This window comes from Mus musculus, chromosome 12 (genome assembly GCF_000001635.26).
Source record: "Mus musculus strain C57BL/6J chromosome 12, GRCm38.p6 C57BL/6J".
NCBI lineage: Eukaryota > Metazoa > Chordata > Mammalia > Rodentia > Muridae > Mus > Mus musculus.
In genome coordinates, this window is record NC_000078.6 from 9,897,131 (window position 1) to 9,969,219 (window position 72,089).

General features: G+C 39.5%; 1 long non-coding RNA gene across 1 annotated transcript; it reads left to right on the plus strand.

Annotated features, from left to right (window-relative positions):
- Positions 1 to 22,463: 22,463 nt before the first annotated feature.
- Positions 22,464 to 41,683, plus strand: Gm33734. The gene is made up of 3 exons (XR_381243.2): positions 22,464 to 22,693; positions 39,997 to 40,100; positions 41,628 to 41,683. It is a non-coding gene; the product is annotated as a predicted gene, 33734 (long non-coding RNA).
- Positions 41,684 to 72,089: the final 30,406 nt, after the last annotated feature.

Sequence of the window (72,089 nt, forward strand, 5' to 3'; positions counted from 1 at the left end):
TTTAACATTTTTGAGACTTTGGCTCCCTGAAAGACAAAATCAGACACACAACCATGCCTAAAGGACGTGTTGATATAAATGACACTGGTGGTATTTTTGATGAGAGTTATGAAGGTAGTGGTGTTGGCATAATGGGTGGTTGTATGGATAGTGTTGGTGATGGTGGAAATCTTGAATGTAGCATTGATGGTGTATGAAATAATAATGGTAGATTGTAGAAATAGTGGATGTAGAAAGGGGTGTTAGTGATAGGAGTAAGCATAGTGGTGCTGGAACTACTGATGATGATCTTGAACCTAGCACTGGTAGTATTCACAAAGGCAGAAATTATAGAGACAATAGTGGAAATTGTTAGAAGGAGAGAAGACAGTGTTGGTAATGATGAAGTTACAGGTATTAATGGTGCAATATTTGGTGTTGGTAATGAAAACCTGGTGTGTTTTGAACCTTGGCCAAATAAAGATGAGTATTTGTCCTTGAGGTATAAGTATAAGGAACTAATGAGAACTCATGCCACAGGTTGCTCCTCTTCTTATTCTCTGCCATGTTGGATAAAAATCTTACAACTGAGATCTCATTCATTGAAATGGTTAAAAATGCTAATACCTGGCTCTTACAGTTCAATCACATCATGCATTCTTTCTTTATATACATAATATTACATCAAATAAAATATAAAAATAAGACCTCCAGAGACAGTTATAAAATTCGGAAATCCAGCTTCCGTATATAAACACTCTTTTGGTATAACTATTATTATCACAGAATCTTAGATAATTTGTAAACAGAATTAAACCCCTTTTCCCATTTTAGTGCCGAGGGGAAAATGGAAGCGTTTCTAGACTTGGGGTAACTCTCCAAGGTCACACATGTAGAGATGAAGACAGGCGTTTGAAGCTCAGGCATCTCTCATGTTCCTCTTTCACTGTCCTGACTCCCCAAGCAGAACTTACATTCTCCGGAAGGAGATGTGGTCTGGCTATTTTCTTGCCGTCAGCACCTTATGCAGAGCCAGCCACATGGCAAGTGGCCTCTAAGTGCCTGTGACATGAACTTGTGAGAGTTGCTCACACCACAGATGAACACTGTGCCTGGTGTAAATGTCATGACTGAGGGTGTCATTACAATGGCCACTCTGTGAGCAAAAATCCCGGGCTCTAGAAGATAAATGAGACTAGCCTGAAGGACCACAGAGACATCTTCCCCGAGGGTACCTGTGGATGCCTCCGAGCAAGGCTGGGATGCTAGTGTCCTCTTCTCTGAGTTCTTGGGGAAGCACTGATTCTTGCTCCGTTTGTGGAGAGCAGGCCCTGGTGTTTGGGCTGAAGCTGAAATGTATGCCACACATCTGGTGCTAGGGAGATTGGGAGAGCTGCTGTGGTCAGCAGCCAGGGGAGCAAGGCCATTTCAGGGCGGTTAAGCTGAAGTAACTCGAGTACAGCACAGTCTGAGTCATCCTCCTCAAGGGGAGCTTCCACTTGGGTGGAACCTGACACCTGAACCCATCTGTGGCTTTGCCCTGGCTGGCTCTGTACTGCCCTATCCTGTCCAGGACAGCTCAACTTGGACATGACAGGACAGGCCACACTTGGTTTTAGCCCAGAGGAACTGAGCCCAGTCTGCAAAGCCAGGAGCTCTGAGCAAAGGCAATGATGTCAGCAAGGGTAGGACATAGTTTGAGCTGAGAGCCTAGAGCCCTGTGTCTCTGGGTCACTGTGTCCACTCATGAACCTATCACGTGCGCGCGCGCGCGCGCGCGCGCGCGCGTGTGTGTGTGTGTGTGTGTGTGTGTGTGTGAGTGTGTGTCTGTGTGTGTGTTTCCTTTGCTCTTGTTCTGAACATCTACTTGCATATCTGTATGAATCTTAAGCACTAGCATGTGTGTTTGGGTATATATTATCCTGCAAAAGAAAAGCATAACTGATTTTCTTACAGAATTTGATTAGTTGATTATAAATGGCTTTTAATAATGACTTTTACATGTAAGGCTCTATGTATCTGAGAATTTAGGGAACTGAAATGAGTTGGTATTCAAACACAAATAATGTAGTCAGTTGTTGTAGCATAGTTTCCCATGAAACTAGCACTGGCTGCCTAGGAGTTTTCATGTAGGAACTGTATCAAGATGGAGAGAAATAGTGGTCGTGGTGGTCATAGTGATCATGCTGGTTGGATAAATCAGAACATGAGGCTAGGTTTAGCGGAGCTGGGTCTGGGAGGAAGGGATGTGTGTAATATCTATCTTCCTTTTTCAAATATGACCTTCATTTGATAAGTACAGAAACTTCACCTCTTCCTTTTTCATATCAATATTCAAACTATTTTAAAAACATGTCACATGAACACTGAAAGATACCATTTGTTTGTCTATCACTCTCAGGAAAACCATTTGCTACAGTATCATATGTCCAGGTATGGAACACTGGCCTCTGATCATTGAGCCCTACTCCTTGCCTCCTCCAATCATACAGTGGTCTTGCTAGTACCTAACATGATTCTGCAGATTCATGGTGATGTAGAATTAGTAGACCAGTCAGAGGGACTGGCACAATAACACTTCTGACATCATTCTAAAAAGAATAACACAAGGGAGGAAGCAATTGAAATGTGAATGAAGAGATCTTGGCTTGGATGTTGGATTCTGAGGAGTTACTAAGCAGTTCCTAGAAAAAGATATTTCTAATAACTCACTGAAGGAATAGAAATGAGAGAAAGCTCTGTAACTCCTTCCATGGGTGTTTTGTTCCCAATTCTAAGAAGGAGCAGTGTCCACACTTTTTTGGTCTTCGTTCTTCTTGAGTTTCATGTGTTTTGCAAATTGTATCTTGTATCTTGGGTATTCTAAGTTTCTGGGCTAATATCCACTTATCAGTGAGTACATATCATGTGAGTTCTTTTGTGATTGGGTTACCTCACTCAGGGTGATATCCCCCAGGTCCATCCATTTGCCTAGGAATTTCATAAATTCATTCTTTTTAATAGCTGAGTAGTACTCCATTGTGTAAATGTACCACATTTTCTGTATTCATTCCTCTGTTGAGGGACATCTGGGTTCTTTCCAGTTTCTGGCTATTCAATGAAAGGATGGACCATCTAGAGACTGCCACACTCAGGGATCCATCCCATAATCAGCCTCCAAACGCTGACACCATTGCATATGCCAGCAAGAGTTTGCCGAAAGGACCCTAATATAGCTGTCTCTTATGAGGCTATGCCGGTGCCTGGCAAACACAGAAGTGGATGCTCACAGTCAGCTATTGGATGGAACACAGGGCCCCCAATGGAGGAGCAAGAGAAAGTACCCAAGGAGCTAAAGCCCTATAGGTGGAATAACAGTATGAACTAACCAGTATCCCCCCCACCCCCCTGAGCCCATGCCTCTAGCTGCAAATGTAGCAGAAGATGGCCTAATCGGCCATCATTGGGAAGAGAGGCTCCTTGGTCTTGCAAACTTTATATGCCTCAGTACAGGGGAACGCCAGGGCCAAGAAGTGGGAGTGGGTGGGTAGGGGAGTGGGGGGGGGAGGGTATGGGGGACTTTTTGGGATACCATTTGAAATGTAAATGAAGAAAATACCTAATTAAAAAAAGAAATGAGAGAAATAAGAAAGGATGAGAAGGATGGAGGGAGACAAAGAGGTGGATAGGCAGAGAGATACAGAGAGCATATCAATCTAGATTGCTAGATACAGTACTCTGCTGACACATTAGCAGACAATGCGTAGAGCCTCCACTTATATTCCTACTTTCTCTTTAGACTACTCAGAGAACTTGACCTGCATAGCCTGTGATGTTTCATCTGTCTGTATAACACCCAACCTAGTCATGAGAGGAACACTCATGCAACAGCTCAGCCCCACCTTCCCGTGCCCTTGCTGTCCTCTGATATACCACAGAACACATAAACATCTAGGCTACGTTAGTAGTGACTGCAAGAAAATTGGAGAAAATCCTTCCAGATCTACTCATACACATGTGCTAGCATTCTGCACCATGGGAGAGCTGTGTGGAAAGCTTTCAAGGCACTCCTAAGGAACAAGACTTAATGCCTTGCAAGCTAAGAGTCCTAAGTATGTAACGATTAAAAATCATTTTAAATAGTCTGCACAGGGGCTTGTCACATTAGTTTAACAACTCTTAAAGAATAAATGCAAGGCTTGATATAGAACTCTAGCATTAAAATGCTTCACTGAGATTTTTCCATCCCTTATGAATACACCTGCTATAAGCTTCAGGGTCTGTGTTTGAGGAAGGAGTATCCAAAGAAACTGAAGGAATTTTCTTACTTCTTATATACGCTACGATTAGTCATGTCAGAGCATTGCACATTGGTTTTGTATGGAGAGTATAAACATCACTATGATGACTTTCACAGAGTACATTTTGCTACTCAGCATGACCTTGGCTTGATGTAGGCAAGACATGAGACATTTCAGGATGGCTGACACATATATTGTCCACATCAGTTTGCTGAGGAAGAACTTTCAAATTCAACTAAGGGTGGCTTCATGATTATCCACGGAAAATGCAGGGATGGTTCTTATGACCAGCTGCTATCCAGTATAGGAAACTCTGTCTTTGACTCCTATCATCTAGTTTTGACTACTGAGCTCAATTTTAGGGGCCCCTGAGCCCCATGCTTTGTGTAAGAACAGTTCTGGTGAATTTGAACTAAGTTTCTAGTCACCTGAGAGAATACGAGGGTGCCAAAGACTTCACGGAGAAAGTCTGCCTGGGGTTTTCTGGCTTCTTAGAAAGCAAAGTGGTGCATCTCCATCGATCACCATAAATGGCCTGCCTGAACTTCTAGTGTCTTTAGTTTGCATCACAATATTTCATTCAACTACCCATTTGTTACACACACATTCTGAAAGCAAATAATGTTAATGTAAACACTTCGGGAAGCATTGTTCCATCTGCTGAAAATGTGCAGTAGTTGGATTGCCCCTTGTCTAAACTGGGGAAGCTACTCTCAGGCAAGTTTGGGAGGTAAATGAACTGTCTGGATGCTTTTCTTGGCAGTCTCCCTTATTAGTGGGAGGTGGCAGTAACATGAACATGAGGAAGACAGAAAGTGTTTACTTAAAGTCATGGCCAAATGGCGAGGGAGAGTTAAGATAAATCATAAGCTGTCAATGATGACAACTTCAAACTGCTACTAGTTCACTCCTGTTTATGGAGTCTCAGATGCTGCATTTGGAATGTGAAAGAGTTTAGGAAAGCCCTATTGGTAGTAGTTGCTGATTGAGTACGTCAGCGTTAGAGACAAAAGGTAGCATCCACGCACACAACAAATAAGAATGGCAGACCAAGGCCCTGCTGCAGCCATTTGGAGTGAGCCAATGTCTATTAGATGGACATTACTGGCCACAGTCTCCTATTCAAACTCAACCTGTGCTTCCGCTGTGCGGCTTCATATATGCTTGCCATGTGGCAATCCGTACAATAATATGACTGAAGGGAAGAAATCACTTGTCTAGATAACTTTGCTGGACTACTGGTTTCTGTATTGTACGCCAGACCGTGGAGTATATAGGACAAAGAGCATTATCTTTTGAGGACACTCCTCAGTGCTTTCCACAATTTCACCCCAATTCTGGGAGAGGAAAATTCACCCAGAGTTTCAGTTGGTGATATCCTCAAAAGGAAAGCAACAACTCATTTCTTTTTATCAGATGAAAAATCAAACTAATATTATCTGGTGATATTTTAAGAACAAAATTTAAATTTCTGGTTTAAAAAGAAAATGGTGATAGAAATTTATAAACAAAAGGTATGCTGTGTTTGAATATGAAATGCCCCCACCCAGATGACTCATGTACTGGACACCTGATTGCCAGAATGTGGCACTATTAGAAGGCTGAGAAACCTTTAGAAAGAGATCTAGTTGGAGGAAATTGGTCCTTGGTGATGTGCCTCTGAAGGTTGTTTGGTTTCTCGAAACCAGTGCTTTTCAGCCCTCCTAATACTGAGACCCTTTAATACAGTTTCTTCTGTTGTGGTGACCTCCAACCATAAAATTATTTTTGTTGCTACTTCAGAATTATAATTTTGCTACTGTTATGAATCCTAATATAAATATCTGATATGGAGAAAAATCTGTGACCTTCATGTGACCTCCCACAGGTTGAGAACCACTGCTCTAAGCCCTTCTTCTCTCTCTACTCTATGTCTACCACTAGTTGACTAGTTAAAATTTAAAACCCTTTTCTATGAGTTACTTCAATTGTGTAAAAGAAAAATAAAATATGTGATAGTAGCAACTGAAGAGGGAGGCCTGGGAAGTGAACTTAAGGATCATTAGGGTGGTAGAAAGGGGCAGTACTGTGGCGGTTAATTTCTCCATCTAACTTGCTATGGCCTGAATTATTCTTTCTCAGTAAGTATACAGCTCCATCACTCTCATCTTTGAATGTGACTTAGCTTGGAAATCGGGTCTTTGCTTATATGACTCCATTTATGAGTTAGTATGAGCTCCTTAGGGTAAGCATTAATCCAATCCAGTATGACTATTTTTCTTAAGGGAAACTTTGGGTGCACAGAGGCATACATGCATGCATTCATGCACACACACACACACACACACACACACACACACACACACACACACACACAGAAATCCATGTGCAAATGAAGACAGAAATCTCAGTGATGTGCCTATAAGCTCAGGAATGCCAACGGTTGCCAGTGATTACCAGACACAGGCAAGAGACACAGAACAGACCCCATCCCAGCCCTCAGAAGACAGCAACAGCACTGCCAGCACCTTGATCTTGGAGCTATAGCTACAGATTCTTGAGACAGTAAACATCTGTTGTCTAAGCTGCCCAGTTTGTGGTATACTCCCAGAATACGAGTGCAGAACCAGATGGTAGACTGAGCTTTGAAACAATCAAGCTGATGGGGAGAGAATGTAAGATAGAGGGGAACTATGAATGTATCAGCCACAAGAAATTGGGATCCAGATGGCTCTGAACAGTAAATAATGACTGTCCAAACCAGGGTCTGTCTCTGTCAAACTAGGCATGGCTATTTAATTCTATTCAAAAGCACAATTTATGCATAACAAAGAACCTCATAGGATTTGAGATTGGAGCATAATATAGCATTAGAACAAATAAATTGATCATCAGGAAACATAATAAGCTTTCCTGGCTGAGAAAATTTACACACACACACACACACACACACACACACACACACACATACACACACACATGATTTATGTGCCATGCATCTTCAAAATGTGCTTGAGAAAAGAAAGCACAATTTGCACTCCCCAAAATTTAGTACCTGCTGTTGCTTAACACTGAAGCTTCCTTTAGTTAGTTTCAAGGAGTTGCATTTGTGTAAGTTCTGAGGTATCAGTCTTCTAAAACTATAGTAACAGAAAGGGACTGTTTCTAAAATACTCATTTGATTAAGGCATGGACCTCAGATATTTCCTCCATATCTCTTAGAACTTCCTAAACTTTTACCTTTTATAAGACAACCAAATGGTCTTGTTTAGCTTGGGCCTTCTATCTGGCTCTGGTATCCTCAGTGTCTTTTCTGTGATGCCTCTTATAGAAGAGCCTTGTTTGGATAGGACCGTGAATCAGCTCAAGGTAAGCCTGGCGTTTCCTTCTCCTATAGGATCAGAGGGGTAATGAATGGCCCTCTCATCGATATTTTCTGCTCTGCTGAAAGCTGAATGAGATTCTAAGGAGACTTCCTAACAACCTGAGGTCATCAGCAATTAAACTCACAAAATCAGACATGCAGATCTAAACCCAGTCTCAACGGAGCACCACAGGACCCGAGTTATATGGATAGCTGTCTCTTCATGAAAATACAAGCCTTATTTCAAGGTGAGCAGTGTGAGGAAACCTCTCCAATGGGAGACCTGTGCTCCCTTGTTCATAAGTGAGCATCCTGCTGGACTGAAGAGGACCACTTCAGTAAATGTAACCAAACAGAGATTAATATGAGCAACTATGCCAATGCTGAATGGATTCAATTACTCATCAAATCTCCTTTGGATCCTGATTTTAATGAACAGAACAGACACATTTTTTGATCTTGTAGAAGCAAAGTTTTAGAGAGAAGAAGAGAAATCAGGAGGAAATAAAATAAGTCCTCACTAGTGAGATTGTTTCTGGAAAGAAAATAAACAGATATGTGCAAAGTAACTGGTACTTAGGGAGAGAGATGAAAAATGCTTTCTGTGTGGACCAGTCATTTTACTGTTGCAGAGTAGCCTAAATGGTGTGACATATGAGTGGTGCCCAGTGAATATAGAGAAGGGAAAGCCCCTTTCCTTGGGTTTTCCTCCATGAAGTATCATTCTGTGAATCTGCACAGACATATTCCCGTTGCCCTTCTTCGTTTTCTTGTAGAATTCTTGAAAAGATTATGCATTACATAACTCAGGGTGTTTGGCTATTATGGTAATGCTCTTTTGTTTTAAATATTGTTTTAATTTTGTGAGCTTTCTAAGGTTCAAAAGTCTGTCCCAAATAGTAGTTGCTGTTAACACCAGATACTCTAAACTTCCTATTTCAAGAATCTCTCTCATAATCTACCTCAGTCTTACAAAAGTATAACAGATGAAGTTAATGAGTACAATACCTGTCCTCAGGTGTCAGCTCATTATGGAATGCCTCTCCAGAGAGATTGTTGATGTATGGAAACCTATGTGGGCCTTTTGGAAAAAAAAACATTTGCTTGAACAAGCTGTAGAAGCCAATTCTGCCATTGACCATATGTCTTTGAACAATGAAATTAAAACTCTATTCATTTATTTTCCTCAGAATAAGATGAATTTAGTAATACTTAAATCAAAGTATAGCCTCTGGTCAAATATATTGAATAATTCTTAACAATATCAGACATCAACAATTTTCTCTTTTACTCTTTTGGTGTTAGGAAATGAATGAATTATTGACTCAAACATTGTGGATTCCACCATTGTAATATCACAGTACAGATTCACTGCCCTAAGAAGACAATTATTGTATCTCATAAAAAATGAATAAGATCTCTGGAAGATGATAGAATAACTTCTCAGTGTGGCCATGCTTCAGCTATCACTTAAATAAGAACATTTTAAATAAGCGCCTGTAAAAGAGATAGATAGGTTAAGTGATGGATATGTTAATTAATCTCATTTATTCAATCCACTGCATATTTTACACATAAGTTAAAATCTCATACTCTATTCCATTAGTCCATCCAATTATGATTTGTTGGTCAAAATATTTGAAAATAAGAAACCTTATAGAGATGTTGCAGATGTTATGCAGATATTTCCTTGTAGGTCAGGTTGTAAGGATTAATAGAAAAATATCAAGTTGTCTCCTTAAATTATTCAAATTAATGGTGAAGTTCTCACATAACACCTCAGCTTTTTGGAAATGGCAGTAACAAAAGCTAGGGAAGCAGAGAACCTCCACATGCATTATGAGTAATGAGATTTTTACAAAACTTATGTTTCCATGGCTTCTTTTTCACTCTCCATAGGTGCCATTGTGATCCCTGATGGGTTCTGGTCCACTGATGCCATTTTTGCCATTTTCCAGGTAAAGGGTTAGAAAGGTGAAGTTATTACTTCCAACATTGAACTCTATCAGGTATGAGCCCAGACCTGTGTGCTTCTTAGAATGGAATTGTGATAGTTACAGAAACTCAGAAAATAACTCCTCCATTCTCTTATCCTGATCTTTACACCTGTTTTATTATTTTAGTTTTGATATCGTAATTTAATTACAACATTTATCTGTTCCTTAATATTCCTTCAGACCCAGCCATATACTCCAAACTGATTTTATGAAATTTATGGTCCTCTTCTCATTAATTGCTATTGCATATATATACTTATTCAGACCATATAATGTTACTTTTATGTATACATTTCAGGGCCGACCATTTGGCAATGAGCAGTCTTTACTCTTTTACCCAGAGAATAAATTTATAAACTATTCAATTATTTTGTGTGGTGGGGTCCCCTTTAACTAGAGGTAAAGCAACTCATTGTATGTTAAAATTTTGTTTCTACTCAATCACTTATCTAGATCAGGTAGGCAGACCTGGGATGTGAATATTTGCCCACCTTTTGGACTTCATATTGGGACTTACAATTCCTTCCTTTCTGTCACTTATGAAACAGGTCTAGGATCTATTTGCCTGGTGATGAGAGATAACTTTTTTTATGGAAGAACTGGGTTTTTATTTGTTTGTTGTCTTGTTTAAAGACCCTGTTTCTGAAATGTCTCCAGGTTAATTTTATTTCTTTTTCCATGTAGTGCTTTCCTTATTTATTACCCCTGTCTCCTGTCCCATGTGAGAAACCCAAAGGATGCTAAGATGGCAAGATAAGATATTCCAGTTAGAGTCAGGGGTCTGGATTGGGATCTGAGAGAATGCCATGTGTCCTAGACACAGTACCAGAGAGTTCTGACTGTGTTTACTTGGCATTGGCCAAGCTGATAATAAAGAGAACTTCAGTTTCTCATTTGCTTCAGTGCTTGTTTTTATAGACTCTTTGAGGGCTTTACAGGGAAGAGCTGTGAGATTAGAACAGGATACAAGATTTCTGGTCTTTTATCTCTAGAATAATGGCATCTAACATTACCAAAATTTCACCTCCCCTTTTAAAACAGGACTTTACTTTTGCAAATGCATCTAATTCTTTTATAGATTTGAAAGGTAAGCATATTTCTTTTCCAAGTCATTTTATTCATTGACATTCCAACACAGATGGTATCCGTATCATGGTGTGATAAAGAAGTTATTAGAAAGTACTAGGTTGGTGGTATAGTTGAGACCATGGAAAATAGGTCTCAACTATAAAAAGTAGCATGGAACCAGACTTTTGGAGTAATGACATTAGCAGAGATGTGCTTATTTAACCAGCCACTTTCAGAATGACAAAAAGAAAGATTTTTCTCTATTTTTGACTTCATGAATTTCTTTGTGGGGGATGCGAAGATATGTTCATGTGCCAGGTGGAGGATTAGTAGTACATTACTACCTCAACTTGGTTTTTACTCAGGAAGGTGAGCCTGAGAGTTCTTCTAGTCAGAGGCAAATAAATGGCCATCTATTACAAATCTTAGTGGATTATCAATGAAAACTAAAACTAAATCCAAAGCAGAAACACAATAGACTTTAATGAAAATGGAGAATACTTAAAATCTTCTTTTCATCTTTCTTTCTCCCAGAGGAGGTATGGGAAACATCTATTTTTGCTAACAGAATGAGAAAGAAGCTGAGCTTTCTAGTGCCTGTCCATAAACACTTAAGATGGGAACTCATCTTAGTTCTTGATATGTCTGTGGTTTCTATCCTACACAGACCTTGTACAAATTCACTCTAGAAGAGTATGCACACTGACTTTGATTTCCAATTCCTTATTAAGCATTAGGTGTAGGAAAAGAATTACTGAATAAAACTCCATTCAGTTAGGAGTTAGGGCCAACAAGTGATAAATGGGCTTCATAATACATACAGCAAAGTAAGCAATCAAGGGATGGGTAACTCCAGATACTAGAAAGGGATCCTTGGAAACTGTACATGTGATAGAAAATTAATAACCAAAATTAGTAATGAACTTAAAAAGAGAATGAAGAAAACAAGCAACCCAAATTTAAAAGATAGTTTATTGATCTGAACAGAGAACTCTTAAATGAAGAAATACAAATGACTAAGAAATAAGTTAAAAACCTTTTAACATCCTTAGCAATTAGTAAAATGTAAATTAGAATTACTTCTAGATTTCATTTTACCCTAATGTGAATCAACTGAAAACTAACAACAAATGCTGAAAAAAAGGAGAGGAAAAGGGAATACTCTTTCAATATTAATGAAGTTGCAATTTAGTACAACCAATTGGAAAATAGCATTAAAATTCTCAAAAACCTGATTAATGGTTTAAAATGTATTTGAAGATCCAAATGAAAGTGGTTTGTTGAACCTTCACCATTAGATGATCAGTAGGTCTTGCAGTACATGGGAACTAACATAGATACTCACATCTATAAAATGTTTAGGGAATGAGATATTTTGGAGCAATCATTCATAATATTATGCTTCATCAAACACCTTCCCTTGGCTCAGGATCATTAAGATTCAGACTTTTCATGTCATGTTGTTTTGTTTGGGAATTTTTATCTTACTGGCCTTTATGGGATTTTGAGGAGTATGTATGTGTGCGTGTGTTTCTGTGTTCATGTGTATGTATGTATCTATGTATTTATATGTGTTCTTTGTGTGTGTTTCTATTTATTTTTTCTTAATTTTTTATTTTTGTTTTTTTTTGCGACTCTTTGTTTAATTTCTGAAGAGAGAAAGGAAGAGTATGGAGTTGGGTGAGTAGGGAGATGGGGAGATATGGGAGGAGTTGGGGGAGAGAAAACTATGGTTGGAATATATAGTATCATTTTTAAAAAAAAAGATTAAAATGCATTTGAAAACTAAGTGCATACAAGCATGTTGCCTACCTACCTGAGGTAGGCAACATGCTTGTATGTCCTTTCTTATTCATGACCTTTCTTATCAAGCTCCTGACCTCTACCCCTTCTGCTCTCCTTGCCTTCAGTTCTCAACCAACTTCTTTTTATTTTGTTTATTTTTATTGGATATTTTATTTATTTAAATTTCAAGTGTTATCCCCTTTACCAGTTTCTCCTCCACAAACCCTCTATCCCATCTGTCTTCCCCTGCTTCTATGAGGATGCTCCTGCACCCACCCACTCCCACCTCACTGCCCTGGCATTCCACTACACTGGAGCATTGAGCCTTTACAGGACCAAGGGCCTCTCCTCCCACTGATAAAGCCATCCTCTGCTACATATGCAGTTTGAATCATGGGTCTCTCCATCTGTACTCTTTTGTTGGTCTGAAATAACTATATTAGTTAAAAAGTATGGGTATTTACTCACAAATAATTTTGAACATTCAGTAGAGCCAGTAACAGAATTTTACTTCTTGTTTTGGTATGTCTCTAGCTGTGTGTACACATATGTGCTTCCAAGGGCTGGAAGTTGATGTTTCCCACAACATTCATGGACTGCAGACAATGGAGACATACAATAACATAGAGTTTCCAAGGTTGCACAGGGAGGAGAGAAAGGATAGAGACTCACTTTATTGTTAATTACTACTATTAATTTTATCATAGATATCCTTTTAGGTAAAATATATGATTGATTTTGGAACATTGAAGATAACATTGTTTGTATCAAGTGCAACAATTTTATACTTAGCTATCAGATATACTACACATTTTCTTGTTTTTAAAATATTTTGTTGACCAGTTTTTATATGTGTCTTAAAATTTCCAGTTATAGTTCTTATAATAACATTTCATTTGTGGTACTTGTATTTTGGATAGAAAAAGATAATCAAGATGGTCAGAATTGACAATATCAATGATAATTTTGATCAGCATTTTGATAGTATGATTGTCTGACTGTTGCTTAAATGGACACATAACTTCTTTGGACTTGTTGAGAAACAATATTAAGAAATTGCTCTTAATGGCCACTGATAGAGTAAAGAGAGAATGCATGGACAATTGAGGATTCGTTGTGTTATCTATGGTATTCATTGGAGGATCCTCCACTGATGCTCAATTACTTTATAGAAAGTGACAGCATATTAGTATCTAACAAGAAAATACCATAGCCTATACATTATATCAGATCTATAATACTGGGAAATTTATTAAAGTGCACATTGTGTAAGCAGCTGTCATGGTATATTGTTTAGTGAATAACAATGAAAAAGTAACTCCTGTATGTTTCAAAGTTTTGGGGGAATAGTTTTGCTCTGTGATTGGTTCAATTTACAGACTTAGAACTTGTGAATACAAAGGGCTTATTACACAAGAGCAAAAATGATGGGGGGTGTTTATCATTAATAAATTTAAACTACTGACAATTTAGACCATGTGTAATAACCTATTTGGCAATTCAGCAAATGTTTAAAAATCCTACTATGAGTCCAGATACTTTCTTTTCTAAAATCCAGAGTGCATGGAACAGATAATGGACAAGTAGAAAAGTAAAGGACAGAGGGTGTCTTTAATTGTATGGTGTGAGATTTAGGGAGGCCCAATGGGAATTAGACTTGAGGTCCTCCTTGTTCATAATCTATACACGATGATGTATACTAGTTAAGTCTGCCAACAACACAGAACTGGAGGACGCATAGCCCTTCAGCTAAGAGTTAAAAAAAAAGCCCTGAATATTTGAGAATATACTCTTGGCTTTCAAATTCTCACACAGTGATTGATGATAGTTCATAAACTTCACATCTGAGGGAGAATGTATGACCTACAGAGAAAGTGTAGAAGACCCAATCAAAAGTTGTTTTTGGCAAAAAGAAAGAGGATTGCATTAGTGTAACTTGAATTCTTGGAAAAGTTTGGACAATCCCAAGATCTGGGACTAAATTCTAGACAAGTCAAGTTTCCCAGCCTTCTATGTCATGTCAAAAAGAAAGAACCCAAATTTGTGTACAAATATTTTTCACACAGTGAAACACTTCAGAATTTAAGTATATATTCAGGGGCTAACCATTTCATTTAGATTAGACCAACATGAATTCATCAGCACAAACAATACACAGAATCAAGGTATGTGTCAACTAGTTTTAGACTTACTTTTAATGCCACATAAGTGTAAGACATACCGTGTTTCTCCTAAAGAAGAAATGTGATGTATCCATTGTATTTGCTTCTGAGAATTGGAGTTGTATTACCAATACAGTGAGTGCAGACAGTCCACATGGAAGGAAAGTCCTCTGATCTTCATATTTTCCCTCTGTTGTTTTCGCTACTCTTCATTTTTCCAAACAGAACATTTGTTTGGAGTGGAAAAAAATGTTTGTTTCCACTTTGATAACAACAGAAGAAAACTGCACATACCACTTGAATTTGGAAGATCCCATTTTTTCTTTGTCTCTTTCTTTCTTTCTTTCTTTCTTTCTTTCTTTCTTTCTTTCTTTCTTCTCTCTCACTCTCTCTTCCCTCCCTCCCTCCCCCCCTCTCTCCCCCTCCCTCCCTCTCTCTCTTTCTCTCCCTTTCTTTCTTTCTTTCTTTCTTTCTTTCTTTCTTTCTTTCTTTCTTTCTTTCTTCTCTCTCACTCTCTCTTCCCTCCCTCCCTCCCTCCCCCCTCCCCCTCCCTCCCTCCCCCCTCCCCCTCCCTCCCTCTCTCTCTTTCTCTCCCTTTCTTTCTTTCTTTCTTTCTTTCTTTCTTTCTTTCTTCCTTCCTTCCTTCCTTCCTTCCTTCCTTTCTTTCTTTCTTTCCTTCCTTCTTTCTTTAAAAAAAAAAAAAACCTAAACTATGTGGTTACATTCTTCAAACACAGCTGGCAGGGTAGGGTTTCCAAATGTGCTATTTTGGTGGCACTGTGGGACACTCTAAGGGATGAGTAATTCTACAGTCTGGCTTGTTGTTTGTTGTAAATTCCTTAGGAGGAAAGAAGCTACTTGAATGACCATAGCTTCACAGTTGTGAGTGACAGGGATAGCTAAAACCTTTTTAGGGTTAAAATAAGAGAATAGAACTTAGTACCCTAATAGGAAGAAACCTTCAAATATTTGATGTGTGAGAGATACACATGAAGATAGTAGACAATAAAAACTTGAAGGAGGATTGATAAAACCATGTTGATCTAAAACCAAAATCCAATATATTCTGTAACTCCTTCAATCTACTTTTTAAAAACACCTTTAAATTCTTGAATGTGTTGGGGACATCAGAGCCAAGCAGGACCCTCACCAGGCATTGTTTATGTTTTAGAGACTGCAAATGCTATGAGTCCACCCTTGGCTGGAGTTTGAGGATACAGAAGGAGCAAACTTACCATACAATCATTCTTCCTAGCACTGGAAGGGAAGCACTGAAGACTAGAAGTTAAAGGATGAGTATATATAATATTTTTCAAAAACTTCTTTAATAAGGATTCATAAATACTTTAACCTCTCTTGTGAGGCTATGCCAGTACCTGGCAAACACAGAAGTGGATGCTCACAGTCATCTATTGGATGGAACACAGGGCCCCCAATGGAGGAGCTAGAGAAAGTACCTAAGGAGCTGAAGGGGTCTGCAACCCTATGGGAGGAACGACAATATGAACTAACCACTACCCCCAGAGCTCCTGTCTCTAGCTGCATATGTAGCAGAAGATGGTCTAGCCAACCATCATTGGAAAGAGAGGTCCCTTGGCCTTGAAAACTTTATATGCCCAAGTACAGGGGAACACCAGGGCCAAGAAGTGGGAGTGAGTGGGTAGGGGAGCAGGGGGAGGGGGAGGGTATAGGGGACGTTTGGGATAGCATTTGAAATGTAAATAAGAAAATACTTAATAAAAACAAATTGGAAAAAATACTTTAACCTCCCTTCTAGCCCACCATCCAACAGAGGTAGGGGAAAGGAAAGGTTAATAGGGCAGAGAAGAATGTGAACCTGTTTAGAAATAGTTCTTTGGGGAGATTCCATTATTCATTGTCAGGATGGTAGCAGTTCAGTTCACATGAATCAGTAGCACAAACAGAATTTTCAAATCAGCAAAGGCAGTTAGATCCAGAAGAAACCTTGAGATCTATCAATCACCCAGAGTCAAAATACCACCAAACTTGTTGTTGTTGTTGTTGTTGTTGTTGTTGTTGTTGTTGTTGTTTTGGGGGCTGTTTTTCCCTCTATGAAGTCCTGAAGTCCTAACAAATGATGACCAATGAAGAAGGCAAGGTAAACCAATGCCATAGCTTCATCATCAAAGACAAATGTCAGCAAAGCCCAACAATGACCAGCAGAGTGAAAAGGCAAACCAATGTCACACAGCATCATCTATTGTCTGTTGGGTTATATACTCTTTCCAAACATCACATGTTTTCTCAAGTGTCCACCCTAGAAAACATCACATCTCTTTTTCTAGGCAGCTTCCAGATAAAATTCATGTGTCTGTTCTCAGCAAAACATCCTCGCTTGTGTCTGTTTCACCAAAAACATCCACTCATAAGGCAGTTTCCAGAAAAACATCTCATAATATAACTTAGTCTCCAAAGAAACCAGAAATTTCCATTTCAGGGTATGCTTATGGTCAAGGAATGATTTAGAAGGGGGCTGGAGATGTAGCCTAGTGGTAGAGGATTAGCCTAACGTGAATGCAGCTCTAGGTTCAATCCTATCTTAGTTATTTTTCATTATCAAAGCAACTTATGGAAGAAAGAAATTAGTGGGACTCACAATTCCAGAGGGCTAGGGTCTTTTACCATGGTGGTGAGGAGCGGGAGGCAGGCAGGAAAGCAGGCAGGCAGGGAAGCAGGCAGGCAGGTGGGCAGGGAAGCAGGGAAGCGGGCAGGCGGACAGGCGGGCAGGTGGGCAGGTGGGCAGGTGGGCAGGTGGGCAGGTGGGCAGGTGGGCAGGTGAGCAGGCGGGTAGGGAAGCAGGCAAGCGGGCAGGCGGGCAGGGAAGCAGGCAAGCGGGCAGGCGGGCAGGTGGGCAGGGAAGCAGGCAAGCGGGCAGGTGGGCAGGCGGGCAGGCGGGCAGGCGGGCAGGCGGGCAGGCGGGCAGGTGGTCAGGCGGGCAGGCGGGCAGGCGGGCAGGAAAGCGGGCAAGCGGGCAGTCGGGCAGGGAAGCAGGCAAGCGGGCAAGCGGGCAGGCGGGCAGGCAGGCAGGGAAGCAGGCAAGCGGGCAGGCGGGCAGGCGGGCAGGGAAGCAGACAGGCAGGCAGGCAGGCAGGCGGGCAGGGAAGCAGACAGGCAGGGAAGCGGGCAGGCGGGCAGGCGGGCAGGCGGGCAGGGAAGCAGACAGGCAGGCAGGCGGGCAGGCGGGCAGAGAAGCAGACAGGCAGGGAAGCGGGCAGGCGGGCAGGCAGGCAGGCAGGCAGGCAGGCGGGCAGGGAAGCAGACAGGCAGGCATGGCACTGGTGCTCCATGAGTAGCTTTACATCTTTTACTGCAAGTGAGAGACAGCGAGCTAATTTGTAAAAGCATGGGCTCTTGAAAACCTCAAATCCCACCTTCACTGACATACCTCACACCTTCAACAAAGCCACACCTCCTAATCTTTCCCAAACAGATCCAACTGAGGACCAAGCATTCAAATATATGAAGCCCGGGGGCCATTCTCATTCAAACCACCACAAATTCCCAGAACGAGATACACACACACACACACACACACACACACACACACACACACAGAGAGAGAGAGAGAGAGAGAGAGAGAGAGAGAGAGAGAGAGAGAGAGAGGGAGAGAGAGAGAGAGAGAGAGAGAGAGAGAGAGAGAGAGAGAGAGAGAGAGAGAGAGAGAATGGATTGCCTTCAAACTTGAAAGAAGTTTTAGAGCTAGGAGCAGAGAACAGTTTAGATAAACTTTTGAAAAATGATTATCAGAGTGCTCTATAAACCTTAGAAAAGAGATTCCCATTTTTGGATAAACATAGTTTCGTGAATATCACCTTAATCCCCGTGTGAATTAGTTTTGACTTCTCAACCCTTTTTTACCCTTAAGAAAAATTTGGGGTTCCCGGCAGAAATGTGAATAACAAGCCCGTATAAATTCAGAAAATATTCGCGATTTTGTAAAAGGGCTCTTCCAGTTCAAGGCAGTCTGAGTCCTGACAACATGTTAAAGATGACGGCAAGGATGGTGTAGCAATTGGAAGGCCTCCGAAGAGGGGGAAAGAACTGCCTCCAAGAGTAAAAGGTTGAATGATCTTTAGGCGGGGGGCCAAGGATATGGAGAACGATTCTGCCAATTCTCCACTCCCCTCCAAGCGCTCCAGCCTCCCAGCTGCCGCCAAGACACATTTTATTTTTTCTGACATGAAATATGTATATAATTCTAGCCTGATTTTTTAAAACACAAGAGGGTTGATTCTGTTTATGCCTCCCTTTACTCCCACCAAGTACAAACATTGGCCTCCAGCCTGGTGGTGACGACAGGATCTAACAAACAGAATCAGAGAGCCAGGAAGTAGAAGGCTGAGTAAATAGGCTCCCAAATACAAACAGTTTAAAACAGGTAGGTGAGGTAGTGGAGGACCTGGACTGAGGTAGTGGAGGACCTGGACTGAGAGGCTCAGGCAAATTAACTGTCTGGGAAAACAGCAATAGACAACGGTTAACTTTTGGTTCTGAGTTTAATGCTGTTTGTCTGGTCCCTGCATCTGGACCTCAGGGTTTATAAATCTCTAGATAGTGTTGGTTAATGCAAAAAAAAAAAAAAAAAAAAAAAAAAAGAGTAGCTTACTGAAATAGGATCTGTTTTACAATGTTTTGTGTATGTGCACTAAACCCAGGGCATAGCATCTTCATGTGCATATGTGGTTCATGGAATAAAGGGTATGCACAGTGTAAATGAAAGTAATTAGGTAATGGAAAATATGTGAGGCCACAAAGAAACAGGCTTGCATTAGAGAACCTGTGGCCCAAGAAGGCACAGCCATACTGATAAAGGATGCTACCCTGCTATGCCCATAACTGCTACTTCATCACTCCCTTAATCCTGTTGTGGCTGCATGTCAGCTCCAGGAAGAACATTCAATAGCATCATTCCTGATCCAGTGAGCAGAAATCCATGGCTGCAAAGCTCTAGCATGTTTTCTCTTTCATTTAAGTGTTTGAAAATCATTAACAATCATGCAATGTTTCTATATTTCTATTAGCAGAGTGATTGTTTTCAAATGCTTTGTTCATTCCCAGAAACTAGATCATACTATATGTACATTTGTTACATACATATTGAGGAATAAATAGCAAATATAAGTGATTCCTTTTCTTTGTACTTGGCTGACACATCACAGGAAATGGCGTGAATTCTGAATGGTATTTGCTACTTACACATTATTTCAATCAAAGAGTCATAGAAAGGAAGCTTATTCCAAGCCCCAGGAAGACCTTTATTATGTATCGATCCTTCAGTATGTTGCTTTAGTTCCAGATACCAAAAGTATGTTTGTCTGTGTGATCAGTAACTTTAGAGAAGGAAATGGCATATGTTTCTCAAGTGGCCCTGGGTTGGCCTTATCCAAGGATGAGTTTAATATTTATGGATCACCACGAAGTGAAGTATGTTTATGATCTTGTTGTTTGACTGAAGATAAGTCTCATTTTTTTTTAGTTTAAAATCATTGAAGAATGGGTAGAAAGGGAAAGAGAACATATGAGATATAACGAGGCAATGTGGAGTTACTTGGAGTAAAGTTAGTGTTAGGAAGGGAAGGGCAAGGAGGAGCTGGGGGAGGGAAGGATGTAAAGGAAAAAAGATCAAATCTGAAGTGAACATATATATTTTTCTTGTCACTAATCATGTTGTTTACATTGAATTAGATATTATAAATGAAAACAATCAGCTTCCCTCATGTGGTTAGCTCTTCTAAAAGCTGGAGTGATTGCAAACGTTTAAGTTAAATCTACCAAAGATCCTGAAGTCATTATTCTATTATTCTCATTCCTGTTTTTCTCCATTTTCCTTTCTCTGCCAGAAATCATAATACTAGTGTCCCTGTCTGTCCTAGAACAAAGGCTTGGATACATGTGAGAGTACTGCAGTTTTCCCCATGTGTACTCAGAATCTGAAGAGAACTTTCACATAGATTATAATTGAAACTTCCTCAAAGTTACAAGAGCCAACATCTAAGCACATACATCTATGAGGAGATACTTCTAGTGCAGTGATTCTCAACCTTCCTAACGCTGTGACACTTTAATATAGTTCCTCATGTTGTGGTGAAGAATCATGTAATTATTTCCATTGCTACTTCATAGCTGTAATTTTGGTACTATTACGAATTTTAATGTAAGTATCTGTTTTTCAATGGTCCTAGGTTACCCCTTTGAATGGGTCATTAAACTCAATGAGTCTCAATCCACAGGTTGAGAACCACTGCTTTAGCTTAATGTATTAAGCTAAACCATTGTCTGAATAACATTAGCTGGATTAATGTTGTTGACTTTTAATTCTCTGCTTTTTTCACCATGCCTTCTTGTGGAGCCGTGAGATTCATCACCCGTCTGCAGTTCCCGTGCAGCCTCCCCTCTCTATCTTGTTTAGATGTCTCAGCCCATTACTATGTTCTTCTTTCTCCAACTGTTGTTGGGCTGGTTCCCATGAGCCTGAGTGCAAGCTGAAAAGCTTTGGAGCAAGAGTGCTTACTAAATTAAGATGGTATCTCAATAGCAGAAAGAGCTTTTCTCAGCCAGGAGAAAAGAGTATCTTCTATCCTTCTCAGCCAATATGGAGAACTTCTGAAAAATTGCAGCCAAATATGACAGATGCTTTCATGGGCTCGATGGCTTAATACTATCATCCATATATTATAATGTTCTCCTCTGAGATGTCTTTTTCCTGAATAACACACTATATAACATCACAGCTTTTCTGCTTTATAATCACATATTCTTCTATGAGAATGGTTTTCTCTAGACTTCTGCTTTACAGAGTTTAACACTACACAAGAGGCATACATTCTTAAATGCATAGTATATTTACTCTACAAGAAGAGTATAAACATTATATTCCCTCCAATTTCTATGCCCATCAATAGAGGTCCTTATACATTTTCATAAATCTATTAGTTTATTGAGTAGAAATGTTAATTTCTATCCATGTAGAGTTTTTATTTTCTGATTAGCATTCACATTTTATAACAGTCTTTGTTCAGAAATAAACCCTTTGTTACAACAGAGATAAATACCACATTGTGGGATAAAAATGGGGGTCCCAAATCTGCTCAGGGCTAGGGATGCTCAGGGGTGGGAAAAGGCACAGTCTGGGGTCCCCGTGGAACTGCTGGTATCAGCAACTCTCGGGCACCACTGACGCCGCTGGGCGCCGAGGAAGAGCGAGTTCTGGGATCCCTGGGCTGCATGGAGGCCAGGGACAACAGGTTCTCACTCTTGAACATCCCAAACACAGCTGTCTATTGAGGAAGACTGAGAATGGGTGGGAATCCTCGGGTGGACTCTGCCATGGGAGGCAAAGGGAAAAGGGTAGGAGGAGAACTCTGGCAGGTTACTGCAGGGAGGAGAGAGTCTGGCTAACTCAGGTGGCTAGCTCAGGGGCTGCTTGTTCTAGCTTGCTCGTGTGATTTGGGTTGGCAGAAGCTGTGGCTGGAGCACAGGGAGGCCACTTGGTGGGAGGTTAGACATGTGGCTCTTTAGAGGAAAACCTGCTCCATTGCTTCAGCGTGGCAGGTCCAATAAGAAGAAGCAGTCCATGGTTTTAAGGTGTTTATTGTAAAAAGGCAGAGAGAGGGAGAGAGTAGAGAAGCAGAGGATGGCCATGGCCATGTGGAGAAAGGGGGGAAGGGAAGGCAGAGAGGGGGACCAAGGAAGCAAGAGTAAGAGCAAGAGAGTAAGAGAGGCAAGAGATCGAGGAGGGCACAAGCAGCTCCTTTCATAGTGGGCTGTGCCATCCTGGCTGTTGCTAGGTTACTATGGGGAGGAGCATACCTGGCTGTTGCCAAGTAACTGTGGGGATGGAGTCCAGACAGAATACCAGGAGTTTGTGGCATTGCCTATGTGACAGATGGCCATACACCACTCTGCAGGGGGCTGTGGGCGGTAGTAGTTGTGATAGGAGCCAGGGGCCCAGGAGGCATGGCCAAATTCCTACCATCCCATGAAGGCAGAAGTCACTGACCACCAGATCTCTCGGAACCAGGCTGTCTGTGCACAGTTCAGTGCCCCACATCACACGAGGTATTAAAATTTCCTTTCTGCCTGATACAATTATGACTCTTTAATCTTAGCCAACACTGGATCATGGCAAGTACTCTTTCCCAAACTCCCTTCATGGTAATATTGATACTTGTCTTAAGTGAGGGTCATAACGAATAGAGTGTTATGAGTTTTTCTAGAAACCTCTAAGAAAAGAGCAACAATGACTCTTCAAAGAGTATCGAGGTCAAGACCGACTTAATTGTTAATACTACATCTCAATGGTTTATTATTATTATTATTATTATCTAGCTTGGTTACAAAGACAGAAAGTTAGGTCTCATTTAAAAGACATCACTAGGCTGAGAGTTTGAAGGCAGGTATATCTAGACATCACAGTACTATAGTTCTTCTCTGACCCAGTATTGTTTTGTTCTGTTTTGTTTTTCTTCTCTTACTTGCAGCTTACCAATTTATAATAAGAGGTTAGACCTGATTGTTTCTAGGGGTTCTTATCAGCTTGAATATTTTACAATTCATTTTCCTGGAATATGAATGCAAAGGGTTGTAGCAATAGCTGTGAATTCTCTAGAGATCATGATTTCTACCTGGCTGCCTGTGTTTCTTTGTAGGATGAGAGTTTTGTTGTATCACTCTTTGCTACTGATCCACCATGAAATGTCCTGGCCACATCTTCCTACTACCACCCATGTTTCTTAAATCTTGCAAAGTCTCAGTCATGCACAAGCTTCTGAGCCGGGTACTTGTTTACACAGTTTCAATCTTCTGGGAATTCTCACTCAGGACTCTCTGTTCTGTGTTCATGTCTCTCTCCTCTGTGCTCTTGGCTTCCTTGCTGATTATTCTCTTGCATGGCTCCTTTCCCTTTATGGCGCCTCATTTTCATTTGGTTCACATTGTTTGTGTCAGTGTATTTAAGCTCAGGGCTGGTATTTCTGGATCATTTCTAACAAACTGTTTACTTTTTCTTCCCTTCTTTCTCTTCTTGTTAGATCATCTGAGTTTTCCCATCATTTCATTCCAGCAGCAACTGCACAAAATTCATCAATGCAGCTTAAGATTTTTCCATTTGTTTACTGGAAACTTCCTACATACACCAAGTCATCTTATTCCCAGGCAGAGTCACCTTCTGGGTTCTAGCTCGTAGATTCTGAAACTTTCCCCAAACCAGAAACAGTGTACTTCCAATATGATAGGCAGGACTTTGAAGATGAATGGGTTTTTTGTTCGTTTGTTTGTTTGTTTTTGTTTTTAAGATGTCCAGACTAAGTCACCCAAATTTGTAAATATGATATTTTGTGTCATGACATATGGTGAAAAAAAATTAAACCACATTGTCCAAAGGGACAGAAGCAATTCATGGAGAGAAGGAAAAGGGAAATGAAAGGAAGATAAAGATACAGAGACAGGTGCTAAGGTTAAGGGCATAGGCTCACTTGATTATGGAGACTAAGAAATCCTAAGTCCTGTGGTCTATTGTTTGAAAACTGGAGATCCAGGACACTGGGGTATTGTTTTGACAATGAGAGGGTCAACAGTATAATTTCTGGTGGAGGACAAGAATAGGGTGATAGGCTAGTTTATTATAAGACAGAGAATGAATTCTTTCCTGCTTCTGCCTTTTTGCTGTAGGTAGGTTCTCTAGGAAATGGGTGAAAAGTACATGTGCTTTCAAGTGAACATCACTCCCATGTGAGTCCACCATGCCATAGGCTAAGGGCATCTGAAAAGAGTCTAATAGTTGCACCCTTGACTTGGACACTCTGTTTTCTAGTCAACTTGCAATGTGGATTTCATCATTCTACTAGAATTGATAAGGAGATCAGTGAGGTGAGCCAAACTGCCATGAACCTTTAAAAGTAGAGCATTTTCTCTTGCTTCCCAGATGAATTCAGGGAGACTTGATGTGCCAGGCAAGACATGCTGTGACTAATGTGGTGACAGAGGGGCATAGAGGAAATATGAGGGGTACTAGGAACCAGAGTGAAGAGCACCAAGTAGCCCTTGGCCATTTTCCAGCTAAGAAATAAGGACCTTGTTCCAACCAGCAACTGGAAGGAGAAAAATGTGGTCAACAACCCAAATGGTCTTGGAAGCAGTTTCTTCCACAGGGCCTCCAGATGACAGCCTTCCCTGGCCAACAAGTTACTTTTCCCCCTGAGAGACAAAGAGGAGAACCCGGTTACCATGTGCCTGGACCTCTGACCACAGAAACTCCAAGATGATGCATTTGTTATTTTAAGCTGGTAAATTTATGGTATTTTCTTGCTCAACGATGGACAACTAATAACCCAAGATATTTTGCTACTTTGGTACATCTGTTTTCCCAACTCTATTCCATGTCTACAGAAAGAAAATCTGTGGAATCCTTGAGTTAATGGTACCTCAAGCCAAAGAACTCCTAAGCACCGAGGGTAGAGGAACCACCAATTAGTCTTTTAAATTATTGTAATTCATAATCAAAATACTTATTAATTTGAAAAAAAAACTGGAAAAGTTTGGCACAGATCTCCCCCTATTTATTCACCAACACCATAGTGAATTAAAGTCACTCAGCCATACTGGAGTATGGGCTGAACATGTGTACAAGTGGGTTTTACTAGGCACAATTCTCAGTATAGTTTTCAAAGTAAACTTTAAAAAGTAAGATCTGTTTGTAAAAGTTATTTTTAAAGAGAGTAGACTATAGCAAAATTAGATAATAATAGAATAAAATTGAGAATATAAAAGTAGATGAAGTCAAATGATAAGATTTATAAAACAATCATCAGTTTTAGAAATAAGGTAAATTTGGTTGGTGAGAGAAAACAACATACAAGATGAAGTACAGTCTTGTTCTGATAATTTGGAATTTTAAATATTAAAGACAGCTAATGGAAGACAGACTGTGATCAAAGAATCAATTATTGGAAATAGTTTCTTTTTTCACATCAAATTGCTTGAAGTTTCAAAACTCCCAAAGGGCATCTGACCTTCAAATCAATGATGAATCCCTTCAAGCCAATTATGGTGACTCATACCTGCCATCCAAGAGGCTCAGACAAGAGGCACTAGGTATACATCTATTTAAAGGCAACCTTATCTACTTAGTAAAGTGTTCCATAGTAAATCAAGGTCAGGCTGAGCTTCAGGATGAAAATCTGTCACATACAATCAATCAACAAAATTATTTGCATTATGCATAGAATTGGGATTATTTAATTCACTGTTTTGGTGGATGAAAGTTGTAAAAATGTCAGAAGCCAATGGTGAAATTTAGTAAAGTATAGATTTTAACTGAAAGTTATAATTTCTATTCATCTGTTAAAGAATTTCAAAAACGTATATATCAAAAATTATTATGTAACCAAAATGGTATCATCGTTATATGTGTTGTATTAGGAATCAGAATATAATCACATGCTGCTTTGGTCAAACTAGTGACCACTATTTACTAAGAGTAAACGGTGGTAGAATCCATCCACAAAAGTGGGCCTTCGAGAACCTCAGATAGTAAAGTCATTAATGATTTTTTATCAGTAGTTTTCCAAATGAAGCTTCTAATGGACAAAGGCCAGGTTTAAATGCTCCTAAATAAATGTCTTAAACTAAAATTTCCTAACTGAGGCTATGGCAGTCAATGTCAATTCAGTAGGGCAGAGAGTTATGGGATCATGGAAGCTGGCTAGCTCAATGGTTTGGGTTGGATATGCTTTGTTCTTTTTAAATTCAGGTTGAATCTGAAGACTTCATTCTAGCAGTGTTGGGACCAAGAGCCCAAATGGGAGGCCTTTACCCCTCAGTTTGAGTTCCTGCTCTTTAGATGGTTTAGTTATTCAAGAATTAGCTGTAATAAAGCAAGTCTCTCCTCAATGATCTTTCCTATGTGTTCTTACCACCTCATGCCATCTGCCATGTTATAGCAGAGCAGAAGACTGTGGCCCACTGTAGCTGCCTGATCTTAAAGTTCTAGACCTCTAGGCATGTGAGCCAAAATAAACCTATTTACTTCATAAGTTACTCTATCCTGGACATTCTGTCATAGCATCAGAAAATTGGCACAGATGTGATGCTAAATTAAAGAAGAGAAGGGAATAAATGAGACCTGGCTATAAATGGTAAAGAACGGAGGAGAGAACTCTGGGTAAAGAAACCAGAGAATGTGATAGTAATGTTACCAACATAGATGAAAATTATAACAGGTCTTCACACATTTTTCTGTTTAAGTGCCCCTATTTTTATGATATCTTCTAAAGAGATTATTGACATAAACCTTTAAGAATGCAGTTAAAGTTCCTAGAGAATCAGTGGCTCTCTACAGTCAAGCAGAGCTGATCATCTGACACAAGTTACAGCCATACATGCTGCCATGAGAGCTTGTGTTGCTTCCATGCAGTTTAAAAAAAAATTGTGTATTTCGAGTGTTAACTCATTCAGCTGAAATCTTCAGGTGCTATCATTAAGATAATCTCCATATGGAAAGTAGGAAACTAAATGTCTGTGTAGATCTAATATATCCAAGTCACCTCAGCTAGCAACCATGATAGCTAAACTTAAACCTTCTCTTTCCCAAAATGATGGGCAGCCTATTTGAGTGGTAGACCAGATCCAAAGCAACTCTTACCCTCTCTGATTTAAATTGGTCACATGAATAAACCAATACAACTTAATTCTACCACTGTAGCAGACTCCCATCCTGATTCCCCACATCCAATTCTGGAAGCTGCTTAAGACATCAATTGTCTCTTTTGAATATGCTTCATTGGGCAACATGAGCCAATGTTTAGTGATAGAAAATTAAATATACATCTGCTTACTCTGCCAAGAGAGAGTCTCTTTGAATTTTTTAGAGTTAGTGAACATAAGAGAGGTGAGAGAAGGCCTGGTCGATGGTGGGAGAGATGGGGGAAGGGTGATCAGAATGATGGTTTCAGGAACATGGAGAAACTTGGAGGCATGCCCAGAATGTGGAATGGGAGCTAGGGAGTGAGCCATGAAGAAAAATAAGGGATGTGATAAAGACAGCCTCAAAGTATAAGGAGGCCTTGCGTGTCAGATAGGAAGACTGAAATTGATGGTTGATAGATGTACAAGGAAGAGAGACATTTAGGGAAGAGGAGAATCACACTATCATGGGAACCCTGGAGAGTTGTCTTGAGCGTAGGATTTTAAGCTGGCTGGGGCTTTGGGGAAGGAACACTGTGAGGGAAAGGAGGATTTCCAATTCTCCTGTGCCTCACACATAGATAAATAAAGCACAATAAGGACTGTAATGAGGAAATAAATGTCATAAAAATGTTTGATAGCAGATGGGACATACAAACATGAAGAAATGCCAATAGCTTCCAGCCAAGAGCAACAAGGAAAAGAGTTTAGTCTACATGACCTCAAAATTCTGCTCCAAGTTATATCTTCTGTGATTTCTCCACTTTAGTTGAATTGAAATCCACTGTCATTTTACAGCCACTTCCTATGTAGGAAACATCGTGTTATATAGTATTGAATTTAGAAATGCATCCCTGACTCTGAAGAAGCTACATTTATGTTTGGGAGAATACCCTGAAAATTACAGTGAATATCAGAGTCAGTAAGTGCCCTGTAATATTTTAAAAGTAAAATAATCCTGGAAGAAAGAGTGTGGAAATTTGAGGCACCAGTGAAAGTTATGGTTTGTGATAGGCAGGGGAAGATAACAGAATGTATTAGTAAGAGAAAAAAAAATATGATTTGAGGTTTAAGAAAATTCTATAGGAAGACTAGACAGCTGCCTCTGTCAGTATAGCATTTTCTTTGCAAATATGAGGACCTTAGTTCAAATCCTCAGAACCCATATAAAGCTGGACATAGAAAAAGCCCATGTAGAAAGCCCAGCTATTCTACAGGTATGTGTGAAGTATAGACAAGAGGATCCCCAAGAGTCTGTGGGCCAGTTAGTCAGGCATGGACAGTGGGAAACAGCAAATATACTCTATCTTTGGTAAGGAAGAATGTAAGGACCAACACATACATTTTTCTTCTAAGGTCAAGTGACCATAGGTGTGTGGGTTCATTTCTGGGTCTTCAATTCCATTCCATTGATCTTCTCACCTGTCTCTGTACCAATACCATGCAGTTTTTATCACTACTGCTCTGTAATACAGCTTGAGGTCAGAGATGGTGATTCCCACAGAAGTACTTTTATGGTTGAGAAGAGTTTTTGCTATCCTAGGTTTTTTGTTATTACAGATGAATTTGCAAATTGCTCTTTCTAAGCCTGTGAAGAATTGAGTTGGAATTTTGATGGTGATTGCATTAAATCTGTAGATTGCTTTTGGTAAGATGTCCATTTTTTACTATATTAATCCTGCCAATCCTAGAGCATGGGAGATCTTTCCATCTTCTGATGTCTTCTTTGATTTCTTTCTTCAGAGACTTGAAGTTCTTGTCATATAGATCTTTCCCTTGCTTGGTTAGGATCACACCAAGATATTTTATATTGTTTGTGACTATTATGAAGGGTGTTGTTTCCCTAATTTCTTTCTCATCCCTTTTATCCTTTGATTAGAGGAAGGCTACTGATTTGTTTGAGTTAATTTTATATCCAGACACTGCTGAAGTTGTTTATCAGCTGTAGGAACTCTCAGGTAGAATTTTTGAGGTCACCTAAGTATAAGATCATATCATCTGCAAATAGTGATAGCTTGACTTCCTCCGTCACAATTTGTATCCCTTTGATCTCATTTTGTTGTCTAATTGCTCACACACCTATGGTCACTTGATCTTTGACAAAGAAACTAAAACCATTCAGTGGAGAAAAGACAGCATTTTCAACAAATGGTGCTGGTTCAATTGTCAGTCTGTATATAGAAGAATGAAAATTGACCCATACATATCTCCTTGCATAAAGTGCAAGTCCAAGTGGATCAAGGAACGCCACATAAAACCAGATACACTGAATCTCGTAGAAGAGAAAGTAAGGGAAAGCCTTGAACACATGGGCACAGGGGAAAGTTCCTGAACAGACCACCAATGGCTTATGCTTTAAGAGCAACAATCAACAAATGGGATCTCATAAACTTGAAAAGCTTCTGTAAAGCAAGGGACACTATCAATAGAACAAAATGGCAACCCACAGATTGGGAAAAGATATTTACCAACCCTACATCCAGTAGGGGGCTAATATCCAACATATATAAAGAACTCAAGAAAGCAGACTCCAGAGAACCAAAAAAGCCTATTTGCAAGTGGAGTACAGAACTAAATAGAGAATTCTCAACTGAGAAGAACCTAAAAAAATATTCAACATCCTTAGTCATCAGGGAATGTAAATCAAAATGACACTGAGATTCCACCTCATACCAGTCAGAATTGCTAAGATCAAAAACTTAGGTGACAGTAAAAGTTGGAGACCATGTGGAGAAAGAGGAACACTCCTCTGTTGTTGGGATTGCAAGCTGGTACAACCACTCTGGAAATCAGTCTGGCAGTTCCTCAGAAAGTTGGACATAGTATTCCCTGAGGACCCAGACATACCACTCCTGGGCATATACCCAAAATATGCTCCAACATATAACAAGGACACATGCTCCACTATGTTCATAGCAGCCTTATTTCTAATAGCCAGAAGTTGGAAAGAACCCAGATGTCCTTCAACAGACGAATTGATATAGACATTTACACAATGGAGTACTACTTAGTAATTAAAAATAATGATCATGAAATTCACAGGCAAATGGATAGAACTAGAAAATATCATCCTGAGTAAGGTAACCCAGACACAAAAGAACACACATGGTATGTACTCACAAATAAGTGGATACTAACCCATATGCTCACAATGCTTATGATACAACCTACAGACAATAGGGAGTAGAGAAGGAAGGAATATCAGGGGTTGGATGCTTCAGTCCTGCATTGCGGGGGGACTAGAATAGGAAGATTGTGGGAGATAGAAGGTGAGGGGAACAAGGGAGAGGGAAAAGAGAAGGAGGAAATAAGGGTGACAGTATCAGAATCTGGAAGAGACATGAGAAATGTAAAGAGGGTCGGGAAATCGAATAAAAATAGCTAGCAGAGGGGATGAGGAACTGGTGATAGCCACTGAAGGATCCCAGACACCAGAGAAACATGAGACTCCCAGGACCCAATGTAAATCACTTTAACTGTACTGTGCAGAGAAGGGGGGTATAGAACCTGTGAAGACCACCTCCAGTAAAAAGGCATGTTCCTTGGTGGAGAGATGGAGCCACACACCCATTGCAAAGTTGTTGTTGTTGTTGTTGTTGTTGTTTTTAACCTAGAAATGTTACTGTTCAAAGGAAGAACAGGGAGAAAAAATGGAACAGAGATTATAGGAAGGGCCAACTGAGGAACTGCCCCACCTGGGGATACATCATGTCTGCAGACACCAAACCCAACACTGTTGCTGTGGTCAAGAGGTGCTGGTGAACAGTAACCAAGTGTGGCAGCTCCTGGGGAGGTCTGGTCAGCAACTGACCAAAGCAGGGGCAGTTGCTTGGAGCCAACCATCAGGCTGAACTCAGCAAACATGGTGGGGGAGAGATGGCAGAAGGACTGGAGGAGCGGAGGGGGATTGCAACCCCATTAGAAGAACAGCATAGGCTGGCCTAACCACCCAGTTCTTCCAGAGACTAGACCACCAAACAGAGAGTGTACCTAAAGGGATCTTTGGCTCCAGATTCATATGTAGCAGAGGATGGCCTTGTCCAACAGCAGTGGTAGAGGAAGCCCTTGGTCCCTAGGAGGTTGGATGACCCAGAGTTGGGGGATGCTGGAGCAGAGGGTAGGAGAGTATGGGTGGGTGGGGGAGCACTTTCATACAGACAAAAGGGAGGAGGAGGGCAGATGTGGGATGGGGGGGTGGTTGGTGAAGGGGTAACCAGGAAGTGGGATATCATGGGATGGGGTGTTGGTAGAGCGGGTAACTGGAAAGTGGGATATCATTGGAGATGTAAACAAATGGAATGTTTAATAATAATAAAAGAAAATAAAAACATTGTCTTTTAAGTCCCACATGCTTGATAATGGCTGACCCATACTTTTATATATGAACAAGTGTACATGAGACCTTGTTTATAGCTGACAGAAATTATGGATGTTCTAGCTACTGTTAGGTGTTGTCTGAGAGGAAACATGATCATGCTCCATCCTAGCTGACTCTAGTGTCGTTTCCCTCTGACTTTGAGGAATTAAGGTTTTACTTGTTAGAAATAGACATGGTAAGAAACTATGAGTCTGCCTGATTTGAGAGCATCTCCCAGCTAAAGGTAGGAGGGAAGAAAAACATCAGCCCTTCAGTTTCAAGGATCTAATTTCTATGGACAGGCAGGTAAGAGTGGAAAAGACTCTTACTCTAGACAGATGTACAGATTATTGTCCTATGAGATTCTGGACAGAGTATACAGTTAATCATTTGATTCCAACACAAGAGAGATATAGTGAGTTGTAGGGGAATTTTTTAAGAAATTATTTTTTTTTCTTTGAAGCAAAATTCCAATACAGTCAGGTATCAAATTGAGGTGGAACTCAGACATGTTGGGTGCTGATAAAGAAGAGATGGAAAAGTTTACTTGGGATGAGGCAAATTTTCGTGTTCAATTTAATATCTATATAATGGGTGGAGTCTAATTCAAATTATAGCTAAATGAAATTCTCCATGAGTAAAACAACCCTGGAGGACATCCAGTGAGTTGCCTTGTTCTGGGAAAATGCTGATATTGCTTACAGACCAAGTAGGAAGTGAGGACATGGGAAGAGGTAAAGCATGTGTACTGTTCTCCTGAAACCTGCCTGCCATGGTGGCAGTCAATTTCATCCCGCTGCTGTGATGCCCCATATGAATACTTTGTTCTTTTCCTAGTTGCTGAAGCCCGGTAGGTGCCATGAGACTGAACGCTAGAGGAAGAAATGAATTATAGGTAGCTAAGCTACCACAAAATTCTATAAGCTTGAAATAGAAGCTAAAAGCCATCTACCTCTCTAAACTCCATCATTTATGGTTCTTTCCTCTAGGATTTATGAGTATATTCACTAGAATAACTTTAATAACAAATCTCTCATTAATATAGGGAAATTGAATTGCTAGATCATGTCAGTCATGAAATGAATTTCTTAGGTATAGCTGAATTCTTATTTTAGATATGCTAGGTACCTTTACGGTTACCAATTTAAACTATGGGAAAATGGTTAGGGATGGCTTTTAATTCCATATATTTGTGAGGCAGATGTATGAAGATTCTAAGTTTAAAAGCTTTCTTGGACAGCAGAGTATGTTCAGGCCTGAGTAATGCAGCAACACCATGTTTCAAAACTCGTAATAAAGAGACTTGGTGGTAGAGAGAGCACCCACCTAGCATATGAAAGGACCTAGGTTTAATCCATATAGCCACTGGATGGGGGAGGAGAAATGAACAGTAAGAGCATATGAGAGTACTTAAAGAAGAGAAAAGTGTATGTTCTTATGTCGAAGTTGTTCCCTGATGAAAATATTCAAAGTAATTTGTCAAGGTACATGTGCATCTAAACACAGCTCCCTGGATTAGAAATTACAGTCAGTCCAGATCAACAACCACCCTCTCATCACACACCGATGGACATATCAGACATTGAGGTGTAGATCAGTGACACTTCCAAATAAAGCAAGGTCTTTGAAGCTGAGCTGGGTAAAGGAGGCTCCTTGCATCCTGCTATCAGCTCTGTCAAAGGCTTCTTCTTTTTAGCAAATGACAAATGGCTTCTCTAATAGCCAAATTGCCTCTGAGAAGCATTCTTGGGAAAGAGTATCAAAACCACAATCAGATGATCATGGAGCATCCCATGTGAGCCTTTCAGGTGTGGTCTTTGAACAGAAGTCCAAATCCTTAGCTAGACCCTTAAGTGGCTAGTGCTCAGAATGCCTTTACTGTCCTTGACAATTGAAGAAGGGCATGCACCCATCAGTGGCAGTTTTATGAAAGTGATCATTCCAGTGAGTGTTATCAACTTCTTTAAAAAAAAATACAAGTACTACTTAGCCTTCATTCAGTGGAATATATTTTATTTATAATTGAAAACAAATGCCTTCTCAACTTTATGGTTGTTTTTAAACCTCATGGTTTAAACTCTTATCTTATTATTTTTCAATTAATTAAAAAAATATGGGCTAGGATTTATTTGCAATCATTCAATGAGGGATTCAAAACAGACTCTGTTGTGTAGTGTTTGCCCTGAAGCACAAACTCAGTGTTGGCTATTGTGACTTTTGTCATAAATTCCTCTGATGCACTAAATTAGCAAGACAATATATAAATGCACTTTGGCTTCTATTATTTAAAAAGAAGAAACATTTAGATTCTTCAAACACTTCCCTTCCCTTAGTGTAATAGGAAGACCCTTAATAACTATGGCCATCTGACCATTTTAATCTTGGTGACTTTCTTAAGAAGACCCAGCTTCTGTTTGTCATTAAGTAGAGTGTTTGAGGGCTTTGAATTGTTGAGAATATCATGTTTGTTTTAAAGCACTTTCAGGCATCAAAGATCCATGCCATTCATATTTTTTTTGCCTTAGATTATATTTTATCACCATATCTGAGAAGATTTTATTTTAGAAAGATGTTCTATAATTACATAATTTGATGAGTACCTTTCAAAATCTAAACATAGATAAATGAGGTCTGGCCTCCACTCCTTAGTTAGATATAACATCTGGCAGTTACTTCATAACTCTGGATCTCAATTTTGCCATCTGTTAATGAATTCAAAGAGTAAACCTGACCCTCTTGCCTACCAGGAATATTCTGAAGCTGTAGAGGACAGGAGTGGGTAAGTTTAGACTAATAAGTGCATATTAGCCCAGAAACTTAGAATACCCAAGATATAAGTTACAATTTGCAAAACACATGAAACTCAAGAAGAACAAAGACCAAAGTGTAGACATTTTGCCCCTTCTTAGAACTGGGAACAAAACACCCATGGAAGGAGTTACAGAGACAAAGTTTGGAGCTGAGACGAAAGGATGGTCCATCTAGAGACTGCCATATCCAGGGATCCATCCCATAATCAGCCTCCAAACGCTGACACCATTGCATACACTAGTAAGATTTTGCTGAAAGGACCCAGATATAGCTCTCTCTTGTGAGACTAGGCCGGGGCTTGGCAAACACAGAAGTGGATGCTCACAGTCAGCTATTGGATGGATCACAGGGCCCCCAATGGAGGAGCTAGAGAAAGTAGCCAAGGAGCTAAAGGGATCTGCAATCCTATAGGTGGAACAACATTATGAACTAACCAGTATCCCGGAGCTCTTGACTCTAGCTGCATATGTATCAAAAGATGGCCTAGTCGGCCATCACTGGAAAGAGAGGCCCATTGGTCTTGCAAACTTTATATGCCCCAGTACAGGGGAATGCCAGGGCCAAAGAGTAGGAGTGGGTGGGTAGGGGAGTGGGGTGGAGGGTATGGGGGACTTTTGGGATAGCATTGGAAATGTAAATGAGGAAAATACCTAATATATATATATTAGGTAATATATATATATATACATAAAAGAAATTTGTAATGATTGTCCCTCAGGTTAGGACCATAAAAATATGTACCATAAAACAAACCTTTGATTTGTGTGGATTACCCTTATAGTAAGAGTCAAAGATTTTATATGTCCAACAAGCTTTGCGTTGTTTCTTTGTGTGAAACTTTATTGGTTATTTAAGATGGTGAATATGCAGAAACTAATCTTCACTCAGCTACAGAGGATTCATGTAGCTTGGAGAGAAGTCTCCAATCTTCAAGATGGTGAAATGCTGGAATACCTTAGATGATGCCTTCTCTAAGTACCTTTTCCCATATTCCCTTCTACTGGATTTTCTGAACTGTTGCCAAAGATCATCTAAGGCCTTCTCTCAGAGTTTCTTTGTTTTATGTTGTGACTGTCATCCTCACTGTCAACTGAAGGCACATATCTGAGATTCATGAGTTTGACTAAACACAAATGTAAAACAGTTCATAATTTTTTAGCTAAACACAAGAACAAAACACACATAGACGACAGCAAATGCAATGACTTAATCTCGGGACATACAGAATAGAGAGAATAGATTCCATCAGGTTGTCCTCTGACTGTCACATATATACCAGGAAATAAGACTCCTTTCCATACCCATAGAGTAAAGTGTTACAAATTTAAAACTGCATTGTATCTTCCAGTTGGTTCTTTGTGTCAGCAGATGCTAAGCCAGGCGAAGTTCCTGGAAGAAGGACAAGCACATAACAGAATGGACCAAAGTCCTAAAATAAACACCAAGACTCTAGAAGAGTCTGGTGGGGGAGAGAAACAAAATAGTATTGAATTTCAAGAGCACAAATGGAGAAAATCAGCTAATGGTCAATTTACAATGACCTTTCTTTGCCAATACAACTGCCCAATATGTGTGTCATACAAGATCTTGTTAAAGCTGGATATTTCCTTTCTTGCTACCTTGGCTAACCTGTCACTTAGCTCTCAAACTCACTTGATTACTATATACTCTATGACTGGAGGACCTAAAACGGTCCCTTTGTATGTATGTGCAGGATTTCAATTTCTTGATGCTTTTATATGTGTTTTATATTGTCTCATACCTCACATCTTTGTCCACTTTCCACCTGTCTTCACTTGAGAAATTCTGAATATTGTGATGTAAGAACTTCAGGCTTCTTTCCTCTGAGAACTATGAGCTCCTTGAAGCAGATCTTAGGGGTTTTATTTCTATATTTTTAAAAGTCATCCATGTGGTTGCATACAGAGCCCTATTGAAAGTATTTAGGATCATCTATGTCCAATAGAAGTTCCTGTTGATACAAATGATCAATAATTATGCTGACAAATCCAATAATCTTTAGGCACAGTGACTTTTGATCATTTTAAGCAGTCAGTTCAGAGAGATGGCTTAGCAGATAAAAGTATTTCCTACCTAAAAGAATGACCCCTGTTACATCCCAGAGACAGGCATGGTGGAAGGAGAGAACTAAGCAGAGTTGTTCTTTGGTTTCCATCTCCAGTGATATGTGGGAATAAAACACATGCATGCATACATGTATAAATAAATAAATGAGATAAAAATTAAAGTTATTTTACTAGTACCGCTGTGAAGCTAAACTTACAGTTACAGTTAAGTTAGATATAGTATGTGAATGATGTCTATCACACTGGAAATCACAAAGGTGGATATTGAAAAAGGGGTAGCCAAAATGTTTCTAAGAATTGGTGTTCAAGTTCTAGAACAAGGGGATTGCTACAAAAGAGAGACATTTTGGATGTTACATGGCATCTTCCTTCCTACATTTTCTCCTTACAGAATGCTAGCCATGGAAGTTAGCAGATACTAGCACAAATAGATTCTATTTTCTCCTTCTGATTGCATATATTATTACATGGCTGACATACTCTGATTGGTTCCCATAAGAAGGATCCTTTCCTGGAAAAGGAAGACTTGGGAATAGACTCAAATGAAGTGATGAAGGATGAGGAGTAAATGAGTTGCTTAGGGTCAGCTGAAGTAGCTGTCCCAATATGAGGCAATGTAAGGCCCCTCTCCAGGGTGGAGTCGTCTTGCCTTTAGCCCAGTCATTCCTACCAGGCCAGGGAAGATACAGGGCAGCCAGGGAGACAGAGCATGTCTGGGTCTGGATGGAAAGAGATCACTACAGGGTCACCCGCTGGAACAAACTGAAACAGAGCACAGCTGGAGGTCATGGTACATGCTTTCCAGATGCCTCCTTGGAATGAGCTCCCATTGCCTTTCTGCAAAAGCGGTGCTTGAAATAGAAGTGAACTCTTCGCAGCTCCATGGCCATAGAACTGTGGCTTTTCAAAGCCACAAGATTAGTGGTATCCATGAAGGAGGGGTTCATGGGTTATCACCTAAAGGGGTTCTCACCATCATTTAGGGAGACCCCTGGGTTCGCTGGAGTAGATGTCAATTTTGTGTGGTTATTTTACAGAATGATGAACCATAACATTCAATCAAATGGCAATGAACTAAGTGTAAATTAAAAAGGAAAAAGATCCCCGAGTGTTGGTCTACTTCTCTTCCTACTTGTTTCATCTCACAAGAAGAACCTGATACCAAGAAAGCAAGAATAAAAGATCCCAGGCCATATGAGGAATTTGTGGCAGACCAAGGCAGTTAGGGAAGATGAACTAGTCCAGGATCCTAAAACTATCCTCTAAAGAGCCTGTCTGTACATCTAAATAGCCATCACCACTGTTGGAAACGATTGTTACATGTAACATTTTCATAGCATGTCATCAGAAGGCATTCTCTAGTCACCCATAATAGTTCATGAGAAACCTTACAATGTTTATTTGGAATTCAGAATAGCATTAGCTCCTCTTGATTCATCATGACCTCTTCAAAAGTAGGATTTTCAGAGAACTGAAAAATTAACACAAATGATCTAAACTTACTCAACCCCATTTCCAGGTTATGTGAAACATGTTTTCCATGTTCTTATGTACCTTAAAGTAATTATGTAGTTAAGATAAGACAGCATGTGAATTTACTTAGAAATAGTCATTTTGGGATAAACATGATAGAGCAGCCACATACTCACTCATAGCACCTGTGATTGCCTGCATAAGAACAACCAGTAAACAACTCCACATAGAAGGGGCATTGGCTCATGACTCTGTCCTTAGCTGGTTTGACTGTTGATAGCTTCTGTGGAAGGGTGAGGCAATTTTTTTAAGGGTATGATCTCTAGTGGGGTGACCATACATGCTCCAATGGATGGCTTCATATTTGGGTAGCATAAATTAGACTCACTCTATAGTAGTAGTAGTAGTAGTAGTAGTAGTAGTAGTAGTAGTAGTAGTAGTAGTGATAGTAACAATGGAAAAGTAAGGAGATGGACAAGATGTAATAAGGCAGGCATGGAGGTGTTCTAACCATTGTTAGGGGAGAGAGAGAGAGTGAGAGGATCAAAATAAATTATATGTATGTATGAAATTCTCAAAAGATTAAACGTGCTATATTATAAATATCATTATAAATACTCTCTTTGCAACAATATACTAAAAGTTCACCACAATTGGAACTACAAAGATTAATGTAATTTGATATGACAAAGGATTCCTCACATAAGGGTATGGTCTGCAGAACCATAGTGATTACATTTTCCTGGTTTGGCAATGAAGAAATGAAATAAGTGCAGTTGATTTGTTCTGAATGAAACCACTGTTTGTAGCACTTCTCAAATAAAAGTAATGCAATGGTATTTCCCAGGTAAAGACACTGTTCCACACTCTGGATCTACAGGTTTTCCCTGTGTCCTCACTGAGCGTGCTGTCTCCTAGAAGTGCATGGAGTTCTGACCCTGAGCATCATAAGGCACAAGAATGACCATGTACAGTGATGCTAGTGCCATCTGTGCAGGTGGCGCAAGAGTTAGAGCACCATTATCAAAGCTAATGGCAGTTGGCACATCTGCACATTCCAGAAGGAAGGCAGTCTTGGCATTGACTGGATCTTGTTCATCCAACTATAAGACAAACAGGCTCTTTCATCCCAGGTCCCAGATGAAGCAAATGGCCAGGGCAACATTCCTGGTTCATTTAAAATAAAGACACTATTTATTAGGCTCTCTGTTTTGTTTATTCTCATCGGACTTTTTCATACATAAAAACAACAGCGAGGACAGTAGAATTATGAGTATTTGAGACATCTATGTAGGGGCATACCAGTTGTTCTACATCACTATTTTCTCCCCCAAAGACCTTAATTAAATTCTAGGCCAAGAAAGGCCTGAGGGAATAAGACCACACACTTCACTCTCAACCGTGCTTTCGGGGATGATGGATTGACTCCATATAGAAGCTCAGTTCTTAAAGACATCTCATCTCAGCATTGTGTGCGCGTGCGCGTGCGCGCGCATGCGCGTGTGTGTCTGTGTGTGTCTGTGTCTGTGTGTGTGTGAGTTTGCGTGTGCGTGTGTGTGTGCGTGTGCGTGTGTGTGTGTGTGTGTGTCTGTGTATGGAGCTCAAAAGTCTCTGCCTGTCTATGTATTTAAGAGTAAGTAGATAAATATACCTGGCAATTTTCAGAGCATATACCACATCTCCTCTAGAGAAGTGTGGGCCTAGAGAACTGTGGGGTTACTTGCCAAACCTTCAGCAAGCAACATTAGCAGAACTTTCAGAGACAGCTTGAGACACCTCCGACTGGAATGATGAGAGTGCTTTAGGAAAAGACATTCAGACTTTGAGTAGGGCTATTTATAGGACTGATCAGATCCAATGTGTAAGATTTCTTCATCTAAGCTCAGCTGACTCAAAAGATGGGGCTTTCCACATTTTGGACTAATTCCAATGCTCTTTGTGCTTCCCTCTAGTTGAAGTTGCCCACATGATCATTCTGTTTAAGGATTCTTCCCAACTATGAAACTACAGATACCTGAATTTATCTTAGCATCCCTACAATCATCAACTTTTCATTGTAAGTAGGTTTTTAGATAGTTGTTTCCCAGAAAGTAACTTTGGATGTAGTCTATGCATAATGATAATAGGTATTGCTGATTGCTGAAGACAGGAAAGAAAGATGTTGGCATCAAGGTCAGGAAAGATAATAAAAGATGAAAACTCTGTATATGAGGACCCTGGAACTGTAGGATGGAACCCACATATGTGCTGGGAGTCGAATTTTCAGTGTGATACCCAGGAACATATATAATTGGAGATGGATTCAAGTCATAGGATCATAGTGCTTAACATAGTTAATATAGTGCTTAACTATTAATATAGTTTATTCTCTTCAGAGATCAATCAAGTATTTTAGGAACAAACAATTCTGATTCTGCCCATATCCAGTGGAGGCTCTGAATATATCCAGATTTCAGGGGTTCCCTCACATGTGCATTTCTTGAAATAGTAAGAATTAGATTACAGTATTGACTAAATTTCTTGAGAAAAAAAGTGTAGTTTTGGAGGTTTGGAATGTTGTGTTCAGGACAATAAGATGTGCCTGAGGAATGCCATAAAATGTCACAACTGGAAGATGATATTTTATAGATGCCCTAAAGGTCACTTGGCTCAGCAATATTGGGATGGTTGTTTGTTTTTCCTTATCTCACAGGAGGTCTTCAAAAAATAATTCTTAAGACATGTCTCATTGATTGGGCCAGTTCTTTCAACCACAGGATCTTGAGATTTTGACAACATCGATTAAATTTTAGAAAGAACATTTCTCAGCTTTGGCTCTGTAAGATGGCCGATTGTTTTAGTTAGTCGGTATTTGATAAGCATCTATTCTTAAGGGACAAGAAATCTGAACATGCAAACATACTTTGTTCTGAGCACTAGGCTCCTCCCAATTCTGGATGGCTTCTATAGAACAAAACCAGCAACTTTGCTGAAAGATGACCCAACACAACAATATGTCCTTGACAAATTTCTGGCAGGAAATTAGAGAAAGTTAGCCAAATCAGTGACAGTGGAAATATAAACTATAGGCTCTTCAAAAATAAGGTTGATAAATATTGCATAAGGTGAGAAATTTTTTTCTAAAGTCAGCATTGTAAGGAAAATCATTTCTTCATGCCATGGCTCAACAGGCTTAAGTTCAGAGAAGGCAAGTGGCACTATGGGGTGTTGTATGTTATATTATGAGTTCCATACTCATAATATAATTGAAGAATTATCATTTCTCTTTCCCATGGCTTCAGGTTGCTATGCCTTTCCCCACACCTTTTAAAGTTAAATACAGTTCCTTTACTGTGCTGTTATCCAGGATAGAATAAAGACCATGTGGGATGATAGCGATGTTTCATTAAGACTCCTGCTATAGACACTTGGCTGGAAAGAACAGGACCCCTAAGATGAAGGACAGGGATGTGGGACAGTGTTAGAGTGTTATCAGACTGAGAAACTGGGTGTGTGTGTGGGGGGGGGGAGAGCTCTTTGTAACACTCTATTGAGTTCAGAGATCTCTCAGGAATGTTATTTTATTTTATTTTGTGGCCCTAAGATAAGGCTCTGCTATGAAGAGAAAAGGATTTGCTATTCTATCAGTCATTCATTTTGGTGAGTATTTTTAGCCTTATTTGTAAAAATAGGGCTGACTTATTATAACAAGCCATTTGTATACATACTTATGTATATAATTCATATATCTACATATGTAAATTAGAAACATTTTCTCTCTCTCTTCTCTCTGTCATGCACACACACACACACATCACATATATTATATTTTAAGTGGTTCAGCTTTCCATTTTGAGAGTATGAATGTATAATTTATGTTGCATTCTGTAAAAGACCCCCTTAAGGCTCTTCTTCTTCTTTACTAGACTCAACTAAGTTATAAAACATAAAGCAAAAGTAGACAAAGGGCAAATAAAGGATGTTAATGAGGCCTTCACTTGGGAGGCTATGTCCTCATGATTCCTACTGTGAGCATCCTGTAACAATAGTCACTGCTCTCAAATACCCCAGCAGCTCCCACAGTGACGTACCCTCTGTGCTTGCAGTCTAGACCCAGCACTGAGCTCTAAAATAACTTGTGTTTTAAAGGTACTTCTTTTGTAAGAACAAAGATCATCTGTCCTGCTTTCATTCCCATTCTCTTTCTTATTTTATAACTTGCCAGGACTCCCTGAGGCAGGTCCCACACAGTTCTGGCAGTTGCAAGCTACTGCGGAATGCACCTGCTTTTTGTTTGTGTTCTGGGTCAGGTCCAGGAAGACCCTTTTTATTCTTATTTTGGGTTGTCATGGACTTCATAATGTTGGAATACCTGGAGTCATAGCAAAGTTATCCGAGAAGAGTAAAAAGAGGTTTGATATTCCTCTGCCAAAATTTTCATTGAAATATGGAGGGCCAAGTGTCAGACAGTTAAAGAGAAAGATAATTGCGTTTTGAAGAAGTCTGCAGTGTCATGGCCAAGCAGATATGGAAATGGGGGATAAGAGTGTCCCTAACAAATAGTTTGCCTACATGGAGTGTTAATAATGAGATGAGAACTAGATATGAATTACCCAGTGTTTAACAAGCTAGGAAGGGGGTAGAAACATTTAGAAAAAAAGGCACAGCATGTGCAGCACTCCTCAACTGTATATTATGATTAGCTCAATACCCCAACTCCAAAGGCAGAAGGCACATGGTATATAAAAATTACTCTAATTTCCCCCAAACTTACTGAGTTTGTTGTTTGTTTTGAAATCAAGATGAGTCACGTATAATGGAACCATGTCCTGAGAAATGGGAAGTTAGGTGATTTAATTGCTATGTGAATATTTTACCCAAACCCAGATGGTATAGGACAATCACTTCAAGTGGAATTGATGTAATAAAAAATGCAGAAAAAAATGTATGATAATGATGGTGTTGTAACATAGCATACCAATGTGCACTAAACTTTGCCTTTTTAATTAGTGGGGGAATGTGTGCTTTAAAATAGTAGCAGGTATTGGGCAGTAAAATATATGTTACTATCATGATCATTTATTCTCATTATCAATAATGTGTACTGTGTATAATTGTATATAACAATCTACAGTGATTGGCAGTGTTGGAGTTTGTTTGCTTGCCTGTTTGTTTGTTTGTTTGGTTGGTTTTGTAATGGAATAACCACAAAAATCTTGGCAAGGTATTTTTGATATGATGCTATAATGGTTGTACATAATAAGAGGTAGAGAATTTTCAGTCAATTATATTCTTACATGGCTACCACTGTATGGACTAATTTTTGACCTCAATCCATTATATTGCTATGGATTAGGGGGAGAGGGAGGGAAGGAAGGAGAGTGGAAAGGGAAGGGAGAGAGGATTCAATAAAGATTTGTTTAGTACTCTTGCTTGCATATAGAAAGATGAGAAGAAACTCTACCTGTTATGGATCCATTAATACAAACAGCTAATAATTTCCTCCTAAGCAAGCAGTCTTACATAGCTTTGAGCTCGGGTGTTGCTCTATAGACTCCAAAAACCAACCTCACTCCAAATCAATCCTGTTCTCTTCAGTTTTGTGAAATACATTGAAGTTGAGGCATACGATTTGAACAGCATGGTAGCATATACACTTCTCCCAAGAGTCACAAGTGCTGAATTATTGGAAAGCTAGTCACACATAAGTGGCCACTACTGACTCCATTAGATCCCAGGGAGATGAACTGCTTGACCTTATCAAGTTTAGCTACAGGTCCCAATACTTCAACAATTGTCCACAAAAGGTGTGTCCCTAAAGAATAAAGATGCTTCTGGATAAAACCTAGATTCATTAGAAAGTGATATCATATAAAGGAAAGCCTAATCTGATTTCTTTTTGAACTTTGGTTATGAGTAACCCTTTGGGGAAGAAAACCCAATCATGACTTTTTGGAGATCATATTCATTTGTGTCTAGAAGAAAGTAGAAAGCCAGCTGCAGGTGTGGGTGTCCCCTCCTTTGCCATGACCTTCTGGAGAAGGCTGGATTTTCTGAGAAAAGCCTAATGAAAAGGATCAAGCTCAGGCAGATGCCCTGCTGTGCGGGAAGATTGCTTCCAAGAAGCGATTCATTTTTAGTTTAACAACTGTGCATTTGGTCCCCACACAATTTATCTTCATGCAAAATCACATACCTGTGTGCCAGATGTGCACAGCTGCATCTGAGCAACTGCTGATCTATCTGCCTCACTTGCCAAGTGGCTATTTCTTTAAATTAGGGTGGGTTGGGATTTGGGCCGTGTGAAAATTTCATTTTGAAACCAGAAACCTAGCCACCCCTGGCTATACTGGGTTTTGAACATAGCACAGTGATGAACCAAAGTTGAGTTAGTGTTCTCCAGGACCCCCCAGAAACTCACCTTTTCATGACCCCTGGAATTCAGCTACATTCTGGGTCTGCAGTGACTGACCTATCAGGAGACCATGTCCTGCCAAAGTGTTCAGCCCTTGTAAATGCTTGTGGTGAAACTGCAAAACCTCTGCCCAGCCCTTGGGAGCACTTGAAGCAAAATAGAACCTGACATTTCAGTTGTGTTTCAGTTTTTACTCTGGACCCAGAAGAGGGAAGATCACAAAATACTAAATGGGGCCTAGAAACCCAGCAGTGGGGGCACTACAATCCATCCCAGACTAAGAAACCAAGGTGATAAGAGGCTCGCCCCTCTGGAAACCACCTCCTAGAATGCCTGGGAAATCCATGGGAGGATACATGGGCATTGCCCCTTGAATCTTGCCTGTCTCTCATTGCATGGTCAAAAGCACTAAGAACAAAAAGGGATTCAGCTGTCCTTGTGGCAGCCCACGACTTAGGTATCGAGTGTCCACTGAATGACAAGTGCCTACTAAGTGCCAGGCACAGGGCTGAAGTGTTGCCATGTGATAGATGCACAAGTACATGCTTGATGCTGGTGAGAATCTTGAAGCCTGATCATGGTCTTGGGAACTGCCAGGACCCTGGTCTGTTCCAAAAAAAGAATAGTATTATAATTTCTCAAGAATAGGAAAATTGCCGGGCACCTTTAAAATTGCACACCTTTAATCCCAGCACTTGGGAGGCAGAGGCAGGTGGATTTCTGAGTTCAGTTCAAGGCCAGCCTGGTTTACAAAGTGAGTTCCAGGACAGCCAGAGCTACACAGAGAAACCGTGTCTAGAAAAAACAAAAAACAAAAACAAACAAACAAAAATAACAAATAAATAAATAAATAAAATTTAAAAAAATTAAAAAAAAGAGTAGGAAAATTGGGGCTCCAAGGAGTTATGAAACTTATTTAGAATCCCATGCATCTTATGCATGATAGCAAAAGGCAAGACAATTCAGCTTTATTTCTACCATGCTTTTGCAATACTTTCTTTTTTTTTTTCTTTTTTTTTTTTTTTTTTTTTTTTTTTTTTTTTGTCTTGAGAGGAGGTCCAAGAGAGGGGTTGTCTCTTAGGAAGTGAACTCCATATACCTGCTGTGGTCAATGTGTCATGCTCCTTTAACCATACTTAGATGGAGATGAGTAAAGTAACCTTCCGGTTGTCACATTTCACCTTCCTTTCTGTTTTTCATGAGATCAGGCACTGATAAATCAGCCCGCACTACACAGATTCAAGTTTGTATTTCAACAAAATTCTCCAAAAACTTTAACCAGATGCAGTTCAATTCACATTGTGTCTTCATAAGGAAGTCATTCCAAGAAAAGTCAAAGGATGCACACTGATTTGTAGCCAGATGAATGTCCTCTAAAATTGCCTAGGCTCATTTGAGAACTCCTTGAAGGAATAAAATCTTAGTCATTTTTTAAAATCTATCTTTAGATGTGTCCTTGGGAAGTTTGCACATATAATTTAGTCTCACGATGAGAATCCCTCAGATCATAAAACCCTCACAGGCTGTGGCTCTTTCTAGACACCTGCCACACTAAACACAATATCCCATTTCTATTTTAAAGAACCATTTCAGGTATGCAAGCCACTTAGAAGAAACAGGCCACCATTCTGTGAATAAAATGGACTCCTCCAGGAATTACATCATTTATTTTCAACAAAGATTAATTTAATTTGGTTTAGTTTAACAAGAGTGTATGATCATGGATTTTGATAACCAAATCGATGCCTTCATATAAACCCAGCCCTGGCTTAGCTCTCATCTGGTGAAAGAAATAAAAGCTCTCAAAAGTAACGGGTGTATCACTCCTCCCAGAGAGAAAAAAAGGCTAGGCTTGCAGTTCTCTTAAGCATAAAACTTAAAATCCACATACAATAATAAACAAATGGTTTAAGGCATTTTATATCATAAATGTGCTGCCATTATTTAGTTATGAATTTTCAGGTTTGGGAAGTATTGTAAAGCCCAAGAGTCATTATGGAATGTCTGTATATTTGATTTCCAAAACTCCAGATATGTTTTAATGTGTTCAGAGTTATACCCCTGCACTCCCGGAGCTATTTCCAAGCTATTTTCATGTCCTCAGAGATGTGTCCTAATAGTGGGACCTCCAAGTCTTCTACGTATAGAAAAGTGTGAATAATAGTTCCATATATATATATATATATATATATATATATATATATATATATATATATGCATTTACTTTTAACATGTGTTCCCACATAACCAAGTGATTGAACTCAGTATACTTAACAACTTAGGAAGAGATTCATTGAATTTTCCAGGTCTCTTCATGGCCAGAGTTATATTGTAAAGAGATCCTAAATGTGAAATAATCAACATGTTAAAGTAATCGAGATGTTTATGATTTGATAACTCTTTGGTGCATTGTTTAACAACATGTTTTCAATTTTCTCTCCTTCAAATCGCTCCAAATAACCCCATGATTTTGGATGATTGATTATGGGAATGCTGCTTTTACTGTACATCCAAGGTAATTTTAAAATTACATCTTCTTTTCATTGTTAGGGAGTAAAATCATTTGCAGGTCTTGACATGATTTATCAGAGAAAGGGAGACAAAGGCCCAGTCTTGGTCTCACTCCATTATAACATTATTATGGGAGCCTACAAGCAAATCACGAGGCTTTGTGGAAGCTGGGTTCTAGTCCCAACATGCTAGATAATCAACCTTGAAGCTAAAGAAAAGCCATCAACCTCCAGGGTCTCACTTTCTTTCCATATAAAAACTTATAAGGTAATTGAGATCCAAATTTCTTCCCTAGAGATTTTGATTTGTTATGCTAGGGACTGGCTCTGAAAAATATGAGTTTTATACAAAGAATTTGCTGTTTGTAACTTGATCATACTGGAAAATACTTACTAGGTTAAGTGAATTCTCATCTCAGGTTGAAATTGTGTAACTTCAGAACTGACTTCTATTATCATCTACACTTTATGTATAACTGTTTTATTCTACAAAACAATGGAAACCTCTATTGCATGGCTTATTCCCATTTTTCTGACTCTGTATTTTTGTTTGCATGCATGTAGCCTATTTTAAACTTCAGAGCCTTTTATGTGGTCACTGTATTAGTCATACAAACCTATAATCCTACAAACTCCCTGGCTTTGCACAGTAGACTTTAGTTTTTCTTCCTTTGTTGATTTTAAGGTATGTGTATGTGGTTTTCTGCAGGAACAAGGAGTACTTTAAACTGGTGGCTCACTACTTCAGTCCGTAGCTGCACTTTTCTTACATATAAAACACTTTTCTGTTTTGTAATGTCATCTAGATCACTTATCCTTTATAAGAAGAGAAAAGTAGGGGATATTTTGTCTTCTCTGTCTTGATACTTTGCTCACAATTACCTCGTCCATATTCAACTGGGGAACTATGGAACACAAAAGAATGTAGACTTTTTATCTGCTTTATTTGAACTTGTGGGAATCTGGGTTTACAGCTTAGGAAACCAAGGTTGATGAAGGCTGTTTAGGAGAGAATCTAGTATGACACTTGATAATGGCTCTCCAGAATGAAGAATAGGACCAAGCATTTTTTTAAAAAAATAAGAAAGTATAGTTTTAAAGAACAAAACTCATTTATTTTCTTAGAATACAGAGGATTTTCTTCCAAATATATTACAAAGAATTTTTATCTGTAAAGTTGTCCTTGCCAATGTCTTTGCATACTGAAATTGGAAGACATCTTGGCAGATGTTTCCAAGATACCAAGAATTCTACTAACCCTGACTTCTTGTGATTTTTCTAGAGTCCAACAAGGTACAATGAACTGAATACCTCACAATGTCAATAAAAAGCAACCTTTGATCTTAGTGTTCCAGGTTCTCAAACTCTTACTTTACTACTAAACCTGCGAAATAACATCTTTCAAAGGACACACACACACACACACACACACACACACACACACACACTCCTGTTATAAATAGATACTCCTTCCTTCCACTCCGACTCCTGAAAAATTCCCTCAATAATTCAAGAAGCAAGTTTAAGGTTGGGACAATTCCATGACTTATGCAAGTAGAATTAAGAAATTGTGTTTTAGATTGGAAGAATATTAATCTGTAATGAAAGCAAGTCAAAACAACATGTCAAAAGATCAAAACAGTAACAGAAGAAAGTAGCATCATGGGCATGTGATCTGCGTCATATGTTATGGAGCCTAGGGAAGGGAATCATTACTGATGTTTGTTTGAATGGAAGGAAAAGTTGTCTGAGGATCAGAACATAGTAGCTTATTCCTATAAGCTCTGCAGTCAAGGGACAGAGGCAGGGGAATAGCAGTGGGCTTGAAGCAAACCTGGATTATATTGAGACTCTGTCATAAACAGAATAAACAAAGCAAGGCATTGGAGGTAGGGGGAGAAGATGAGAGCACTTGTGGTCTGCTAGAGTGAGAAAGGCTTTGTCAGAACCTGAAGTTGGTTTAGGAGCTGACTGCATTCCAGGGACCTAAATGTGTGGGAAGAAACCCTCTCAAGGAGGAGAATCTTAATACATGGAAGATATAGACAGCAGATGACCAAAAATCTGGGTTTGAGGCAAAGTCCAAAAGTCTATGTCACAAAGGATTTTAGGTTTTTCACTATACAAACTAGGAGACATGTGAAAATGCTTATCTTGGGATAAGGTATGTGATGTTGAAAGATGGAAAGATGGCTGTGGTGTCTGGGAGAGAGGGAATGTGGTCAGTGCACAGCATCACTAGATAAACCTAAACAAATATTTGTCACTGTCAGTTGTGACTCAATGCCTATTTTTCTGTTCTTGTTTGGAATAAGAAAAAAAAAACAAAACAATGGTCATGTGGCTGCTTATAATAAGTGACACATTTCAAAGTTGCTGTTGCCATATAAACAAAGCTCAGCCAACTAGGCTAAGGTGTGAACTCCATGGCCACCCCAGGGCAGACATACTAAGGAATTGATTGCAAGCAGGTGGGTTCGCTTGTCCTCTTCATCCTAGTGAGGATGAAGACAGCATGCTTACTCCTTTAGATATTTTTGTTTTTTTGTTTGTTTGTTGAGACAAGGTCTCATGACGTAGCTTTGACTGGCCTGTAATTTCCTGTGTAAACTAGACTGGCCTGAAATTCTCTGTGTAGACCATGCTGGCCTGGACCTCTTAGAGATCCATCTTCTTCTGTGTTGTTAATTGCTGGGATTAAAGCTATATCCTATCACACCCAGCAGGACTTTTAAAAAGGCTAACTTGATTTGGGAAGGTCAATTGATCTTATTTTCTTGCTCTTCTACTCTTGTCCAAAATGAGGGGCAATATTCTGGGTGTTTACTTCTGGATTCTGTGTCCTGTTTTTGCTCTCATTCTGCAAATATGAGTTTTCACTAAAGATTGTCACTAACAAGTAAGCTTTCTTAACAAATATAATTCTTCTTCCCCATTTATTATTATTTTACAAAATTCATAGTTTAGCAAGGTGAGTTTTACTCCATATGTATTTGTGTATCTGTGTTTATATGTTGGTGGTTTTATGTGTCTAGAGGTATGCATAGATTTATGTACACATACATGACCTGGGGCTTACCAGTCAGGATAAGATTGCTGGCCAATTAAGAACCTTTCTGTCTCTGTTTTACCCGTGCTTGGTTCAAGGACATCATGTAAGGCCATCATGCAAGGATGTTACTGTGCTGCCTTCCAAGACCCAAGATACATGTTTTTAAAAAGAATAATTTACATAAGTGTGTAACATGTTTTAAAAATGGTGCATTAATTGTCCCTACTTCCTACTGATTTGTTTCTAACACATTTTACTTTTTATTTTATTCTTTCATTAAGATGCACTTGTTGGAATGAACTAAAATGGTAGGTTGTAGAACCTACTGATCACAGTTCTTTTCTAAAACCACCACCACCACAACAAAATGTCCTATGATAGGAAAAAGAAGTGAATATTTACCAATACCCACCATATTCCTCACAGATAAAAACTGCAATTATAGAATAAAGCCCACTTCACTGGAGGTGGACCATGCAGTGGGGTTGCTGCTTTATACTAGTTTCCCTCTAACTGGGACACTCAATTATGAGAAGCACATAGCACCGTGGACGGCGGACTGAAGACTTGCTCCCTGGAGAGAACCTCCGGATTCTAAACACAGCTTGATTTCCCATGAAGAAAAGAAGCTGCTCAGCAGGGAAGTGAAAACTCTGCACAACAGGTCCCTGCTATGATGATGATCAGTGTGCCGAGCCTTTTAGGCAGGCAATTGTTTTTTTTTATCATTATTCTGCTCTGAGGCACTTTTATAATTTCAGATTTCCAAATGATACAAGCACAAACTTACAGACATCATACTCAAGTCCACAAGATCTAGAGGCTGTGCAGCTCAGACTTGAAACTATGCCATCTCAATCCACAGCTCCCTATCTCTGGCAAACCTTCACTGAAGTGCTTAATGCCTATGGCCAAAAGTCGGACGCTCATGAAAAAAGCAGAACACTTTTGGAGAGTTCATGCGATTACTTTGAAGGTGACATGACAATCACTGGCTTGGACTATGAAATTGAGAACCCCACCTTGAGCTGTAAAATCTTTGGGTGCCAAAAAGGATTTCATGAATAGATCCACTGAAGCCAAGGATTCTCCACAAATGAAGAAAATCTTTTATCGGTTTTAAGCTGCTCCTATTTCAGGCTAATGTTACTCACAGTTCAATCTAATCCTAAATAATATAACCACTGTCCTGAAGGAACAGTGGCAGAAAAGTGCATATCAGGTATCCATCACATAAATCTACTTCTATTAGGGAATGAAGTCAAATTATCACCCCCAATAAAAAAGGTATTTTGCAACGTGACTCAACTATCTAGAAGTGTAATTTGCTTTCCGTCTCTCTCCTTTCTGTTTCCCGGTCACATATACATCGCTGTATCAGCAGATATAAGCATGTATGGGAATGGTTTTCATGACTTCAAGTGATGATGCTTGAGAGGATGAAGTCTCCCAAAAGAAAACAGCCAGTTGTCAATTTTTGGCCAGTAGAACATATTCCTCAATGTGTTGGTCACAAGCAAGATGATGAGCTGTCTTATTTTCTTCTCTCAAATCTGGGAGAAGGAAAGAAAGAACAAAAAAGACAATGTTGGATAAGTGGGCTAGAAGAAAATGAAGTAAAAATAAACTACACTTTTTTACTGAACAGAAAAGTTCAATTAGAGGGAGAAAGAGAGAGAGAGGGGAGAAATGTAGGATGCTAATTTGAACCATAGCCCCATGTCTAATGCTTTTAGCCAAGGAAAGAAGAGAAAAGCAAAAAGAAATCTGAGTCAGAGGGAAGATGTCATGGTGAGTTTCAATGGGATGGATTCCTTATTAATTCTAAAGAACACGATGCAACATGGATTTAATTATACAAGTCAACCCACCCACATTCCTCTGTTGTTCTTCACACACATGGGCTTTTGAGGACGATGAAAGGTGGGTGGGGAAGAAGGGAAAAGAAGGGATATGTGAAGTGGCTCAGGCCACAGAGAGCAGCCCTGTCCCAGGGTGTAGCTTCTTTCGTCTATCATTTCCAAAGCAGAGCTGAACAGTCCCGCTGCACCCAGCACAGGAGCGCCTGCTCATGAGGGGCAGCTTCCAGTGGGTTTACTCTCCTTAGCTCCCAGGACATGTCCATTTAGTTCTTCTTACTGTGAAGAGAGTTTCCAGAAACTCTGAGGCACAGAGAAGGAATATCATGGGATGTAGTGGCAGGGGGTGGGTGGGGGATAAGAACTTAAAAATCTCTCACCTGCTTTTAATTCTATATGGCATGTACAACACAGTCTTACCACGAGTTTCATGAAGAGTGAGTCTCTCTTGAAATACCAAGGAGTTTACATGCATTAGAAATCTGAAACACCACACAGGTTTTCTTGAATTTTCCCTGATTTTCCTATCAGCAATGGCCTAATCTCTATACCAATCAAAAGGTCAAATTCCCTTTGACCATTACCTCATTGTTTGTTCCTATTTTCCCATTCTATTTTCAGAAAATCCCTCTTGAAGAGTACAACTATCTAAAGCACTAATGATAGTCTTTGTCATGCTGTCTGTTCATATTCTATCTATCTATCTATCTATCTATCTATCTATCTATCTATCTATCTATCTATCTATCTATCTATCTACACACATACACACACACTCACATCTCCCATGTATATAGCCCAAGGCATCTTATTTGAGAGGTAATCCACTTGCAGAGTAAATGGGCCTATGAAGTCGCAGAGTATCAGGCTTAGCTGCAGATAAAACCAAATAAAATGAAAAATCACTATAGCTTTCTAAGCAAAACTGATGCAAGGTAGGGAAGAATGTGCTTAGCATGACTCTGAAAGGCCTTTGCCGGGTATTCGTGAGTGGCACCATAGATAAATATAACCAATGGGCCTACTAGGACCTGCAGTGGCTCCCATGGCATGAAAATAGAAACCTGGCAAAGGCCTTCATGAACATGGTTCTAGGGACACAGAAACCATTCTTCAGAATTCTTTAAGCAAAGCTACACCATGGCATAGTATACGGAAAGACAATTGGTATCCATAGGCTATATTGGGAAGCCCAAAGGGGGAGCCTTGGCTCTAGGAGGTGATATGAGAATGGGAGGGACCTGGGGTATGAATGAGCAAATGACCCAGGGTTCACGTGGTGATGCTTCTCCGTTTCACTCTCTCCGTCTCCTGGGTTATGTATAAACCTAAATCACCACTAAAACCCTAGCCTTAAAGAGACACGACTCTAATACTCTAAGTTACGCCAGATAAGCCTTAAAGAGACACGACTCTAATACTCTAAGTTACGCCAGATAAGCCTTAAAGAGATACGACTCTAATACTCTAAGTTACGCCATGTAAGAAAAGATGTTTTAAAACTGTCAACCATGAACCATTTTAAAACTTGAACTTATTTTGATAAAATTATAGATTTACCTACAAGTAACTGTAAGAACTAGTATGTAAATCTTGTGTATCCTGTTGTAATTTTGATTTTGGATGTTCTCCCAAAGTCTTGCATGTTAAATATTTTATCCCCAAATTAATACTCTTGATAGATAGTAGAACCTCATGGAGATGGACCTTGTGGGAGTCCATTTTGTCACTGAAGATTAGTCCTCAACAAAAATTGTGAGGCCTACCCAGAGACTTCCTCACTTAGGGATCCATCCCATCTATAGACACCAAACCCACAGAAGAGCTTGCTGATAGGAGCCTGGTATAGCTGTTCCCTGAGAGGCTCTGCCAGTGCCTGACAAATACAGATAGAGATGCACATAACCAACATCACCCTGAGCGTGGGGACACCAATGGAGGTGTTAAGTCACAGACTGAAGGAGCTGAAGGGATTTGCAACCCCATAGGAAGAACAACAATATCAACCAATCAGATCCCCCAGAGCTGCCAGGGACTAAATCATGAACCACAGAGTACACATGGAGGGACCCATGGCTCCAGCTGCATATGTAGCAGAGGATGGCCTTGTCAGGCATCAATGGGAGGAGAGGCACTCAGTCCTGTGAAGTCCTGGCTTGATGCCCCAGTGTAGGAGAATGCCAAGGCACTGAGGCAAGAGTGAGTGGGTGGGTGGGGGATCACCCTCATAAAGGTAGTCGGTGAGTGAGGCTATAAGGGGTTTGTGGAAGGGCAACAGGGAAGGAAGATAGCATTTGAAATGTAAATAAATGAAATAAACAATAAAAAAAATTGTGAGACCTAAGACCTTTTTTTTTTCCTCTTTGTTTTTCTTCCAGGATAAAGATTAGAATTTACTATAAACTATACTCTAAGCCACATCAAACTGCCCAAGTCAAGGTGACAAGTTTGTCACAGAATGGAGCAATGAGCCAAAATAAAATTTTTCTTTGTTAAGTTGAATACATCAAATAATTCACCTACTAGTAGGGAATTAATAAGTGATCTTTATTGCACTTCTCCCAAAAGCATTCTTTTCTTCCTCCCTCCCTCCCTCCCTCCCTCCCTCCCTCCCTCCCTCCCTCCCTCCCTCCCTCCCTCCCTCCCTCTTTCTTTCTTTCTTTCTTTCTTTCTTTCTTTCTTTCTTTCTTTCTTTCTTTCTTTCTTTCTTTCTTTCTTCCTTCCTTCCTTCCTTCCTTCCTTCCTTCCTTCCTTCCTTCCTTCCTTTCTTTCTTTCTTTCTTTCTTTCTTTCTTTCTTCCTTCCTTTTTGGTTTTTCAAGACAGAGTTTCTCTGTTTAACCCTGGCTATACTGGAACTCACTCTGTAGACCAGGCTGGCCTCAAACTCAGAAATCCACCTGCTCTGCTTCCCAAATACTGGGATTAAAGGCGTGCACCACCATTGCCCAGCTCCCCAAAAGCATTCTTAAAAATAACATAATAGTATAAACAGGGTATTGACAGTGACTTAATCTACCTGTATTACCAAGATTTCCTCAGTTTTCCAGTATTTTATTTTTCCTTTTGCACCTGCACACAAGTATTGAATTTTGATTACATTGCCTTTTACTAGCTGTCTTTCTCCAAGCTCCCCCAGGCCATCAATCTGAAACGTAGTTACTCCCTTTCCGGAAGCCTCTCCAACTCCTATCTACCCTCACAGAGCTTCACCTTTCATTTTCCTTCCAGTAAGGAGACAGTATATTCCAAGCCTGAGTCAATTAAGTCATTTATTTTTCTCCAGGAGTCAGATATGAAAACTGAGAATTTAGCACTCAAAGTATTCAGCGTGTTCCCAGCTGGTGTTCAGTACATAGCAATTGAAGAGGAGAATGAACACTGAAGAGAAATAAAACTCAGTTAAAATAGCTACAATTATACTGCCACAGCAAAATTTACTCTTCTTCCCCAGTAGTTACTGACTTGCCTTTAAAGCTGTGTTCCCTTTAAGTGTAAGCTCAAAACACTCAAACCCATTGGCCAACTTGCCAGTGCTTATAAAACCGCATCTCATTACTTTGACAGTCAACAACCTTCTTAGCTTATCTTCAATGGTTCTTTTTAGAGTTGTGAGAAAATGCCTTCTGCAGTGCCTTATGTTTTAGCATCACACAGCCAACTGCCATCTTCTGCAGTATATAATGCGACTTGATAGGATGGTTTGGCATATTTTCATTTCTAACCCAAAAAGACCCTACATGGCTGTTTTTCTAAACAAATTATCACCTTGAGTCTTTTTAAATGTTATTTATCCTGTGCTTGCCTTAGAGGAAGCTTCCTGGCAACTCATTTTAACTCATTTTAACTCATTACTTAGGATAACAATACACAGAATTCCAAATAGAGTTGTAAAGAGACTTAGAAGAAGCTAAAAGTTTTGGTCAAACTACTCCAACATCTAGGAAATCTTTGATTGGTGGCAAAAAGAAATGGAAATGATAGGAACTTTAATACCAAGAATGAAAGACAGCATCTTCTAAGCTAGATGACCACAGGGGAACTAGGAACGGTGATAATAGCTTCCTGTTCTGAGCATGGCAAATTGCTTGAATCTATAGTTAACTTTCACAACCATAACAAGATGGCTATCACTCATATTTTTTCCAAATGAATCACTGTCAAAGAGTGGCAGGCTGCTTGCTTAAGTGACATGGATAGGTAATAGTAGCATCTAGATTCACCCCTTGAGTCCATGGTCTTTACATTCTATTTGGAATTATTCAAAGTGTGATTGCTGAGACATAAAAGGTATCAAGGGAGACTTAAAGCATGTAAATGCTGAATGAAAGACTGTGGCTTTTATTTTCCATATAAAAGTCATCTGAAAGCTAGCACCATCTGAGGATAGCAAAAGAAAAGGCCCATTGAATTAAGGAAGGGAAATGTACATTAGAGCTACAGACAAATAGTAATTCTCTTATACAGGATGCATTTAGAAGCTTTCTCTGTCTGTTCTGAAATTTTTTTCAGCATCTTCTAAACAGGTGAAGTCACCTGAAAAATTAAAAGTATATATTAGATGTCTCCTTGGTTGTTCTTTGAGACTTGAGGATAAGTTAACTAGAATCCATCGTAGTTTGCTCCAATAGGAAGTGAAGAAGATGATTACAATTGTGAGTATAGTTTAAGCAAGTTGGACTCATGACACTAGAAATCTGAGGCTAACAGCTGCAATAGTAACAATAAACATCCATCCATTAATAGATTTTTCCCTTTCTCTTCTTAGGATAATTCATAAATAACCCACAAAGATTTCTGCCTTTTTTTGGTTTATAACCAACTAAGAAAATGGTTCTTCAAGTCAACTGACTGTGTCTACTTTATAATGTCACCTCACTATGGTCTTCTATGGGAATCCATTTGTACTTGTTTCCTGCCCTTGTCCCACATTTGAACATGGCTCATTAAACTGAGAGTCCAATGGATACCATGAAATCCATGGATTGCCTCTAAGATTTCAATCTTGTTTCCAATGAAGCTCATGTTTTGCAAACACCAGACAGCTCCTTGTTTACTACATCTTTCTAAGTACTCATGGGAAGGAGGGTTGGAGATCAGAAATGAGGTTTCATGGTATGACATGTATGTGGAAGAAGCTCTTAGTACCTGAGAGAAGTGCTGACATTTATGTGAGAGCATCCGACAGCTCCTATCCATGTCACGTGGGGTTGCCTCCCATGCAGAACTCTGACTTCTGAGACCAACCCCTCTTTGTTCCAGTGATTCACACATTCTCAACCTAATCCTTCTGTTGCATTTTGCTTCCCTCAATCGTCACTACCAGTCTTCCACTGACAGACTCTCTGTTTACCCTTACCATATCACATGATGTGAGATAAATGCTCAATCCCTATTTATGGCCATTTCAGGATTGCAACACTCCTTTTACAAGGCGGCTATTTGATTCCAGGGTGGATAAGCTACAAAGCTACAGTTGGCCCCCATCACAACTTGCAATGTGACAGAGCACTAAAGTTGGCTATGCTCATAAAAAGGTAAATAACAAGACACAAATCTTGGAATAAACAGACCAGGGCGTACCCTGAAGAATGCCCTTGGGGTCCTTTGGAGTGATGTCCCCATGCCAGTACACTGACACATGTAGACAAGCTTAAACCACAAATGTGGTAGCTTTTATGCAATTGTGCAGCCTAATCAGCAGTGTTCATAGTGCCAACACTGTCTGTTTATTGCTGAGTTCAGTTGTACTACTGGATAGGCTTGTTAATCTACTAAAATTACATTCCACCTCATAGAAGACACGAAAACATGTAGAGGTTCTAACATTTGTGTCAGATCCAACAAGCAGAAGAAGGCACAAGTGGGGTTAACCCAGCCCTTGGTCTTCAGAACCCGTACTTTTAGACTCCAGGCTTTGACATTCCTCCCCATAAACACCTTTAAGGAGTCAGGAATTGCTCCCATTCACAGGTGTCCCTTTTAATGGTACACAGAAATGTTTGTCCCAAACTTCTTCCCTCAAACCTTGTTTCCCTTCAGGACTACCCAGGCCATGTTCTTGATCATCTTACTCTTTGTCCAGCGATCTAAGTAATATGAAAAGAGAAAGAAAACTTCTAAAGTAATTATTAACAAGTTATAGTCTAGTCATATGATAAAAACCTAATTTTTTTTTCAAATTCCATGTTTTCAAAGTATACACTAGCATGACAAATTCTTATCAAATAAAAGCAAATATTAAAAGACAGATTTAAAAAGCTAATCAAAGTATGGTTTCCAGTTAGAAAAAAAAATGCAAGAAGAAAAACCTCATATTAGAAATAAGCCTAGAAAAAGAATAAACTTTAAAAAACACAGTAGTATTTTCTCTCTTCCTATATATAAATATTCCACATATTTTCTCAAATTGTCCAAACTGACATTCATTATTATTATTTATTTATTTTGTTTTTTTTCAAGACAGGGTTTCTCTGTGTAGCTCTGGCTGTGCTGGAACTCACTTTGTAGAATGTGCTGGCCTGGAACTCAGAAATCTGCCTGCCTCTGCCTCCCAAGTGCTGGGATTAAAGGGGTGCGCCACCACCATCTGGCTCTGACATTCATTATTATTAAAGCCAAGGGGAATTCATTGGTGGTGGTGGTGGTGGTGGTGGTGGTGGTGGTGGTGGTGGTGGTGGTGGTGTTGGCTTGTTTCAGTGATTACAATGTATCTAAGAAGCAGAAGTGGAGCATATGGAAGCAGGTGCTTCTATCAGCCTATTTGATTATAGTAGTTTCTATCAAAATTGTTTTAAACTCCCGATTTCATGTAAGAATGAAGTCCACTGAATGTGAAAACAGCTGTGGAGTCTTTCTCTATACTCCATTTCTAGACTCCATCTTTTAGTGTTTTCTGATAGCCAAGCAAAATCACTCATGGTTTAGCCAAAAGCAGATTTCTGTGGGTGTCTTCTATTTAAGCAATCATGTCTGTGGAAACTGCCCTGGATACAAATCTTGTTAAGTCCTGTTGAACAATTTTTGTGAGGGTAGAACTATTACCCCTTGTCCTCGCTTGTCCCTTTCCCCATACCCCATCTCTTTGATTATTTATCATTCTCTATCTTTCCTTCTATCTCTACCCATTTGCAAAAATGTTTCATTTTTTTGTGCATTAGCTACAAATAGTCCTATATTATCTCTGATGCTTAAAAATAATTAGTAGTACAAATAATGACAGCAATCAGAATTGCTAAAAGCTAAAGGCCCAAAGTTGACGAAAATCTGTTGATAAGATACATGTTAAATGTTTCACAAAATTTAGAATGGAGTGTCATCATAGGAAAACTGGCCATACTAGAAGCAGTAACCACAAAATAAATCTGCGATTTCAAAAATGATGATAAATGCTTGTTACTTCAAAAAGTACAAAAGCTAGAATCCTCATTTCTGTTATTTAAATATGACTAAATGATCGTTTGAAAATAATTTGAACATATAAAACAGGCGTTTAGCTGTATGAATCAAGAATTAATTAGCTTTATGGAACCCATTCAAATATGCATTTCTTTGATGAATATTCAAGTATTGACAAATTTCTGAATAAAATAATTTTACAGAATGAATGTAGGGTCAAAGGGTCATTGTCTTTAGGTGTTCACTGAGAGATCAGTCCAGCAGGATGCAATGGATAGCTCCAAACCTGTGGTTATAGAGATGACCTAGTTAAACTCATTGGTAAACAAAACAAAACAAAACAAAACAAAACAAAACAAAACGAAACGAAACAAAACAAAACAAAACAAAACAAAACAAAACAAAACAAAACAGTGTGAATCAGAAAGGGATTTGTAGCAAAGAGTCAATGTAGAAAAGGGGTTAAGATGGGGTTGAGGGTGGGAATAATCAGAACACATATGAAACTGTTAACTAAAATTCGTTGTAAAACAAGTCATCAGAGGCAAACTGAAGAGTATTATTGTATTCTTTGGTATTGGACAGTCTTGGCAAAATCAAAAGCAAAAGTACATAGAAATGTAAGGTGACCTTTGGAGGAGAGGCTCTGGAGTCATGCTATAGAATCATAGTGAAGCCCCTGTGTGCTCATGTCTTCTTGTTGGCTAAGCTCTAGGCTAGGTTTCTGCTGTATGTATCTACTGTGAAGTCCCTCAGAACAGAATATTTTCCCATTTAGCACCGTTCATATGACAAATTACTAGTTTATTCAACTTACAGATGAACTGCGATATTTAGCAGTTAGTTAACATTTAGTTATATATTAAAGCGAGGTATTCATGAAGTGAACTGAGATTCACTTCTGCATTTCAGAGACCCTGCTCCCTCACCATGTGTCCCCCACCCACAGCTTGATTCTGAGCCTCATTTCCTTCTCAGCTATGTGCCAGTTGCTGTGAGAAGAATGAGAAAATATCTACTGTATAGTAATTTGGGGAGCTACCTCTGGGTGGCACAGTCAGGGTATGTCATAGAGGCATATCTAATCTCGAGACTTCTAACATAATTTTTAACATTTTTTTGTTCTTGTTTATGGAGTTAGTTGGAGAACATCAGAGATTCTAAGTCTTCATCTTATTTGTTTTCCTAAGATTTCAGTGTTTAACATGTATACATGTTATTAATCTTTAAGAGTTAAAAGTTGGGTCCTCTGTTCTCTGATTCCCTTTCTGACATGTAGTCTCTATAATAAATCTTCTTAACTGGAGAAGTTATTTGAAAAGGATGATGCTTAGTGTCCTGCATTACTACTTTATATTACAAGGTCAGTCGGTTGATATAGCAAAATGGCATGAAAGGACTCTAACTGTAACTCAAGCAAATGCTAAGTAAATCCAGTTCAACTTTCTTTTTTAGTAAGTATGGTGGTTTGAGAATGCTTTGCCCATAGGAAGTGGCACTATTAGGAGGTACCATTAGTGGAGGGGATATAGCCTTATTAGAGAAAGCAAGCCACTATAGAGGTGGGCTTTGAGGTCTTTCAAGTCTGGCCAGAGTCAGTCTTCTCCTGGCTGCAGTCAAAATAAGATGTAGAACTCTCAGTTCCTTCTCCAGCACCATGCCTGCCTGGATGCTGTCATTCTTCCCAACATGTTGATAATGGAATGAACCACTGAACCTGTAAGCTATTCCCCATTAAATGTTGCCCTTCATAAGAATAGCCTTGGCCATGGTGTCTCTTTACAACAACGAAACCCTAAGGCAATGAGCCTTTTGGAAGCTATAATAGGCCAAGAAACAGAATAATAAAAGAACATACCCTTGCTCACATCAACCTGATCACATCTCATTGTATTGATTTTGAAATAAATCTGAAGCTCCAAATAAACAGAAAAGGACAGGTATAAGCATAGATTGAGCAGACAAACAGAACCAAAGTCTACAGGGTATGGAGTCAGCAACAGAGGAAGGAGAGTGACCATGGAAAGTGAAGCTATCTCTAGTGTCACCAAGTTTTAATTTTGTACCAGTCATGGGAAGTGCACACATACAACATAGGTTTTTAGACATGACATACTGGGGAACTGAAGACTAGAAAGCTGGAGATGTGGATTATAAAATTTAATCATTTGTTCCATGTCACCCACATTTCCCTGGAACTGCTTGCCACAAATGGAAAGATTTTTCTAGTTAGAGTTAAATAAAAGGCTGCTTTCAGTGTCTAGTAATTCTGAAAAATGCCATAGACAAGCATGTTAGGGCATACTTAGAATGAAATAGAGCAGAGATATAAAATATAACCACCTACTTATTCATTTTACTACCAAATGCACTCAGTCATTATGATGGTTAATCTTGACTGTTGACTTGATTAGATTAAGAAACATGTAGGGCAGTAGAGAAGCCCTACATTTGTATGTTGGAAGGAGTTTCCAAAGATTAACTGAGTGGGAAGACACATCTCTGAATATGGGATCCCATGGGATGAGATTTTATATAGAATAAAATAGGAAAAAAGAGAAAACAATAGGCGAATGTGTCTCTCTGTCTGTCTGTCTGTCTGTCTGTCTGTCTGTCTGCCTGCCTGTTTGTCTGTTTCTCCCTCACTCCCTCCTTCACTTTCTTTCCAGATTCAATCAGATATGGCCGAGAAGATTCATGTCCCTGCTATCCAGCTACTCATGCAACCATGCCTTCATTATGATGGAATATACCCTCAAACTGTAGGCCAAACCAAAGTCATTTTTTTTTTGTATTTTTTATTGGATATTTTCTTTACTTGCCTTTCAACTATTATCTCCTTTCCTGGTTTCCTCTGCTCCCAGAAACCTCATATCCCATCCTCCCTGTCCCTGCTTCTATGAGGATATCCCTCCACCCACCCACCAACTCCCTCCTCTCTGCCCTTGATTCCCTTACACTGGGGCATCTATCAAGCCTTCATAGGACCAAGGACTTCTCCTCCCATTGATGTCTTACAAGGCCATCCTCTGCTTCATATGTAGCTGGAGCCATGTGTATTCACTCCTTGGTTAATGGCTTAGTCCCTGGGTACTCTGGGGATTCTGATATTGTTTTTCTTCCTATGGGGTTGCAAACCCCATCAACTCCTTCAGTTCTTTCTCTAACTCCTCTATTGGGGACCCCATGCTCAGTCCAAAGGTTGGCTGTGAGCATCTGCCTCTGTATTTGAAAGGCTCTGACAGGGCCTCTCAGGAGACAGCCATGTTAGGCTCCTTTCAGCATGCACTCCTTGGCATCCACAATAGTGTCTGGGTTTGGTAACTGTATATGGGATGAATTCCCAGGTGGGACAGTCTCTGGATGGCCTTTCCTTCAATCTCCATTCTACACTTTATCTCCATATTTGCTCCTGTGAGTATTTTGTTCACCTTCTAGGAAGGACCAAAGCACCCATACTTTGGTCTTTCTTCTTCTTGAACTTCATGTGATCTGTGAATTGTATCTTGGGTATTTGGAGCTTTTGGGCTAATATCCACTTATCAGTGAGTGCATATTTATGTGTGTTCTTTTGTGATTGGATTACCTTACTTAGGATGATATCCTCCAGATCCATCCATTTGCCCAAGAATTTCATAAATTCATTGTTTTTCATTGCTGAGTAGTACTCCACTGTGTAAATGTACCACGTTTCTGTATCCATTCCTCTGTTGAAGGACATCTGGGTTCTTTCCAGCCTCTGGCTATTATAAATAAGGCTGCATGTGTCCTTATTACATGTTGGATCATCTTCTGGGTATATGCCCAGAAGTGGTATAGCTGAGTCTTCATGTAGTATTATGTCCACTTTTCTGAGGAACTGCCAAATTGATTTACAGAGTGGTTGTACCAGTTTGCAATCCCACCAGCAAGGAGGAGTGTCCTTTTCTCCACATCCTCACCAGCATCTGTTGTCACCTAAGTTTTTGATCTTAGCCATGCTGACTGGTGTGAAGTAGAATCACAGGTTTGTTTTGATTTGCATTTCCCTGATGACTAAGGATGCTGAACATTTCTTTAGGTGCTTCTCAGCCATTTGATATTCCTCAGTTCAGAATTCTTTGTTATCTCTGCACCCCATTTTTAACAGGGTTATTTGATTCTCATGTCTAATTTCTTTTAATTTTTATTAATTATTTTTTCCAAAAATTTTATTAGGTATTTTCTTCATTTATATTTCAAATGCTATCCCGAAAGTCCCCTATACCCTCCCCCAACCCTGCTGCCCTACCCACCCACTCCTGCTTTTTGTCCCTGTTGTTCCCCTGTACTGGGGCATATAAAGTTTGCAAGACCAAGGGGCCTCTCTTCCCAATGATGGCCAACTAGGCCATCTTCTGCTAAAGATGCAACTAGAGACATGAGTTCTGGGGGTACTGGTTAGTTCATATTGTTGTTCCACCTATAGGGTTGCAGACTCCTTCAGCTCCTTGGGTACTTTCTGTAGCTCCTCCATTGGGGACCCTGTGTTCCATCCAATAGATGACTGTGAGCATCCATTTCTGTGTTTGCCAGGCACTGGCGTAGGAGTCTAACTTCTTGAGTTCTTTGTATATGTTGCATATTAGCTCTTTATCAGATTTAGGATTGGTAAAGATCTTTTCCCAATCTATTCGTTGCCATTTTGTCCTATTGACAGTGTCCTTTGCCTTACAGAAGCTTTGTAATTTTATGAGGTCCCATTTGCCAATTCTTGATCTTAGAGCATACGCCATTGGTGTTCTGTTCAGGAAATTTCCCTCTCTGCATATGTGTTTGTAGGTTCTTCCCCACTTTCTCCTCTATAGTGCATCTGGTTTTATGTGGAGGTCCTTGATCCACTTGGACTTGAGCTTTGTACAAGGAGATAAGAATGGGTCAATTTGCATTTTTCTACAAGCTGACTCTCAGTTGAACCAGCACCATTTGTTAAAAATGCTGTCTTTTTTCCACTGGATGGTTTTAGCTCCTTTGTCAAAGATCAAGTGACCATATGTGTGTGGGTTCATTTCTTGGTCTTTGATTCTATTCCATTGATCTTCCTGGCTGTCTCTGTACCAATACCATGCAGGGTTTTGTTTTGTTTTGTTTTGTTTTGTTTTGTTTTGTTTTTTCCTCACTATTGCTATGCAATACAGCTTGAGGTAAGGGGTGGTGATTAACCCAGAAGTTTTCTTATTGTTGAAAATAGTTTTTGCTATCCTATGTTTTTTGTTATTCCAGATGAATTTGCAAATTGCTCTTTCTAAGTCTATGAAGAATTGGGTTGGAATTTTGATGGGGATTGCATTGAATCTGTAGATTGCTTTTGGTAAGATGGCCATTTTTACTACATTAATTCTGTCAATTCCTGAGCATGGGAGATCTTTCCATCTTCTGAGATCCTCGATTTCTTTCTTCAGGGACATGAAGTTCTTGTCATACAGATCTTTCCTTGCTTGGTTAGAGTCACACCAAGGTATGTAATATTATTTGTGACTTTTATAAAAGGTATGGTTTCCCTAATTTCTTTCTCAGAGTGTTTATCCTTTGAGTAGAGGAAGGTTAATGATTTATTTGAGTTAATTTTGTATCCAGGCACTTTTCTGGAGTTGTTTATCAGCTTTCGGAGTTCTCTTGTGGAAATTTTGGGGTCACTTAACTATAAGATCATATCACCTGCAAATAGTGATATTTTGACTTTTTCCTTTTGAATTTGTATTCCATTGACCTCCTTTTGTTGTCTAATTGATCTAGCTAGAAATTCACTCTGAAGCATTAAGAGGGTGGAAGGGCTAGAGATGTGGTTCAGTATTGTACTGGCTAGTTTTGTGTCAACTTGACACAGCTGGAGTTATCACAGAGAAAGGACCTTCAGTTGAGGAAATACCTCCATGAGATCCAACTGTAAGGCATTTTCTCAATTAGTGATCAAAGGGGAAAGGCACCTTGTGGGTGGGACCATCTCTGGGCTGGTAATCTTGGTTCTATAAGAGAACAGGCTGAGCAAGCCAGGGGAAGCAAGCAAGCCAGTAAAGAACGTGTCTTCATGGCCTCTGCATCAGCTCCTGCTTCTTGACCTGCTTGAGTTCCAGTCCTGACTCCCTTGGTGATGAATAGCAGTATGGAAGTGTAAGCAGAATAAACCCTTTCCTCCCCAACTTGTTTCTTGGTCATGATGTTTGTGCAGGAATAGAAACCCTGACTAAGACAAGTATTTAAGAACACTGGCCTCCAGTTACACCACACGTGCACACATGCACACATGAACACACATGAAAAAGCACGCACACATGCAGATGCACCAAATACCCACACTTAGGCAAACCATTATACATATAAAATAATAATAAACATACTATTTTATGTTATGTTTATCTCATTTTAACGATGTTATGTTTATCTCATTTTTAACAATGAGAGTTGAATCTCTGCTCTCTATACATACACAACTTATAGGCAGAGCACATTTGGGGTTGAATTTTTTGTGGATGGTTTAGTGTCCCCCTCCCTCCACTGGATGCCTGGATAGAGAAGGTGACCTTTTCAGGCTCCATATCCACCGTTGATAGCTGTCTCAGCTAGGATCACTCCCATAGACTCCAGGAAGGCTCCCTGCCCCAAAGATGCCCCCTCATTGATTTTTGTTTTGTCTCCTAGCCTTCCTCCTTCCCTACTCCTGATCCTGTCTCCTATCTACCCCACTCCCACACAGTTCCCTCCCTCCCTCTACTTGAGATGTCTACTTTATTTCCCAACCTGAATGAGATTCAAGCATTTTCCCTTGGGCCTTCTTTGTTATTTAGTATCTTTTGGTAGACAGATTGTGGCCTGGTTATCCTGTACTTTGTGGTTAATTTCCATATATAATGTATATCTTTTTGGTTGTTGATTACCTCACACAGGATGATATTTTTTAGTTTCATCCATGTACCTCCAAATATCATGGTGTCTTTATTTTTAAAGGTTGAACAGTATTCCATTTTGTAGATGTGCCATAGTATCTTTATTCATTCTTCAGTTGAGGGACATCTATCCATCTTGTTTCTAGTTTCTGGCTATTACAAATAATGCTACTGTAAGGATAGTTGAGCAAATATTCTTGTGGGATGGTGAAGCATATGTGGCCAGGAGTGGTATAGCTGGGTCTTGAGCTAGAACTATTCCTAATTTTCTGAGTAACCACCAGATTGATTTCTACCAAACAATGACTGGACCAAATTGAGACCCATCCCATTGGAGAGAGCTACCCTCTGACACTATTGATACCCTGCTATACTTGCAAGCAGGGGCCTTGCATAACTGTCTTCTGAGAGGCTTCATCCAACAATTGATGGAAACAGATTGAGATACCCATAGTGAAACAATAGACAGAGCTTGGGAAGTCTTGTGAAAGAGTAGGGGGAAAGATGGATAGAGCTGTAGTGGTCAAGGACACCACAAGAAGATATACAGAGTAAACTGACATGAGCCTATGGGGGCTCACCGAAATTGAACCACCAACCAAAGAACAGGCACAGGATGGACCTAGGCCCCCTACCTAGGTAGCAGATGTACAGCTTGGTCTTCATGTGGGTAACCTAACAATTAGAGTAGAGGCCGTTTCTGACTCTGTTGCCTGATTTTGATTCCCTTTCACAGAGCTGGGCTGGTTTGTCTGAAGTCAGTTGGAGAGACTGCAGTTAGTCCTGCTTTGGCTTGATGTACCAGGGTGGGTTGGTATCGGGGAGGCCTCCCCTTCTCTGAGGAAAAAGGGATGGGGATACAAGGGACAGGGTATGAACATGGAAATGGGTGGAGAGGAGGGAAGGGGCTGTGATCGGCTGTAAAGTAAATAAATAAATGATGAGAAAAAAGACAGAGTTGTAATCTAATTTAGTTATGATATTTGACTGATATTTGGGAAGCAATTAATGTTCTATGAGATCTTGTTATGTCTCACTATGTGATGGACTAAACTTCGCTGGAGTTCCAAGGAAGAGTTCCACACCTAATGTGACTCTTTAAACTTGTCCTTACTATAACATAAGCTAAATAAACCTTTACCTTTAAAATTACCTTTTCCATGTTATTTAAATATTAACAATAAAATACGGGGGTATATAAAGCTCCTTCACTCATATGTTAGTCAGATTTTTGATGGTATAATAAAATATCTACAAAAGCAACTTAAGGGAGAAAGGACTTATTTTAGCTCACAGTTGCAAGGGTTTTGTTCATCCTGGTGGGAAGTATAATAGAGAATTTTACAAAGCAGCCATGAAAGAGGGTGTGGTAGACAGGGGTTGGGGGAAGGTGTCTGCTAACACAATTCCTCTTTTGTTTCTTTTATTCCTTCTGGAGCTACAGACTCCTGGTTTTTCCTTTCAGCACTCAGGGCAGGCCCTTTCCATATCACTAATACTTTGAAAATGCCTGTATGGATACACTCAAAGTATACTCTGAAGATCTCACAGTCATCTTTCAATCCAGTCATGATGGCAATAAAGATTAGTTATCATATCACATCATTTGAAATTGGACATTGTCCTTTAATGAAAATGAAGGGCCATTGGTTGGTTTTAGCAGGAAGAATATAACCATATTCCTTTAAGAAAGAACATTTCAGAGATACTGTGTTTATTACAAAACATACAAAGTAAAAAGTGGAAGGTTGTTATATGATTTAAGATAAGGAAAATGGAGCCAGACAAAAGCACTAAGAATCCACTGTCATGGAGCTTGGGGACTCTTATGGAAGAACAGGAGGAAAGATAGCAGCTTCTAAAGAGATAGGAACTCTACAGGTAGACAAACAAAGTCAACTAAACTGGACTGTTGGAGCTCTCAGATATTAAACCACCAACCCAAGAACATACACAGGCTGGACCTAGGCCTTCCTGATCATATGTAGCGGATGTGTAGCTTGGTCTTTATATGGGTCTCAAACAACTGGAGAAGGGACTATCCCCAAAACTGTTGCCTGTCTATGGAATATGTTCTTCTATCTCAGCTTTCTTGTCTGGCTTAAAGGGAAGAGGATTTACCTAGTTTCACAGAGGCTTAATGTGCCAGGGTGGGAGTATACCCCTGGGGACCTCCCCCACCACTCAGAGAAGAAGGGAATGGAGGGAAGTACTATGGAAGAAGATGAGCATGAGGGGGGCAGTGAGAAGGATTAAAGGAAATAAGCAATGATGATGATGACGATAGCAATGAGGAAAAAAAAAACCAAAAACCAAAAATGAACCCCCACTGGCAACATACCTTTGAGTGTATGTCCAAGGATACTTTTAAAAAGGTTTGACTTAAAAGTCCCACCCTAAATGTGGACAGCGCTATTCCACAGCCTGTCATCCCAGGAGTAGAAGGGAGAAAGGGAGCTGAGTACCAGCACAGTTTTTCAGCTCCCTCACTACAAATGCAATGTGATCAGTCAAGTCTTGCCAACACCATGCCTTCCTTGCTATGGTGGATTGCACCCTCAAAGTCTAAGCTGAAGGCAACCCTTGTTTTAGTCAAGTATATTTCTATGTCAGTGAAATAAAGAGGGCTAACATAGAACTGCCTCCCCTTGTATGGTGCTCATCTTGCCTTCACAGTTACTAAACCTTTCATTGTAACTTTTTACAATAGAATTTGGCAATACTGACTGTTTCCTTTATATTCTTTTTCCCTATCTTAAAGCAATATTGAATGCCTGTGATGAGCCCTTTTCTCTGTGTCTTTTTTTCTTTTCCTGTTCCCTTTCTAACCAACGGAATTCCTTTGTGCTGTTGCCCTTTCTAGTTCCTTGCCTCTTGACAGTCCCCATTACTTCAGGTTATATACTCACAACTGAGGATTTGGAGCTAGGAACCACAGATGAGACAGGGCATGTGGTGCTTCTCTTTCTGTCTTGGTATCTCATTCAATAAAATATTTTCCAGGTTTATCCATATAGCAGCAATTATTATTTTTCTTTCCTGCTGAATAGTATTTCATAGTATGTATCTATATTTATATTATATATATTTACACATAAAATATATTTATGTATAATATATAAACCATAAACACATTATATATTTATATGTGTGTATATTATATATTTAGAAATATATATTTATAAAATTATAATAAATTTTATATAATATATATTTTATTACAAAGATTATGTATATGTATATATATATATATAATGTTATGTGTATATATATATATATATATATATATATATATATATATATATATATAATGTTTTTGTGTCCACTCACTAGTTGAAGGACATCTAGGTTGTTTCTAGTTGTTGTGACTAGAAAAGCAAGGAACATGGCTGAAGAAATATCTATAGATTAGGATGTGAAGTCCCTTGTAAATATGCTAAAGAGTAGTATATCTGCCGTATAGATATACTTTTAGTTTTCTTTTTTTCTCCATAGTGAATTCAAGAGTTGCCACACTAATTTCCAACCCTACTAAAAGTGAATGAGGGTTCCCTTTCTCTCACCAACATTTATTGTCGGTTGTTTGGTTGCTTTTAGTCATTCAGACTGGGGTAAGGTAAAATCTTGATATTATTGTGATTTGCATTTCTCTAATTGCTAAGGATGATGAACATTTCTTGACACACTTCTTATTCATCTTTATTTCTTCTATTGAGAATTTTCTGCTATAACCCATAGCCTATTTTTTAATATCCTTATAGCCAGAGATAAGTGTAGCTCTTACCTGTCATCAAAGAAACTTCTCATTTCAAAAACGATTACAGAAAACCATAGCCAGTCAAAATACAGAGAACAGATAATATCTAAAGCTCAGGGTCCATTGCAGAAGAAGGGGCAGAAAAACTGTACACACCAGAGGATCTGGAAATCTGTTGTGAGACTGCATCTCCTAGAAATGTTAACAAAGCTTCACTCATGATACCTTCACAGTGGCTGGCTAAGTAAGATCTGAATAAGAACAATACAAACAGGCATGCTAGCCTGAAAGAAGGGCATCTCAAGGGACTTCCACTGATGGTCAAAAACTGCAGGTAACTGAAGAATACTAAGAGTAGGAGAAACAGTCTTCCTAAGCATGAGCACATTCTTTTATCTAATACCAAGTGGTCATCTCTGAGCTCATATATACAAAAGTAATACTAACTGGGGTGAGCAAGTTGCAGATAGATATAGATTTAGATTTAGAGATAGAGATAGATAGAGATAGATGGATAGAGATAGAGATATACACACATATATACACACACACAGTTGTATCCTTAGCAATTAGGGAAATGCAAATCGAAACAATGTCAAGATTTCATCTTATCTCAGCCTATACATATGTGAGATATATCATATATGAAATATATATCACATATATAATGTATATCTACAACACAAAATATCTATATATCTCTATCTATCTATCTATCTATCTATCTATCTATCTATCTATCTATCTATCTACATCACAATTGTTTTAAAGTCCATGATTTTGAAGAGGGACTGAATAATTGGATAGGAGGTATACATAGGAGCAATTGGAGAGTAAAGGGTGGGGGGAGGAAATGATGTGATTTTATTGTAATTAAAGAAGTTAATTAAGAATAGTTTAATAAGCAAATACTTGGTATGAGTATGCATTTGTTGCTATTGTTTTGATTGATATTCTTTGAGAAGATGCATACTGGGGCCCCAGGCAACCCACTGACTATGCCATTTGAGATAATTCTTGTCATCTTTGTGCCAGAATTTCCTTGCCTATAAACTTGGAACACATCATGTGTCATATCTAGTTCACAGAGAACAAATGTGTTTGTTAAATGTTTGGGAACATTAAGGGATAAATATGAGCACTGGAGCAGAACAGGCTGAAAGAGCTAAGCGAGCCTTTGCGGTTTCATTAGATCAACTGAGGCAAGCTAATATTTGCACTTGTAAATGATATCTAAGTTCTCTCTGACCCTAGCTTCCTCTAGGCATTGGTGGTCATTTTCATTATAATCATGGTCATGATTTTAATTTTTTTGCAGGTTCTAGGTGCCCACTGTTGGAAGGAGCTTTGGAAATACAAGCTGAATCAATGCACCCCGGTGTTAAGGATGAAGAGTGAGTTCATGCTTGCATCTCCTTTATAGGTAAGAGTGAACCACGAATGGACTAGGAGATCAAAAACTGATGGAGTTGGGAAGCTGAAACTCAGTCCTTTTGTCTCTCCAAGCCATGTTTACCCAATACTCAGAGAGTGGTGTATTTATGCTGCATGTTATCATTATTCAATAAGAATCTCCCAGTTGGTTGATATGGAAAGAGGTAGTACTTTATTCAGGAAGTGTGAATTACAGCCACATTAAAATGTGTTCCTTGGTAGGCAACAGCTGTTTTCTGTAGAAAAACTACACAGTTCCAGAATATACAAGGAAGATGTTACTCTCCATTTTCCAGTGATGACACAGAGGTTGCCATGTGATCTTGGAGGTAGACTGAGAGAATGTAAGCACCTCATAGATGCTTAACCTATGAAGTTTCTATATGTAAAACTCTTTTGATTGCACAAAGAAAGATACCATTGCTTTCCAGTGTGGGAAGGCACAGCATGCCTGTGCTGAGTTGGTCCTCTCCCGATGGCCTTGGTAAAATACCTCTTAGAGAGACCACATTCTCTGTCCCATTCAATCCAAATATTTAGCTTTAAGGCTGCCCCAGCTGCATTTTGGCAAGAAGTAGTTGGGAAGAGGCTCCTCTGAGGAGCCTTTCTTTGAAGTCTTGGGTGTCCTACAGTGATGTGGGGTCTGGGCCAAGCATGTTGGCCTTTGAGGCATGTTTGAGGCACTCTGAGGACTGCTGACTTCAGCTGAGTGAGCCAATGCATATAGCCAAAGCTGTCAGG